Source organism: Pistacia vera, unplaced genomic scaffold (assembly GCF_008641045.1).
Source record: "Pistacia vera cultivar Batoury unplaced genomic scaffold, PisVer_v2 Contig820, whole genome shotgun sequence".
In the NCBI taxonomy this organism is placed as follows: Eukaryota; Viridiplantae; Streptophyta; class Magnoliopsida; order Sapindales; family Anacardiaceae; genus Pistacia; species Pistacia vera.
The window spans coordinates 82,667-153,453 of NW_022196691.1; the positions used below are offsets into that span (position 1 = coordinate 82,667).

A 70,787-nucleotide genomic window follows, 5' to 3' on the forward strand; every position below is an offset into this window, starting at 1 on the left:
CATACAAAACATTTGATCGGAATCTGAAACCTAAAATTATTTTTTCAAGAAAAAATGGATTCATCACAAACCAAGAAATCGCAGAACAACCAGCAAGGAGACTCCCGTCAATTTCTCCAGGGCAATGAGCACTGGAGTCTCAATGTCTTCATGCAGATCATCGAAACTTACTGGAGGAAGAAAAATTAGGTCTATTTTCTGAGGAAGGGCTTGGAAAGCAGCTTTCATGCCGTTAGGTGGAGACCCTATAGTAGGAATAATGCCTGTGACATGAAAGTTGTGAAGATGAACTAGATGTTTAGCAAATTGGATGCATGGAATGAGGTGACCCATCCCTGGACTTGGTAGAATAACAACATTAGGTGTTTGTGCCATGGTTGGCTGTTGTGAAAAAGTTTCAACACAGGCGAGAGAGAAAGAGAGATGACTGAAAAAAAAGAAACTGTGCGAGGAAGAAGAAAAACAGAGTATTAAGCTCCTCTCATATTTTTTTCGTACGTGAACAGTAAATATTACAACATTTATACATACAGATCATTCTTCTCCACCGTTTGATCATTAACAACTAACTAAATTCAGTTCGTTTGATCTGCAACTTGCGTCTCCACTTGCAGATCTGTTTTGCAACGTCCACTTGTACACCTGCTCATATTACAAAAATAACCTTTATCTTATTTCTCCTCATTTGTTGACTTGTATATTACATGGTATGAACAATACTATATCAACAATTCTCTCTCACAATCCTGATATGACAGTTTGTAATTGATCAATTCACAATGGGTTTCATATGGATCTTATTAATTAATTACGAGCTGCCATGTCAAAATTATGAAAGAAAGTTTATGAGAAAGGGTTGTCAGTGTAATATTTAGAAAGGGTTGTCAGTGTAATATTATTTTATATAGAATAGAAGATAAATTTTATTTAACTAGGGTGCGAAAAGACTTTTTATGGGGGCTTCAAGCAAGATCTAAAAGGTTGTATGAGTTCCATATATCACTGTTGTCATTTAATAATTTGCATATAAATCAAATATATGCAAATTGACTTGACAATGAATAGTAATAAAAGACTTTGAATAAATGTAAATGACTTGAAAATTAATGAATGAAGACTTACAAGAAAATTTGAAGAAGAAACTTTTATTTCTTTAATTGGTTAGGAAATAGAAAACATTATCAAAATTTAATTGAAAAGAAAACTATTTTTATAACTACTAATGCAACAAAAAATTGGTAAACATCAACAAATAAAAAAATTAAATCTGTACATCCACCTTTAGAAGAAATTAAAATAGAACATCAACAAGCAGAAATAATAACATCACCATTTAAAACAATTAATAGAATAGATGATGACAAAAACAACCAACTTTAAGAGATATTAAAAATATTCAACATCAAAATAATTACTCTAATCAAATTCTCCGTACTATTAGTCAGCAAATGAATAGGATAGAAGATAATACTAGTCACATAATCGCAAAAATTTCAAAGCCCCCAAGAAGGAGATAGTAGAAAATTCACTTTTAGAAAATTCAACAAATTCACTTTTAGGAAATTCAACAACAACTTTAACATCTAATTCAACAATCCTTTATTCACAAAAATATGTTAAACCATTTTTTGAACCCTTTGACATTCCAAAAGAACAAATTGTTAAATTTAATAATCACAATACTATTTTAGAAAATATTAGTAAAAAACTTAGTGAATTATCATCCTCTAAATCAAACATTAATGGCTTCGTTTGGTTCAAAATTTGGGGGTTTTGGGAAAAGTTTTTTGAAAAAAGTTAAAAAAAAGTTGAATTGGGCGGTATTACGATGTAGAATTTATCAAATTTTTTTTTAAAATTTATAAAATAAATACCCTTTATGTTTTTTTTTACAAAATACCCCCTATAATAAAACATTAAAGTTAACAAAAATACCCCTAACCCCCCCTCAAACACCCCCAGCCGACGACCACCACCAGAGGTGGCCGGAGTCGCCATATGGCGTAGACCGGTTGGATCTTGCCGTCATGCGTCGATATGGCCTTTTCCGGCCAGATCCACGGTGGATCTGGCCGGAAAAGGCCAGATCACGGTCAGATCTGGCCGTATTTGCTCTCAACGACGGCCAACAAACGGTCGTCGTTGATGTCAACGACAACCGTTTATTGGCCGTCGTGACCGAGTGTTACGGCCAAAGATCTGGCCGTCAACAGCCAAATCTTTGGCCTTAGATCTGGCCTTTTCTGGCCAGTCCACCGTGGATCTGGCCAGAATAAGCTAGATCGGCGCACTCCGACCAGATTCAGCCGGTAGTGCCCCATCCTACCAGATTCCGGCCATTTTCCGGTAGTGGTGGCCGGAATCTGGTAAATGTGGATTGTTGGTTGTTTTTGTAATTTTAAAAAAAATATTAGGGGTATTTAATTAAATTAACAAATTCAGGGTTTTTAAAAAAAATTGAATAATATTGAAAATAGTATTCCCAAAAATGAGAGATTTGGGTATTTTACTGTTTAACTTTTTTGGGAATACCAAGAGTAGTATTCCCATCTTGAACCACGAAGCCAATGTTCTTACAGAATCTAACCCAATAGAAGAATTAAACAAAAATCAAAATTTATCTATTAATAAAATGAGAAATAATATGAAATATCCTAAAACTCGAAACTATTACCCAAGACCTTCTTATCGAAACTATTACCCAAGACCTTCTTTACCAGATATGCAATTTGAAGATGTAACACAATGGCAAGATCTTCGTATAATGGAACAGGAATAGTGAATGGAATATAAACGATTAGCTGAACACCAAATATTAAATATTTTACAAGAAATGAGTATGTCAGCTTAGCTAATCACATGCAACACTGATCATCAATACAAAGAATTAGTCTTAGATTTACGGAATGTTAAAAAATTGATGGGATAATGATTTACCAGAATCACATAAATATCACATATTACACGCAGCAAAAAAGACTAGGAAAGAAAATAAGAAGTACTAGTCAAGTAGAATATGATCAAGAAGAAGGAACGCTGTAGCTACTTAATTTATGCAATAACCAAAAACTTGTAGGAGACCCAACAAGTTTTCAATAAAAATCACAAGAAATATTATACAACTTAAGATGTCCACCATGGCAGATTTTAGATGGTATAAGATATGTTTTTACAAAAAGTATCACACAGAACAGACTGTAGGAAACCCTATTGGAAAGAAAGGTTCCTAGACGGTCTACCTAGATTATTTAGTCAAACTGTCAAGAATGCATTATACAAAAATATGATGGAAATATCCTTATGAAGAATTAAGATATGGAGATTTAATTAGTTTTATTAACAACGAACCTTAATAATTTGCACTGATTTAAAATTAAAAGCTAAATTAAAAAATGAATTAACATAAGAACAGAATTAAGTGGATTTGTAGTCAATACGTTATGAAAAAATATTACCTCCTCTATTTAGTACAAAAAAGATAAAAACAAAAACAATATAGAACCTTATACAAAAAAGATTAAAATATGACAAATCTTATGATAAACCTTATAAAAGAAAAAAAATCCTCTACAATAAAATATCCAAAAAACCGATCACATGTTGGAAATGTAAACAACAAGGTCATTATGCAACTAAGTGTCATATGAAAAATCAAATTAAAAAATTAGAAATAGATTTATAATTAAAACAACAATTATTAAAAATCATTCAAACAGACTTTGAAGAAGAATCTAGTTACAATACAGATAATGAAGATATGATTTATCAAATTCAAGAAAATGCTTCTGAATCAATGAGTGAGTCTTCACAAGACTCTGATGATTGTGATTGCATGGGGCCTTGCTACTGTGCAATGAAATTGATAAATATGATATCAACATTTAGACCTATGTCAATAAATGTTATCACAAAATCAAAAGAATTTTTATTAGATATTATTGACAAAATTTAGGATGAAGATATTAAAAGAGAATATTTATTAAAACTTAAAGAATTAATTTTTGCTGAAGGAAAATCAAAAGATGTAGGGCTCCGTTTGGTTGATTTTTGGGAAACTATTATTAGTATTCCCAAAAAAGTTAAATAGTAAAATACCCAAAAACTCACAATATTATCCAATATTATTCAACTTTTTTTAAACCCCCTAAATTTGTTAATTTAATTAAATACCCCTAAATATTTTTTTCAAAATTATAAAAACACCCCTAAACCCACATTATACCAGATTCCGGCCACCACTATCGAAAGTTGGCTGGAATCTGATATAATGGCTCACTACCGGCTGAATCTGGCCGATAGTGCGTCGATCTAGCCTTTTCCGGCCAGATCCACAGTGGATCTAGTCGGAAAATGTCAGATCTAAGGCCAAAACGGCCAGATCTTTGGCTGTAACCAGACGTCAACGACAGCCAACATATGGTCGTCGTTGACGAGCAAATGCGGATTTGGCCGGCAAAGGCCGTATCGGCGCACGAACGGCAAGATCCAGCCGGTCATGCGACGATACGGCGACTCCGACCACCCTTCGGCGGTGGTGGCCGGCTGTGATTATTCAATGGGTGGGTTATGGGTGTTTTTGTTAACTTTCAAAGTTTTATTATAGGGATGTTTAGTAAATAAACAAACATATGTGGTATTTTTATTAATTTCCAAATCCTACAACGTAATACCCGCTCAATTCAACTTTTTTTAACTTTTCGAAAAAATACAAAAAAGTGAACCAAACGGAGCCTAGATTCTTACAATTTAAAAGACATATTAAAAAGATTTGACAAACCCACACAAGTTACTATAAGTGACTTGCAAGAAGAAATCAATATTTTGAAAAATCAAGTTAAAGAATTACAAAACGATAATATTGAAATCAAGACAGATTTATTATGCTTAAAAGCCTCCAAAGAAACTATAGGACAATCATCAACCTCAAAATCATAATTACGAATTAAAGAAACCGAAGAATCGTTCATTAATGAAATCTCTAGAATTCAATTTCAAAAATGGTATGTTTACATTAGGATCAATATTAACCATGAATTATATATTATTACACAAGCTTTAGTGGACACTGGAGCAGATCAAAATTGTATAAGAGAATGATTAATTCCAACAAAATATTATGAAAAAACAAAAGAAATATTATATGGAGCCAATGGTCAACAATTAAACATTAATTATAAACTTTCTAATGCACACATATGTATACAAATTTTTTGTATTAAAAGTACTTTTATTATAGCAAAAGATTTAGATCAAGATGTTATATTAGGTGCTCCTTTTATCACACAAATTTACCCTTTTAACGTAACCAATAAAGAAATTATAACCAATATTTTAGGACAGGATGTAATGTTTGAATTCGTTAATCCACCATTAATAAAAGATATTAATAATTTAAAAAATGTTTCAATATCTAAGATAAATACTATTACTAAATTAGAGAGTTTAGAAATTGTCCCTACAAAAGAATGGCTCGATTACCACAAAATTTTGGATGCTTGCATTACAAAAAGGCACTTGGCTACTTATGAAATCGAACTCACTTTGTTAATCCCGAGGGGACAGCTGCTTTGCTCCATGGGATGTATAAACAAGGGATTCCGGTTAAGGAGATATGATAGATGAGAACAAGTCTCATGTCTTCACCTTTGTTGGCTGGCATGATAGATGCTAGCAGAAGCGGTGGAATCTTACTAGCAAGGGTCTTGAGGGAGAGACTCTTCCAATCCAAGCTGGAGGCAGCGAAGATCGATCCTGTCAATCGGAATAAGGGATAAGGCCCTAAAGATGGAAGAAGAGCAGGTAGAGGCGCGAAATAGAAGGATGAGGCACTTGCTTCAAGACCGTTCACTCGTTATTTTTAATGGGGATCCATAAGGGTGTGCCATCAGGAACGGCGGGATACACCACATTTGATGGATCTGATCCACACAGTAAATAGGCCAGGGAAATGGTTCTAAATACTGCAAAAATAGTAGCATCCATCGTCTGCTGACAAGGAGCTAGCTAGGAGATCTTGACCAGTGAAGGGCCCTTTTATCCAACTTTTTGCATTAAGATTTCAAAAGTTTCAAAATTACGTTGTCAAAAAGTTTTTCCTCTAATAATCTCTCTCATCACAACAACTTTCAGGACACAGAGTTTTTGAGAGAAAGTGAGGAAAAGATGGACACTCCCATCAAACCCAAAAACAATCCAAAATCAAAAGCATCTTATGCGATGCTATCACCTTAACAACCTATTACCCCACAAACAAAACCTTCACAATCAAAATCTTCAGAACCCAAAAAACAGAAAACTATTATCACCCAACCAAACCGGTTCACTCTTCTAGATGAATAATATGTTTCTTCATCACCACCAAAAGATTACCAACCACTAAGAAATTACCAACAAGCCCTTACAATACCACCATCTTATTCACCTTCTCCATCAAAACCTACCAACATTAATCCCACTTTTCAATACATTGAGAAAGATATAACTCAATCAATTTGCATTGTTGAACTCGAATATTGGGGACAAACTATGCAAGAAACTTTATCAAAAAATTTCCCTCTAGATTTTTATTTTATTCATGATGATTTATTAAAAACAAGAACATTTTGTGAATTTATTTTAGTTGATACTGATTCAGTAGAAATTACGCATAATCTAGATAGAAATAATTCAAATAGAATTGCTTTTTCAAAATGCAAAATCAAAAAAGTCTTGAGACCTCAAGATTGGCGCATTGAAATTTATCAAGAACGTCCATTTTCTCAAAACTTTATTCCCCAAGAATTTTCTTATAAAGATTATCAAAAAGCCTGGTTTTATGCTTTCTGTCTAACACATACAACACACTCTTGGTTTTTTATATTTGACAAAACTTGTCTAAAAAACTTTTCCAAAATGGTTCCAATAATAGTTTAATTTTTTCGGTTTAAATGAAAAAATCCTCCCCTCTTCGGTTTGGGAAGGATATCACTTATTTGCCCAAAATTTCAACACCAGTGAAGATCTTTTACTTGCATTTTCTAGTAATTTCTTACTTGCTTGGATAATGAGTTGACAATTTCATATCACTACACCTCCTCCTCCAAAATTCAGGGAATTACAAAAAAAATTCCTCATTAAATGGTGGCCTAGTTTTTCCATCCAAAATGCTAGTCTACCAACTGTGTAGATATAGATTTCTTAACACTCTCCAATATGTTAGCCCCAACAACAATCAATATTTTTAACATAAAAATAAAACTTCTGATTGAGATGGCGCAATGTTAAATCCCTTAAGATATGAGCAAAATTATTATGATAATTGGATCTTTCTCTTCTCAAAAGACATATTCAGACAATATCAAATCACCGACCGATTGAGATGAGGATGATTATTTTTTAACGTTGCAAAACCAAATTAATTATGAGTTACAGTTATTCAAGACATCTTTACCTGATTTTCAAAATGTGCAATCAATGATCTAAGACTTTTTCAAAGTTTTGTCTTTTTCACTGTCAAGATTCCCTGCAACTTTGAAAACCTTCGGGTTATTACTTTTCAAATTGGAAAATTTTCAAACTAGCCTGACATCTTGACAGTGAAAAAGACAAAACTTTTAAAAAGTCTTGATCATTGATTGCACATTTTGAAAATCAGGTAAAGATGGTATTGATTAATTGTCCTTTATTAAACTTATAATTGATTTGGTTCTGAAATATTAAAAAATAACGATCCTCATCTGATCATTGAGTGATTTGGTGTTATCTGAATCTGCCTTTTTGAGAAGAGATTTTATTAATGAATGATTCTTCAATTTCTTTAATTTGTAATTATGATTTTAAGGTTGGTGGTTATCTTATAATTTCTTTGAAGACTTTTAAGCATAATAAATCTGTCTTGATTTCAATATTATCGTTTTGTAATTCTTTAACTTGATTTTTTAGAATATTGATTTCCTTTTGCAAGTCACTTATAGTAACTTATGTGGATTTGTCAAATCTTTTTAATATGTCTTTTAAATTGTAAGAATCTACATCTTTTTGTTTTATTTTGGCTAAAAATAATTCTTTAAGTTTTAATAAATATTCTCTTTTAATATATTCATCCTTAATTTTGTCAATAATATCTAATAAAAATTCTTTTGATTTTGTGATAATATTTATTGGCTTAAGTCTAGATGTTGATATCATATTTATCGATCTCATTGCACAGTAGCAAGGCCCCATGCAATCACAATCATCAGAGTCTTGTGAAGACTCACTCATTGATTCAGAAGTATTTTCTTGAATTTGATAAATCATATCTTCATTATTTGTATTGTAACTAGATTCTTCTTCAGAGTCTGTTTGAATAATTTTTAATAATTGTTGTTTTAATTTTGAATCTATTTCTAATTTTTTAATTTCATTTTTCTTATGACACTTGGTTGCATGATGACCTTGTTGTTTACATTTCCAACATGTGATCGGTTTTTTGGATATTTTCTTATTAGAGGATTTTTTTTTCTTTTTATAAGGTTTATCATATTTATAATCTCTTTTGTAATAAGGTTTTCTATATTGTTTTTGTTTTTTATCTTTTTTGTACTTAATAGAGAGAGATAATATTTTTTTCATAACCGTATTGACTACAAAATCCACTTAATTCTGTTTTCTTATGTTTTAAGTCATATTTTAATTTAGCTTTTAATTTTAAATCGGTGCAAATTATTAAGGCTTCGTTGTTAATAAAACTAATTAAATCTCCATATCTTAATTCTTCATAAGGAATACTTCCATCATATTTTTTGTATAATGCATTCTTGATAGTTTGACTAAATAATTTACAATGGGTTCCATATAGATCTTATTAATTAATTACGAGCTATCAAATCGAAATTATAAAAGAAAGTTTATAAGAAAGGGTTACCAGTGTAATATCATTTTATATAGGATAGAAGATAAATTTCATTTAACTAGGGTGCGAAAAGATTTTTGTGGGGGCTTCAAGCGAGATCTAAAAGGTTGTTTGAGTGAGCCTGTCTAATCTGATAAAACAGAGGCCGAGATAAGCCCAAAAGCATGGCCTGGGTTCACCCACTACACCTGTTTTACAGCGCATACTTGCTTTTCACACAAGCACCAACTTTTAACCGACTTTTTCTTCCCAAGAGCCGAAAGTGCATGTGCCAATTGCCATAACCAAAAATAACAAATCCCCTAACTTAATGTCCTCTTCTGTTTATCTCCAACACTGTTGCAACAACATAACCACCCACCTTAGGGTTATATTTTTGTCTGAATCTTACTACATACATAACATTTGATTGGAATCTGAAACCTAACATTATTTTTTCAAGAACAAATGGATTCATCACAAACCAAGAAATCGCAGAACAACCAGCAAGGAGACTCCCATCAATTTCTCCAAAACGTCGTCGTAATGAGACACGGAGACCGCGTCGACAACTTTGAACCGTTGTGGACAATGACAGCAGCTAGACCGTGGGACCCGCACCTAGTAGAGGAGGGTCGGGTTAGGGCATTCTGTACGGGTCGGAAGATCCGAAACGGCCTTGGGTTCCCAATCCACCGTGTCTTCGTTTCACCTTTTCTTCGTTGCATCCAGACGGCGCACGAGGTTGTATATGCTCTCTGCGCCGTTGATGATGATCCCAATAGTTTGTCCTCTAAAGACGTAGCCTCCATCGATCCCTCCAAGCTCAAGGTCACAAATCACATCACTTATTTACAATTTTACTCTTGAGTTATAGCCATATATTATTGATTATAGAGATCGAGTGATATGTATTTTTTTTTTTTTTTTTGGTTGTTTCTATTTGTATATGTATATTTCTTTTGGTTTAATGACTGTTTCATCTAGTAGGCACTCTATACTGTATGTTTAATGTTGCTATGCTTATTTGTATATTTTGCTGGGCAGATAAAGATGTAATTTATGTCTGGTTATTGGTTGACCACTAAGAGATGCTATAATTGAGATTTATAGTTAAGTGTATGAAGTTACATTCTTTTAGTTTGAACTTTGAATGGATGAATCACTTTTCGTTAGGTTATGCATACTTAAAATTTGAACAATTTCCTTATATTTGCAGGTCTCTATTGAGTATGGATTGTCCGAGATGTTGAACAGGCAAGCCATCAGAGCTAATTTAGCTCCTAAAGATGGGAACTTTGGTTTCAATGCCTCCGAGCTTCAAGCTATGCTCCCAGCCGGAACAGTTGATACTTCTGCTACACGAGTGTATGAAGAGGTAAACACATTACACTCATTCAGTTTGCTTCAAAATTAGGTATCTCTTAGCATTTTGTGTGTGGATGTTTGCAAGCACACAGTTATTTCACCTTACATGGGTTCTTTGCTTGAGAAAATTCTAGTTGCCAAAATGGGAAGAGACGGTGGGTGGTGCAAGGGATAGGTATGCTCAAATTATCAAGGCGCTAGCTGATAAGTATCCTTCTGAAAACTTGCTGCTAGTCACACATGGTAAGTTTCATTCTTGGCATGGTAAACAAAAACCAAATGATTTAATGTGTACTTGTGTTCATTATTATTCTTGTGCTATTGTTGGCCGTACCGTCCCTGATAACAAATAACCAGGATAAGTCTCCCTAGCACTTGAAATGACCAATTTGAACAGAAAGCAACAGGCCCTCTCTCTGCATTATTGCCTTCATGTAGTCTTGGAAAAACTACTCAATCTGTCATAATATGGTTGTTTCGGCTCATGTGATTATCAAACATTCTTCTAAAGTATGAACTGCAATTCTTGCAAATGCAGGGGAAGCAGTTGGGGTTGCAGTCTCTGCATTTGCAAAGGACAAAACTGTCTATGAAGTTGACTATTGTGCATATGTGGAACTAAAAAGACCAGTTGAGAGCAAAAATGATTCATGTTCTGCTGGAGATTTTGAGGTTTATACGGATCATGGTAAAACTGGTGTAAGTTATGTTGTGGGGGATGGTTCCTTGCTTGATCATGTATAACTTTTTGCATGTCAAACAGCTTTGGAAGCATGACTTGAGCCCTAATTTTAGTATGTTGGGCATTGACATAATCTCTCCTGTCAGCTTGATCGACATTACAAATCTATTAGACTACTGGTTTTACTTGATGAAGGAAAATTTTATTTCTTACATGGATTATTAGTTGATGGAATATTGAAATAATTGCATAAGCCTCTCAATGCCAACTTATCAAGTTATGGCTTTTTCTTTTAATATTTGAAATCTTAAGAGAATGATGGTAGGTTACTCCTAAACTTAACGCATGAGATGAGGACTGTATACGCACAAATGAAATTAACAAGCCTCATAGGCATCTCCAACTCTTTCAAAACTTAAAACGTGGTTCGATCAGTCATTTAAATTTAAGCGAAAATGGGTTATAATGGCACGCAGCAGGCACTTGGCATACCCAACACATTATCATTTACTGTAACACCTAAGTGACAAGCTATCATTTAATGTAGATCACAGAGTCTTAATACAAAGAATAAAAGTTACAAGAATTACCAGTTCACAAGGATTTGCATCAAATTTTGAAGCGCAAGAAACTAATCAAATGTTCATCATCAGCCCGGACATGACACCAGCCTTGTAGTCAATAAATCACCAGTCCGATGGGCTGGGAAGTGGCTCAATATGATCAAACATGTCGGTTGGGAAATCATCAAAGAAGGCATCTGGGTTCACTGGGTTGTCATATTCTTCCTTGACAATGACATCATTCCTAAAACTTCTCACTGGCTTTAAAAATGATTCTTCAACAGGAAGTTGTGCTCCATTAGTAAGTTGAGGAGCATCTACTGGTCCAAACACATCGAAAAAGTGAGGGTCCTCTAGCCCAGCCAACAGCTCTTGGCTATCTGGTGAAAATGTAAGGTCTTGTTGAGGTTGTAGAATGTTGGGAAATGGAATCTGTAATTGAGAATCAGTGCAAGGATAATTCTCATATGGGGCAAGCTCAAAATGGCCGTCGAAATGAAGCAACTTAGGATTAACCAAATCTGGCAGCGGAACCATCTTAATAGTTCCGGCCTTCTCCATGTTGGATGACGAGCATGACGGAGCCTTTGAGGATAACTCTTCCTCCATTGAGGAAGTGAATTTTGGAGCCTAAGAGTGAAAAACAAAACGCATGTATTATAAACACATAACAAAGATCACATAAATCAACCAGCATGATGCATATTTTTAATTTGTCCTTCATTACCGAAATTCTGTAACTAAACATGTCAGCGAATCATTGAGTCAAACTACTTACAGACCTTAGACAGGAAGTAATAAATTCATACATTAAGCACATATGTCTAACTAAAAGTTTGTCTAGACACTATAAAGACCCAATTTTGCAGATTCTGAACCTCTCGTCATATAAACGAGTGGAGATATCTTAAAAACTTAGGCATGTACTGGCTACCAGTATTTCAATAAAATTAAACCGATGAAATTGCTTACAAATATGCAAATGAAAATCCATAAAATTACTTGAAAAGAACAAAAAAATAAATGGATGCAAATAATTTACCTGTAAAGTGGGAACATCATGAAAAGTAGAAACTTCCCTACTAGTTTTGTGGGATTTGGAGTGGGAAGAGGAGGGTGTTGCTGAATTCTGCAAAATTCGGGCCAGCCTCTTTTGCCTACTACTCCAAAAATTCTTGACATCATTGTCAGTTCTCCCAGGCAAATACGTGGCTATTCTTGCCCATTTGTTCCCAAATTGTGCCTGTAATTCTATCACCACTCTCTCTTCCTCCAGTGAAAATTTACACCCACTAAACAGAACCGAATCAATAAACAAGTAAATTAATCACTTTCTCATGTAACATAATGCATGGGCAAAAACTAAAAGTAAAAAAGTAACATAACTTACTTCTTCAAGTTGGGTCTAAGTTTGTTGACCCAACGAAGACGACAAGACTTGCCAGTTCTGTGTAAAAGACCTTTGGATCGAATGGAGCTCCAGTCTCTTGGCCCGTACTTTTTCACATGGTTTATTAACACTTCATCTTCCTCTGCTTTCCATGGCCCTTTCCTTATTTCTTCTCTTTTTCCTTCCATTGTTGATTGAAAAACCAACATTCAGTACAATTTTTTGTGTTCTATTTTCCAACTTTTTTTTTTCTTTCTTTGTTTTTGAAGTGACGGTTAAGACGGTTACTGCCACTACCCTTCGCCATTACACCCCACATTCCCTAATTTTTCTCACATTCAAACTAGCTATTCAAGTTACATATATGCCCCTTATTCTTTTCACTGATAAATCAAGTTTCAACAATGTTAGTAAGACCCGGACCGGGCCTTGACCAGGTCAAGAGGCCGGTCCGGGTAGGCCGGTCTAAAACCGGTGGACGATGATGTCAGCATGACATATTAGTAATTGGATTTGGATTTTAAATTTATTTTATTTATCATTTCTTCTTTAAATTTGGATTTTCGATTTATTTTATTTATGTTTTATTGTTATTTGGATTTGGATGAAATTATTTTAGAAATTTATTAGAATTTCAAAATTTTATTATGTCATGCTAACGTCATCAGTTTGGTTCTCTCATCCAACAGTTGAACCGACGATTCAACATTGTTCCGCCGATTCAACCTCGGGTCAATCCGGTCCAATTGTTATAATCGGATTTATGATATATCTAGATTGGATAAGGGTCCTTCTCGGTCAAACGGTCGAACTGGGTAGTCCAGTCTCGATTTTAAAACAATGCTATCTACTCCTAATTTCTTAGTGGTAATAATCTAATTTAACACTCCAAACTGTTACTTATTTAATTACATTGACTGATTTGGAAGAGTCTTTCTCTAATATATCATTCTATTTGCATTTGTTAAACTATTCCTTTATGCTGAAGACATGCTTAATTTCTTTATTGATGCTACTCTCAGCAGATTATTAGATTAGATGATGTTCAAAAGGTTTCGGATTATATTAAAGTAATTAATGAAACACATTAATTAATTACATTGAATAATTATGACTTCACTTACATTATCCAACTATAAGTCTTTCTTTAATCTCTCCATTACCATTAATATTTCTTGAGATAAGACATCTTAGGATGCGTTTGGTTTATTATTTTGGATAGGATTTTGGGAATAGTATTGGATAGTTGGATAGAGTTATTATTACGAGATAAAATTTAAAAATCTATAAAAAAACCTTATAAGTTTACTAATTTAACTAAATACCCCAATATATAATTTTTTTTGTAAAATGACAAAAACACCCCCACCCACCCACAGTGCCAAATTCCGGCCACCACCGTCGGAATCTGGTCAAAATCTGGCGTTATGACTCAGATCGGTCGGATCTGGCCGTATGTGCGTCGATATGGCCGACCGTTGCTATAGGCCAGATCTTGCCTTTTTCGGTCGTTGATGGCCAGATCTGGCCGTCAATGATGATAAAAGAAATGGCCGCCATTGATGGTCAACGACGGCCAACTCAATGACTTACCGACCAGTTCCGATGGTTATATCGAATCATTCACCAAACAAAGGTAGTTGACATCTTAAATCTTAATTAAAGCCGGCCTCACCAATCAGAAATGTCAAGGCTAATTATTTTTATTAGTCCCACTGTCTGTCACACAGCTTTCCATAACTTCTAACCAATTAATTAATATAAATAGTCTTTTTCATTCCTTATATCCGAATTTATACAGCTATAAATAGTTGGCTAATTATCATGCATAGATATCAAAACCCAAAATATTTGTTGTGTGGACTTCCTTGTTCAAGAAATCTGCAATGGCAAATGGTAAGTAACTTAAGACTTCTCATCTTTAAAAGCCCTTATAATTGGCATGAGTTTTATGAGAATTTGAGCACTGTAGGTTTATATTTTGATTTCATCAGTTAAATTATTTATTACTACTGTAATTTGTTTCAGAAATTTCTCGAGTGGAAAGAGATCTTCCACCGGCGCACTACACACTAAAAACAGAGTCATTTTCTCTTCTGGTGAAATCAGAGAAAGAAAAATATGAATCTGATACTTTTGAAGCCGGGAGCTACAAATGGTATGTTCCTATCAGCTCTATATATCCATTTATTCAGATGGATCCAGTTTACTAATTAGTTATTGTTCTGGTGGCATGGAATTATTGATTCAGGAGACTGGTTCTCTATCCAGATGGAAACAAGAAAAGGAATGGAAACTGCCATATTTCTCTCTACTTGGAAATAGATGGCGTCGAATCTTTTTCTGATAATTGGGAGGTTTTCGTAAACTTTAAATTGTTTGTATTCGATCAGATACATAACAAATACTTGACCATTCAAGGTAATTTTTACATTTTCGTGCCATTTTTCTTTTGACTTTTTAATTTTATATATAAAATATGTACATGTATTGTGGTGTAGATGTTGATGGAAAAGTAAGACGCTTCCACAAGATGAAGACTAAATGGGGTTTCGACCAACTGGTTTCTTTTGAAGATTTCTATAATTCATCAAAGGGATACCTTGTTAATGGTTGCTGTGCTTTTGGAGCTGAAGTTTTTGTTATAAAACCAACTCACAAAGGAGAAACTCTTTCCATGGTCAAGCTCAAGCCACCTACTGATAAAGCAATTCTGACTTCGAAGATTGAAAATTTCTCAAAATCAGATAAAAAGGTCCACTATTCTAATAAGTATGCTGTTGGCGATAGAAAATGGTGTGCTACTACAATTACAAACCTAGCTAGCTTCATGCTTAAATAAGTGTCGTTTCTTCTTCTTAATAGTTTATTCTGATTTCAGGAAAATAAAGATTTACCGCAAGGGATACGATTCTGCAGAAGGCGATTATTTATCTGTTACTTAGTGTTAGATGCTTTGGAAAAAAATTCCACCTAAGGGGGCAGTTTATGCAGAATACAAGCCACGAGTACTGGATCAACGCCACGATACACTTTGTAAAAGAGGTTTCGGGCATAAGAGGCAAATCGCAAGACTTCAGTTTTCGAAGTTCAACATGACCTCCAAACACTGGGGCCAGATCTTATGTGTGATTTGCCGGAAGCTCGAAAGTCCCATAAGCTTGCAGAATTATAGTTCGACCCAGAATCAGCACGACCCAACATAAATTCGACCCAGCATAAGCTCGTCGCGACTAATATCTACCGTTGTTCGACAAGTCATGATTTGAAGCAGTACAAAGAAGAATTGACACAGAGAGTACAAGGAAAGAACACACCCAAAAATCAGACCCTAGATTTCTCTATGAGAGCTGCTCCTTTCCTTCACCAGCCCACCCCATTATAAACACAAACACTTCTCTCAAGATCGACCGCCACCTGTCTTGAATTTCTCCACAAAGATGAACAAAGCGCTAGAATCTCTTTATATACATGCTTCCAATGAGGTGAGAATGAGAATAAAGTTGTTGCAAGAGAAACGGATCAAATGACACAAACTGAAAATTGATCCAAGGACAAAAACGACGTCGCACAGGCCATTTTTTATTTCTTTATAGAAAGGCTGACTCCACCTGGCAAATATAAGCCACATCACCACACTAGCTATCTAGCAATTTCAATAACACAAGACACGCACATCTTAATTAGTATGTTCTCTTATCCAAACGATCTGCTTGTTCATTAACACAATACACGCACATCTTAATTGGTATTGTCTCTTATCCAATCAACGCGGCAATTGTTACCTTAGATTTCCACATTAATAAAAAAACGAAACAACCTCTGAACTTTCATTCGAATTGTATTCCACATCTCATCCCTATATATAATCCTAGGAAGTAATAATCCGAGCACCATTTCTCATTGCCTCTCGTTTCCATCAACAATTTCGATCCTTTTTTATTCTTGCTAAAACACAATGTCTACCACTCTCCAAGCAAACGTGGGTTGCATTGAGTTTTTACTTAGTGCTCCTTCCGACCTTAGTCAACCCAACAGGAATTGGCACTCAGCTTTTGCCAAAATTTACTGTTCCAGAGCTTTTTTATCTCTGTCCAAAACAAAAAATACTAGTAATGAAGTTTCCTGCTCCCCGTCTTTTACTGTTGTCAATGTTCCACTCGATAATAATGATCAATACTTCAAGATTGATCCCACAAGCCTTAAAGAGCCTGTGAAGAACAAAAATCTTGACAAATTTTATGAGTTTGATGGGATTTATGGCATAGCTTCTGCTCTTAAAACAGATATTGATGGAAGAATATGTAGGAGCGAAGAAGATATTGCTCGCCGACATGAGGCATTTGATTCAAACACCTATAACAAGCCATCAAAAAGCTTCATTCATTTTGTTGTGGAAGCATTCAAAGATCTAACAATGTTGAGTCTTTTAGGCTATGCAGTCCTTTCACTTGCTTTTGGCATAAAAAAGCATGGTTCAAAAGAAGGTTGGGATGACGGTGGAAACATTTTTGTTGCTGTCTTTCTTGTCAACGCTGTTTCAGCTATAAGTAATTACAGACAAAACAGAAAATTCGACAAGCTATCAAAAGTGAGCAACGGTATCCAAATTGAAGTCGTTAGAAACGGTCTGCACCAACGAATTTCAATATTTGAAATTGTTGTTGGGGACATTATATGCTTAGAAATTCGAGACCAAGTTCCTGCTGATGGATTGATCTTGGATGGGCATTCCTTACTATTAGACGAATCAAGCATCACAGGGGAGAGTCATCATGTTGAAGTAAACAGCAGCCATAATCCATTCTTGTTTTCTGGCACCACGGTATCTGACGGGTGTGCTCGTATGTTAGTCACATCAATTGGCATGAACACACTATGGGGCCAAATGATGAGTCAACTCAGTCTTGACGCCAGTGAACGGACACCTCTTCAAGCTCGACTTGACAAGCTAACTTCGTCAATCTGCAAAGTTGGATGGACGGTTTCTTTCATGGTTCTTTTAGTCTTGATGGTTCACTACTTTACAGGAAATCCAACAGACGAGAATGGAAACCAAAAATTCATTGGAAGCAAAACAAAGGTTGACAACACTGTGACTGTTGTCGTGGGGATTGTAGCTGCTGCAATTAGAGTTGTCGATGTTTCAATTCTAGGTCTTTCATCAGCTGTTACACTTACTCTTGCGTATTTGGTGAAGAGAATGATGGCTGATCAAGCTATGGTGAGAAAGCTCTCTGCCTTTGAAACAATGGGCTCTGCAACCGTCATTTGTATTGATAAAACAGGGACTCTCTTGCTTAACCAGATGAAGGTGCCAAAGTTTTGGCTTGGCCAGGAACCTATCAACGAGGGTTCTGCTTCTTCAATTTCTCCCTGGGTTGTTGAATTGATTTAACAAGGAGTTGCTCTGAATACAACTGGTTCTGTCTACAAGGCTACTTCAGGATCTGATTTTGAAATCTCAGGTAGTCCCACTGAAAAAGCAATTCTTTCTTGGGCTACCCAAGATCTCAACATAGATATGGAGAAAATAAAACAGAGCTGTACAATTCTCCAAGTTGAGGCCTTCGATTCAGAAAAGAAAAGGAGTGGCGTTATGATGAGGGAGAAGATAGACAGCACAATCAACCTGCACTGGAAAGGAGCAGCTAAGATGATTCTAGCCCAGTGTTCGAGTTACTATGAACATGAAGAATCTGGATAATAGTGCAAGGGAAACGTTAGAGCACATTATTGAAGGTATGGCAGGCAGCGGCCTTCGATCCATTGCTTTTGCGCATAAACATGTTTCCGAAGATGAGCAAGAGCTAAAAAGTTAAAAATAATACTATACTTACAAAGAAATTTTACAAAGATCTCCATACAAAATAATATGGCAAAAAATGAATAGAAAAGTGAATTTAATGAGTTTGAATTTTTGTTTCACCCTTCTATTCATTTTTTGCTACCTCACATTGTATGCAAATCTTTATAAGATTTCTTTGTAAATATAGTATTATTAAAAAGTTAAATGAAGACAGCTTGAGCCTAATAGGATTGGTGGGTATTAAGGACGCATGTCGTCCAAGGGTAAAGAAAGCTGTGGAAGACTGCCAACGTGCTGGAGTTAACATCAAGATGATCACTGGTAACAATGTTTTCACTGAAAAATCCATAGCCACTGAATGTGGAATACTTACGCCCATTGGATTAGTTGTGGAAGGAGAAGAGTTCAGAAACTACACACAGGAGCAGAGATTGGAGAAAGTTGACAAAATATGTGTGATGGCAAGATCCTCTCCTTTTGATAAACTGCTCATGGTATAGTGCTTGAAACAGAAAGGTCACGTGGTTGCAGTCGCCGGGGATGGCACATGTGATGCACCAACTCTGAAGAAAACAAATATATGACTATCTATGGGGATTCAAGGGACTGAAGTAGCCAAGGAGAGTTCAAATATTGTCATCATGGATGATAATTTTGGTTCAGTAGCCAGAGTTTTGAAATGGGGAAGATGTGTCTATACCAATATCCAGAAATTCATTCAGTTCCATCTTACAATGAATGTTGCTGCTCTTGTGATAAACTTTGTAGCAGCAGTTTCTGCAGATGAAGTACCTCTAATGGCTATCCAATTGTTGTGGGTGAATTTGATCATGAACACATTAGGCGCCCTGGCTTTGGCTACAGAGCGACCAACGAGCGAGCTCATGGACAAACCACCTGTGGGCCGTACCAATCCACTTATCACCAATATTATGTGGAGAAATCTTCTAGCTCAAGCTTTATATCAGACAACCATCCTCTTGACCTTACATTTCAAAGGCCAATCAATATTTTGTGTTGATAAGAAGGTAAAGGACACCTTGTTCTTCAACATATTTGTCCTTTGCCAAGTCTTCAATCTGTTCACCGCAAGGAAGCTTGAAAAGAAGAGTGTCTTTAAAGGGATACACAATGTTATAACCACTCACATAAAGAATCAACCAAATAACAACAGATCAAGAACAAGAATCACAATAAACACACACAAGAACAACCAGATTTACCATGGTTCACTTGCTCTATATTTGAGCAAACTATATCCACGTTGAACTCGGGAATCACACGAGCTTGCTGCACTAAATCACTGTCAAGATTACAGATTACACACAGTAAAACAAATCCCTCAAATCCCCTTCTTCAACCCGTAACTCACCCTAGAGATTACACCTTCGAATCCCTATATACAGCGTATACAATACGCCCAGAATGACCTGACTCAGTCACTCAATCAACAAGTTACAAGATTCACTCAACCCAAATTGAAAACACTAAAGAATCAAAATGGTGTTTAACAAAGAAGAGAGAGATTTACAAAAATGGTTGAATGCGTAAACTGCCAAATAACTCTGCTTTTATATTGTTGACATTAGGGTTAAATTTCAGTCTTTAGATCTTCTTTTCATCAACGCTCAGGATTGTTTCTTCAATTTGAATCAAAATGACATCATTCCATTTAAGTGCAAATATGACAGCGTTTCAAGCCATCATCCAACACACAAGAAAAGTTATTTTTGGAAATTATCGCAATAACCATCATTCTTCAAGTATTGATGGTGGAGTTTCTGAAGAAGTTTGCAGATACAGAGAGACTGAATTGGGGTCAATGGGGTCAATGGGGTGCATGTATCAGTATCACAGCTGCATCTTGGCCGACTGGTAGGCTTGTCAAATGCAAACCTGTTCCAGAGAAACCATTTTTTAGGCTTTTAGCTATCTCAGTGGAGAAGTAGATATTGAAAATCCAGATGTAGCAACAATTATTTGATTTGTAAAAAGAACCTATATCGATTGGGTTCTTTAAGTTTTACCATGTTGTGTTTCGTTTTAAAGAAAAGGCTGATTATACACTGCTTAGTCCTTCATTAAATAGATTCAGCTATTCTACCATATTGACAGTGTGAAACTGTTCTGTTTTTCAACCTATAGAACCACAAAACCCCTCTTGGGCACCAAGATTTAATGTAATATCTAATTATTGTCAAAGTACTAAGCCAAGAGAAATACAGTAGAGTTACCTTCATCTTTTTCAGGTTAGAAACATTTCTACGAAACTGAAATTTTCAAATTCAAATGCTTCTGGATTTGTGCTCAGAAAATTTCAGGTCCTCAAACCATGTGTCCTATCAATTAACTGAACCTAGCAACAAGAAGAAAAATATAAAGGAACAGATTAGCGTCATAGGTGTAGCCAATCAATAAACATGGCTACAAAACATCAGTTTGTAATGTGGCCTCTCTGCAAATACAGTTCTGAATTCAGTCGAATAAGAACAAAATAACAAATAATTCATTATTTTTAGGCACTTTAATTTTGAATTATGGAAAAAAAAAAAAAAAGACTGAATTAAATGACAAATAAGTCCCTTTTGTTTTTGGACTGCTCTTGCACAAAGTGCGTATGAGAACATCAAAACCCAATCAAAACGGGCCCAGTAAGATTGGGTTTATTGATTGAGCCCATCCAGTAATCCTGCCGTACGTGTGTTTCTAATGGCACGTGTCTGCATAAACCCCAAACCGCTACTTCGAGTTTTCTCTCTATACCGTTTACCCAACGCAGTCCTTTCTCCCTCTCTATTAACTCCTATTATTCGTGGGTTTTGAAATTTGTCATATTCAATCATCAGGTCTTATTGTGTTATTTCGACTTTATGATAAACACCTGAGGAAAATTTTGGTTATAGTGCCATCGAAGAAGCCATTTGAGTTCAGTAAAGATGTACAATTTTAGAAGATCGGCAATATCATCACTTCGGAAAACATGGCCTTTGGCTCGTTTTTCATCATCATCCAATGAGAAATCCACAGTGGAATATTTGACAAAAAGGGTAACGATAATTTTTCTTTTATTTTACTCCGTGCTATATATTTTTGTTATTAAGGTTTCTCCTAATTTTTTGTTTAAAATTATTTTGTAATTTGCTAGATATTTGGCGTCTTTGGTTCAGTGTATACAGCTTAGAGCATTTCTTTTTTGTTTCTATACTTTATATTTTCATAGAAGATGAGATTATTGGAGACCATATAATCAATCTAATGAACTATTATTTGTTTTAGCCTTTTGGTTTTTAGTGTATCACTTTTATGTTACTTTCTTGTTGATCGTGCAGTTTTACATGTTGGCCTATTCTGATTATCTTCATCAATGTATTTTGTTTTCCATTACTTATATTTTTCTTCAGTATGTGGCTGATGAGTAATTTCTTTGTTTTATTCTGCAGGATGTATTTGGAGCTAACGGTTAGTGACGACTACTCTGATATTCTTTTATTTATCTATTTTGGTTTACATTATTGTGATGATTATGCAGGTTTTGTACAAGAAAATGTTGTGATAGATTTGTGAGTTCGCTTAGATTTATGTCAGAGCACCTTCGCCGGGGTGCTGGCATTGTTATGTTTCCTTTTGTATATGTTTGTTCTAAAATATTTGGGCTGCATTCTGGTCTCCTTTTTAATGGGCGTATGACTCCATTGGGAGCCGAGAGTTCCTTTTCTGGTCTATAATTGATGACTTGTTTGGCAGGAATCTCTATTCTGGTTAGAGGGCAATGTACTGGAGGATACATGGTGAATTTTCGCTCTCCATATAAACTAATCGAGAACCATGTAGCAAATACCAGAACTCATTGTTCTGCTAGGTCCTTTGCGTCAAAAGCTTCAAAGCAATCGTCAGAAACATCATCTGAGGTATTTTTTTTAATTGAAGTTGTTTCCCTTATTTGTTTGTGTTCAGCCTATTTATTTTCATCGTTCACTTGTTAAGCAATTTTGCATAGCTTTTTTTTTTTTTTTTTTTTTTTTTTTCTCAAAATATTGTCACCAGTTGATAACTGTTCTTGGTTCGGAACTTTATCTGTTAATGAATGAATGAGAAACTACTGGATTTTTAACTCTTTCCTGGTGATTTGTTATTGAACAAAACTTTTGTTGACAAGAGTCATAAATTTCTCTTTTTTGTGAAAAATCAACACTCAAACTTTGGAGATAAAGTGTTCCACCCATATTTTTTCCTTTCGATTATATGTTGACATCAGGTTCCTCTAATTCTGTTGACTTGTCCTCTAATGCCCTTACAGCCCAAAAAAGACATCTCTACTGTTGAGGATCCTTTTGATGCTCCTACATACAATATCCCAGAGAAGCCGGTAACATTTACCGAGGGGGCCTCCTACAGTATTATAATTCTTGCAGGGCTTGGGGTTGCTGCTGCTGCTGCATATGGTGTGTTCAAGGAACTCATATTTGAACCAAAAGAGTAAGAGATCTCTTGTTGAATTGTGTTTTTTGGTAAAGAATTGTGTATTCTTGTCACCTCCATGCTGATTTGGCACCATTTTTTGTTTTAGGTATAAAATTTTTAACAAGGCTCTGAAAAGAATTCAAGACGACGGTCAGGTTTGCCAAATTCATCGTGTTTTTATCTTGTTACCTTTAATTTTTTAGAAGTGGTAAGTACTAATTGCTGCATTGGGCTGGTCTGAGGAGGAGAGATAATTTAGTTGCTAGACATTTTATAAATAGGTGAATACATTGTTGAGTTGGCAGAATTTGCAGGTATAAAGTACGATACTAGACCATGAACCGTAGCCTCTGTTCTATTATAAATTTTAGATATATATTTATAAATAATGATGAATACACTTATATGTTCTCTTTCTCTTCTAGCAATTTACCAGTAATATGAAAAATCAAATGCTCTTTAGTTTATGCAAATAGTTGGTGATGGTTCATATGATGTTGTACTGTTTAAACATTATACAAACTATTATCGCATTCTGACAGAAGTTTCAAGTTATTAATTTAACTCATATGATTGTGCTTTGGATTCACCTGGATTGAAATTGCTTTATATCAGGTACGAGTGAGGATTGGATCGCCTATTACTGGCTATGGTCAGGAAAGTAGAAATCGTGCAGCCCGTCAACGTATTCCCAACAGGGTATATACTGATGAATTTGGCATAGAGCATGTTGAGGTAAATGGTCAAATATTTTAAGTTAGTTATATTTGCACCTGTTTTCCTTTGTCAGGCGTGATTACCATGTTATTATGTGCAGCTTTGGCTGAAGTCCAAAGTGATGCAAATAATGCTGGATGTTAATGAACTGATGTATTATCACATATAATTTATCAATACTCCTGTCATACGGCCACTCAACTATTTACAAAATATATACATGACGTGTGGATTCCCACATGAATTATCTGAGCTTAATATGTTTCCCGATCCTTTAATGAGGTTGAAACAAAAAACATATTTTCTTCATGAGTTGTGGACAGCATATTACTCTGGAATTTTGACTTAAATCTAAAGGTGCTTATTTCTGTTTTATGCATGGATTGATTGGGTGTAGGTTAATTTCTACATCCGTGGACCTCACGGAGCCGGTAAGGTTTTTGCTGAGATGTTCAAAGATCAAGAGGACAAGCAGTGGAAATTTACATACTTGATTGTTGAGATCATTTCACCTTCTAAAGCACAATTGATGCTGGAGTCTTACATGCCAGCACCAGCATCAGCGCCTGCCTAAAAGATGTATATGAAGGGCTTCGTTGGCATTAAGGTTATTGTGTACCAACTTGACGTGGTCGTGGGTGTAGCCCAGAGTGTCTGCGTAGAACTGTTGTAAGGGAGTTCCAAGGGACGCTGGCAAAGTCTATTTTTTTCTTTTCCATATGATTTGCTAGAAAAATGTCTGTAATTCTTTACTTTTAATTAAGCATATTGCTTATAAAACAAGCAGTTGGTTTTACATTTTACTCCATGAATGTTTTCTGATCCAAAATTTTTACCTTAATGGAAAATAAAATCAGAAACAAGTTGCTTTTTGTTATGATTTATGAAGTCTCACATCGTTAAGTGGANAGGTGCTTATTTCTGTTTTATGCATGGATTGATTGGGTGTAGGTTAATTTCTACATCCGTGGACCTCACGGAGCCGGTAAGGTTTTTGCTGAGATGTTCAAAGATCAAGAGGACAAGCAGTGGAAATTTACATACTTGATTGTTGAGATCATTTCACCTTCTAAAGCACAATTGATGCTGGAGTCTTACATGCCAGCACCAGCATCAGCGCCTGCCTAAAAGATGTATATGAAGGGCTTCGTTGGCATTAAGGTTATTGTGTACCAACTTGACATGGTCGTGAGTGTAGCCCAGAATGTCTGCGTAGAACTGTTGTAAGGGAGTTCCAAGGGACGCTGGAAAAGTCTATTTTTTCTTTTCCATATGATTTGCTAGAAAAACGTCTGTAATTCTTTACTTTTAATTAAGCATATTGCTTATAAAACAAGCAGTTGGTTTTACATTTTCCTTCATGAATGTTTTCTGATCCAAAATTTTTACCTTAATGGAAAATAAAATCAGAAACAAGTTGCTTTTTGTTATGAAGTCTCACATCGTTAAGTGGAGTGTTTAAACAGGGTTAATAGGTTTATACTGAATAGAAGTCTATAACAATATCACAAGAGCAATGTTACGGTTATCAAAAAAGTATATTAAATTTATACATCGGACAGACTTGGTATCATCTGTTTTTTTAAAAACAAAATTTATAATTAATTATCGGTCATAATGGTGTCATAACTATTAGTGCATGCTTTCGGATTAGTGCATAATTTCAGTATCCCTTTTTCGGTGAGTGTATCATTTTCCATAACACAATCGCCTGTACTCAATAGATGCATTACTATTAACTATATGTTAAAGAAGAATACATAGTACTTTTTAATCACCAAAATTACTAAGATTTATTATAACAAACCACTGAATTAACAACAGATTGTGTTCATTAAAAGAGCATCAACTATCAAAATTATGCCAAAGCTGCTACAAACTCCAGTCTCTTCGCTTCTCACAGATCATCTGTCTTCCTAACCAAGAGTAAATAGTTATCAATTTCTAATAGGAAACATATATTATAATTTCAACTGAAAAATAAATGATTCAACTTACTGGGCACTTGTTCTAGGACGGACACCAAGTCCTGTTCTTATATTTGCACCCACTTCCATTAGGTCTTCCACCTGGGATTTATTTTTGTTAAAAAATAAAAAAATATTTAATACTCCAGTAATTTGTAACACCAACAAAATCATGTACAGAGAATTGTTTGACACCTTGTGAATGCCAGAGGCCCGAAGAAAAGCGATGGAGGCGGAGGCGGCGGAACCGACAAACAAGGCGGCGACACCGAACGCTTTAGCGGGCATGAGACGAGAATCGCCGGCGTAGCCTTTTCTGAAAGATGATATACCCCATCCTAATTGGGCTGTGCTTGCCAGGGCCCACCACCAGTGAGTGCGGATTCCCTTAACTGCATTCCCACCACCACTCTCCTCCACCTCCGTTTCCATTGCCTACTCGCAATGTCGACTGATTGCCCCTCTTAATTTTCGCCTTGCTCTTGAGCTCCGAGTATATGGGCCTGCTTCCTGATTTTGGGCTTTGATATTTTGTTTATGGCCCGCCCGAAGCTTTATTCACTGGGTAGTTAACTCTGAGTCTAACTAAACCTTATTTGTGTTCTTGTTCTTGTTTTTGTTCTTTTGCTCCTGTAACACAGGTCCCAGGATACCATAGCCCAATTTTTTTTTTTTTCTTTTTTTAATCAAATTGAGGTGTAATTTGATGTGTTACTGAACTGATGAATACAAATAAACTTATTGGTAAGCGATGTCTAAGGTCACTCAGAATACACATTCTTAAACGTATATGAAAGCATGATTTATTAAGTAAGCTAATGATATTGCAAATGGTTGAACAATACATATAGCATGGAAGATAATAAATTATTATAAATGAAAGCTACAAATCCGAAGTTATTACAAGCTTAGTAGTAGGAAGAGACATTCTAATAATACAAGTACTTGAAACACACAAAACTTCAATTATTTTGGACGCGTAAACAGTTCCGGATAGAATCTTTGGATGGTTTGTAACAGAGTGAGCAGCACGAGTATGGTTGCAGCAACAGTTCCGGTGCCTCTCCAAAGATTTTCAAAGTACACACTTATCAACGTTGCCTTGGTGCGATTCCACCATTTGCCGTGGTGCTTTTTCAGCCCGTCGCAAATGTGGTCGTAACAGGAAGTACTTGGCGTAACCTCAAGGCAAAGTCTGTTAAACATGGCTTTAATTGAATCATGGTCGCCCACACAATTGGAGATGATTCCATTGTCAACAAGCAAATCCACATCTTTGCTCGTGTTGATCAGAGCATCCATTAGATCAATATAGTTGCAAATATGAGTTTCAAATGGATAATGGCACTGCTCCAAGGCCATCAAGTTTCGAAACAAACATTCCGTATCATCTTCAATTTTAAGGTGTGGAATCTTTAGCACATCTGCCCTAAGCCTTGGAATACATGAGTCCTCTCTCTTTCCAAATTCTATCTTAAGTAAACTTTTTTCTTTGTCTAGCTTACACTTCCTCCTCGACTCACCAGGCTTCACTGCATCTTTGTTTTTGACCGACTTAAACTTCACCCCGGACTCATGCAGCTTCACTGCACTTGGTAAATCTTCAATTTTTCCGCCTGGAGATTTTGGTAACTCTGGATCAATTTCGACTCCGACCAACATAGTATGTCTTCTCAAGTCGACAAAATGTTTAATTTTCTTCGCTTCTTCACCTGGCTCCTTATACCCGAAAAACTTGCAAGAAAGAGTAAGGAAGGATTCTCCAGTGGAGCTGCCATAGGCTAACATGTATAACCTCTCCAGGACATAGAATGGAAGCTGATTTTCAAGTAATTGCAAGTCCAGTTTTATAGCATTTGATAGCCACGGTTTACTTAGTACAAAATCTCTTGTATCATCTTTATCATGGTGATACCTCAAGAAGAGTTCAATGATGAAGACAGCATCAACCAGAACCATCTCTATGAACTCATCTGAACCGAAATCAAATTTTGCTTCATAACAATCGCGGATACGTTGCTCCTCTTCTTTGACAAAGTCCTTGATTTTATCTTTCTCGCTATTATTCTTAAGAAACTCTTCCTGATATATCTTCTTTCGCTTTTGCATGTCATCCCATTTCCATTCTTTTTTGCTTTGCTTGTCATCCCATTTTTCTTGGTCATGGTGATAAGGACCAATTGAAACAATTTGAGGAGTGTAAGCATCGTTATTTATGTTCCTAAGTTTCATAGGAACCTTATAAATACAACAATCGTCTTTGATATCAATAGCTACCTGGTATCCGTTTTGATGCTTATCTTCAGAGGAACTTCCTGACCCATTCATCTTAGCCTGAAATATTGTCTGACAGGATTTCCTTATTCCTCAGTGATTCACTCTTCGACAACTTCACACTCCTGGATGTAAACAGACAACTAATGATCACAATAAATATATAATCAACTTTCATAACTAAATTAAATCTTTCATCTTCGCAATCGGATCAGATTTCTCAGCGTGGTTAATTTGAAACCAAGCTGGCAAATAATCACAAATTATAAACAACATCTCATAAGTTTGATATGAAAGGATGAATGATTCGATGTGTGTGTGTGTATTATTTTCTAAGACTCTGTACATGTATCTAAATATTCAGAATGGTTCATTCAACCTAGAGGAAAGAAATGAGAAATAGAAAATATTAAGTTCAAAACTACTTTTTTTCCAGTCGTATTATATAACTATACTTAAGAGTGTTAAATCTTCCAAATTCTGAAGAGTCTGCCCGGCTTTCTGCTATGTAACTTAGCTACGTAAAGGAAACAAATTACAGGAATTGAATGGGAAACTAAAGACGAATAATGAGATAACACCGAGTAAAATATATAGAACAAACACCAGAGAAAAGACCTGAAAATTTTCTCCGAAAATTAATCACCGAACTTCTTCGTCTTGAAACTTTCACATGTATCTGTTTCTCCAGGTATCTCTCTCCCTCTCTCTCTCTCTCTCTCTCTAATGGATGTCTCTGATAATAGTTTCTGCTTGCTTACGGGCCGGCCATATAAATAACTGATCTTCCTCACCCAGTCTCATTCTACTGATCTAGTGTTATTTAATTTTGACAGATGTCAATCTATAAAGTTTTTTTTCTTTTTTTCTAATAATGACTGTCGGTATGTATAGTTATCAACTCTTTACAATTGTACCGCATTAATTTACTTTATATTTGGTCCAATATGGGTTTTGAAACAATGTTTTCTACTCTTAATTTCTTAGTGGTAATAATCTAATTTAATACTCCTAGTTGTTACTTATTGACTAATTAATTTGAAAGAGTCTTTCTCTAATATATGATTCTATTCACATTTGTTAAACTATTCATTTATGCCGAATACATGTTTAATTTCTTTATTAATGCCACACTCAGCAGATCATTAGATTAGATGATGTTCACATGGTTCCGGATTGAATTAAAGTAATTAATGAAACATGTTGATTCATTATATTGAATAATTATGACTGCATTTACATTGACCAACTACTAGTCTTTCTTTAATCTCTCCATTACCATTGTTTGTTGAGATAAGTAAGACATCTTAAATCTTAACCAAAGCCAGCCTCACCAGCCAGAAATGTCAAGGCTAATTATTTTTATTGTTCACATTGTCTCTCACACAGCCTTCGATAAATTCTAACCAATTAATTACTATATAGATAGTCTTTCTTTAATCCTTCAATCCAAATAATAAATATTGGTTTATAAATAAATCTTACAAACTTTTTCTCATAATTTTAACGTGATAGTTGACAATTGGGCAGGTGAAACCCATTTGTGAGCTGACCAATTGTAAATTATCACATTGGGGTTTTAAGGAAAAAAATTATGAGATTGGGTTGTAGGTATAGTATTGCCCAAATTCGAATTTATATAACTATAAATAGTTGGCTCATTATCATGCATAGATATCAAAAGTCAAAACCCAAAGTCATAGTCTAATATTTGTTCTGTGGACTTTCCCTGTTCAAGAAATCTGCAATGGCAAATGGTAAGTAACTTGATACTTCTCATCCCTAAAAGCCCTTATAATTGGCATGAATTTTATGAGGATTTGAGCCCTGTAGGTTTATGTTTTGTTTTCATTAGTTAAACTATTTATTACTACTATAATTTGTTTCGGAAATTTTTCAAGTGGAAAGAGATCTTCCCCCTGCGCACTACACACTCAAAATAAAGTTTTGTATCCGCCAAAAATTATATTGGACCTTATCAAACCCAATAACAAAATAAACGTTATGTACAGCTAGTGTTTTAGCCCAATTTTGGTTGAACCCACGTTTAAATCCATCTTGTGAAAAGACTATCAAGTAGGATGACCCATTTTCTAATAATATCCATTCTATTGGGCCAGCCCACTCTACGAGCTTGTCCATACCATCAGTTAGGTTATTGTACGAGTTAGGTCACTCTACAATCAGAGCCACCCTGCAAGCTGGGCCGACGTAGACTTTAGGCCTCTCCACGAGTTGGGGCTTTTCTACAAGATTAAACTAAATCGGGCTCTAACCCATTAGCCCATATTCAAATTGAACTCATAGTTTTTGTTTTTATTTCCTAATTCATCCAAGATTCATAATCTTACATGAATTAGTACTTCTACTTCTACATGAATTAGCATTACGAGTTCCTTATTTACTCAAAATCTTATTATGAGAACGTTTAGTTCTACAAGGACTCAAGCTTCATTGGCACACTATATGACCAGAGGTCAACCCCTTTCACTATCAATTCACATTCAGCTCATCTCACTCGTTTACTAAGTTCTTGCTCTTAAGAATCACCACCTTTTTCCAACCGCAAAGCTCAGTTCCAACTAACTTTACTTCTATATAGTTGTCTTCTAGTAGTTGTCATAGAGTGGTGACGGTAGTCACTCCCGGTAAACCTTTCTCACTCTCAGCCTTACTAAATATTCCCTTCAACTATATTAACTTGAGCGTTGAGTTAAAGGTGTGCAAAACTGGGTACCCAAACTGACTTTGCCTTGAGCGTCCGAGTTAGAATGTGCAAAACTGGGTACCTAAACTGACTTTGCCTTGAGCGTCAGAGTTAGAGTGTGCAAAACTGGGTACCTAAACTAACTTTGTCTTTAACCAACCCAACTCGAAAATTCAGACCCAACTCGAAAATTCGGTTCATATTATAAGGGTACCCAATACCTGAACCGGTTTTCAGGTACCCGAATCATAACCCGAATTTTAAAACCCATATATTAAACTGCATAATTTCTCTGTCATTTTGATGAGTTGCTTCTGCATTTGCTTTCTCATCAAATGTCTCTACTGGAATGGAAGAGTCTTTGTTCTCTGTAGTTTCTTCCTTTTCACCAGAGATTTTCTCCTTCATCTTTTCCTTCAATCCCTGCTTCTTCTTCTTTTTCTTCTCCCCATTTTCGTCCTCCTGTTCACTTGACTGCAAGTTTCAATAAACCTGCTTTGTTAGTAAAAGGTTGATAGCAAAACACCATTGTTGCTTATAACAAAACAATATCTGTTTAGTATGTGAAGGTTAATGAGAGCTTACAAAGCTGGAGTTGATATGAGATCGTTGAAGCGTTTCCGTTGGAGCAGGCTTTTCATCTTTTTCCTTGAATTAGCATCTACCATGTCACATCGTCTTGAGATTCCTCCTCATCTTTCTTCTTAAAGAAATTAAACATTCCGCAACCCTTTGCGTCATTTCCTTGAGGGTGATCGTGATCAGATATAACGCCAAGCAAAATACAACTAGAACCCAGTAGTAAAGTGGACAAAAATACAAAGAAGTTAGTATTGTATTTAGAATAGTATTTTTAAAAAAGTTAAGTTAGAGTATTTAGAATAATATTTTTGAAAAAGTTGAGTTAGGTTGTTATTATGAAAATAAGATTTCAATGACAATTTAAAAATGTGTTTGGTAAATTTTTGGAAAACATTTTTAGAAAATATTTAGATTACTTTTTGATCTCCTATATTTATTAATTTAGCTAAACACCCCTTATAATAAAAGTTTTAAAATTAATAAAAACACATCTATCATTCCATCAAATGCCGACAATCGGCCACCACTGTCGGATGGTGGCCAGAAATCACGAGAATGGCACACGATCGGTTGGATCTAATCGATAATGCGCTGATCTATGCTTTTTTGGCCAGATCTACAGCCAACGATCTGGCCGTTGATGACGGTCATATCTTGGCAGTCTTCTGGTCGTCAACGACAGTAAAGATATGGTCGTCGTTGACGAACAGATATGGCCGTCAACGACTCAATCTTTGGCCGTAGATCTGACATTTTTCGGCTAGATCCACCACATCAGCACAAGATCGGCCACATCCAGCCTGTTGCACAGATTCCAGCCACCTTCCAGCGGTGGTGACCAACTGTCGGGAATATGTAGGTGGATGGGGGTGTTTTTATTAATTTATAAACTTTTATTATTGGAGGTGTTTAGTTCAATTAACAAACTTAGGGTTTAAAAAAATTTAAATATTTTGAGTTGAATAGATTAAAATTGGATAGTTTGAATAGGGAAATAAACACAGCCAAAAGCTTTTAAACAATTGCTAGTAATAACTAATAACTCTGTTGCGAGTTTCGCCATGAAAAGAGCATAAACTATCAAAATCATGCCAAAGCTACAAACTCCAGTCTCTTCGCTTCTCACAGATCATCTATCTTCCTAACCAAAAGTAAATAGTTATCGATTACTAATAGGAAACATATATTATAATTTCAACTGAAAATAAATGATTTAACTTACTGGGCACTTCTTCTACAACGGATTCCAAGTCCTGTTCTTATATTTGCACCCACGTCCATTAGGTCTTCCACCTGTAATTTTTTTCTTTTTTTTCCAAAATAAAGAAATATTTAATACTCCAGTAATTTATAACACCAACAAAATCATGTACATAGAATTATTTGACACCTTGTGAATGCCAGAGGCTCGAAGAAAAGCGATGGAGGCGGAGGCGGCGATACCAAACGGTTAAACGGGCATGAGACGGAAATCGCCGGCGTAGCCTTTTCTGAAAAATGATATACGCCATCCCAATTGGGCTGTGCTTGCCAGGACCCACCACTAGTGAGTGTGTATCCCATTAACTCCATTCCCACCACCACCAATCTCCTCCACCTCCATTGCCATTGTCAGATCGCCTCGCTCTTGGGCTCCAAGTATACGGGCCTGCTTCTTGTTTTTGGGCTTTGATATTTTGTTTATGGCCCGCCCGAGCTTTGTTCGCTCTGACTCTACCTAAACTTTTTTTTTTTTTTTCTTTTGTTTTGTTTTGTTTTAAAGTTGATGCACTTCGATTAATCTTGCAGTGGAAGCCATGCACATACCGGACTAGCCATGCGTGGGTTCTTGTTCTTGTTTTTGTTCTTTTGCTCTTGTAACATAGGATACCCCAACCCATATTTTTTTATTAAATTGAGGTATAATTTCATTAACTCTTTAATATAAATAAACTTATTGATAAGGGATATCTAAGGTCATTCAGAATACACATTCTTAAATATATATGAAAGCACAATATATTATTGCAAATGGGTGAACAATACATATGGCGTCAAAGAGAATACATTATTATATATGAAAGCTACAGATCCGAAGTTATTACAAGCTTAGTAGTAGGAAGTAGACATTCTAATTATACAAGTACTAGATTCACAAAAAACTTTAATTATTTTTTACGCATAAACAGTTCCGGATAGAATCTTTGGATGGTTTGTAACAGAGTGAGCAGCAACAGTATGGTGGCAGCAACAGTTCCAGTGCCTCTCCAAAGATTTTCAAAGTACACACTTATCAACGTTGCCTTGGTGCGATTCCACCATCTGTCGTGGTGTTTTTTCAGCCCGTCGCAAATTTGTTTGTAACAGGAAGTACTTTGCGTAATCTCAAGGCAAAGTCTGTTAAACATCTCTTTAATTGAATCATGGTCGCCCACACAATTAGAGATGATTCTATGGTCAACAAGCAAATCCACATCTTTTCTCGTGTTGATCAGAGCATCCATTAGATCAATATAGTTGCAAATATGAGTTTCAAATGGATAATGGCACTGCTCCAAGGCCATCAAGTTTCGAAATAAACATTCCGTACCATCTTCAATTTTAAGGCGTGGAATCTTTAGCACATCTCCTCTAAGCCTCGGAATACATGAGTCTTTTCTTTCTCTCTTTCCAAATTCTATCTTAAGTAAAATTATTTCTTCTTGGTTTTCTTTGTCTGACTCAGACTTCTTCCCCGACTCATCCGTCTTCACTGCATCTTTGTTTTCGACGGCCTTAGACTTCACCCCTGACTCATCCGTCTTCACTGCATCTTTGTTTTCGACCGACTTAAACTTCACCCCTGACTCATTTAGCTTCACTGCACTTGGTAAATCTTCAATTTTTCCGCGTAGAGACTTTGGGAAATTTTGATCGATTTTGCCGTTGACCAACATAGTATGTCTTCTCAAGTCGACAAAATGTTTAATTTTGTCATCCCAATTAGCTTTTCCAGCTGGCTCCTTATAACCGAAAAACTTGCAAGAAAGAGTAACGAAGGAAGGAGATACTCCTCCATAGGCTAACTTGTATAACTTTTTCAGGACAAAGTATGGAAGCTGATTTTCAAGTAATTGCAAGTCCAGTTTTACAGCATTTGTTAGCCATGGTTTACTTAGGAAAAAATCTCTTGTACCAACTTTGTAATTCCTCGAGAAGAGTTCAATGATGAAGACAGCATCATCCAGAATCATCTTATTGAACTCCACTGAATCGAAATCCTCAAATTTTGCTTCATAACAAGCGCGGATACGTTGTTCCTCTTTTTTGACAACCTCAAATGTTTCTTTATAACAAGCGCGGATACGTTGTTCATCTTCTTCGACAAAATTCTTGGTTTGCTCTTTCTCCAGGATCTTCTTAAAAAACTTTCCCTGATATCTCTTCTTTAGCTTTTGCATGTCATCCCATTTCCCTTCTTTTTTGCTTTCCACTTCATCCCATTTCCATTCTTTTTTGCTTTGCCCGTCATCCCATTTTTCTTTGCCATGGTGATAAGGACCGATCGACACAATGTGAGGAGTGTAAGCATCATTATTTATGTTCCTAAGTTTCTTAGGAACCTTATAAATACAACAATCTGGACGTTCCACGTTGTCGTCGATATCAATAGCTACCTCGTCTCCGTTTTGATGCTTATCTTCAGAGGAACTTTCTGACCCATTCATCTTAGCCTGAAATCTTGTCTGACAGGATTTCCTTATTCGTCAGTGATTCACTTTTAACTTCGACAATTTCACACTCCTGGATGTAAACAGACAACTAATTATCACAATAAAAATACAATCAACTTTCAAAACTAAATTAAATCTTTCATCTTCGCATTCGAATCTGATTTCTCAAGTGGTTAATTCTAAACATACGCAAGCTAGATAGCAGATAATTAAAACCAAGTTGGCAAATAATCACAAATTATAAACATCTCATAAGTTTGAAATAAAAAGATGAATGATTCGATGCATATTATTCCTGCATTATTTTCTAAGACAACTGTACATGTACATAAATGTTCAGAATGGTTTACTCAAGCTAGAGGAAAGACATGAAAAATAGAAAATATTAAGATAAAATCTACTTTTTTTTTTCTAGTTATATTATCAGTAATACTATATTTACCGACCCAAATACCGATTTTTATATACCGACTCACTACCCAACAACTGTTATATTATATAACTAGAGTAAGATTAAACTTACAACTTTTTCATACAACGTTTTTATACTGAGGTGAAAACTCGCGATCAGTTTACATTTGGATAGAAAAAACCAGTACAAGCTGACTGATCACAAACTAACAAACTACCATATTTTTTGAGTTGTATGAAAAAGGTATAAACGTAGTGCTGCTCGTATAACTGTCAATTTGAGTTTTAAATCTTCCAGGAGAGTCGTCCTGGGTTTCTGCTATGTAGCTTGCTACGTAAAGGAAACAAATTACAGGAATTATCATGCCATTAAATAATAACAAAAAAAGAAATTGTTTCCTAAAAATCTCCAAAATTGAATGGGAAACTAGAAACAATTAATGAGAGAACACCAAGTAAAATATATATTACAAAGACCAAAAGAAAAACCTGAAAATTTTCTTCGAAAATTAATCACCGAACTTCTTCGTCTTGAAACTTTCACATGTATATGTTTTTCCAGGTATCTCTCTCTCTCTCTCTAATGGATGTCTCTGATGATCGTTTCCACTCGCTTACGGCCATATAAATACTTGATCTACCTCAGTCCTTACTCAGCGTCACAGTCTACTGACCCAGTGTTGTTTAACTTTGACTCACGTGTCATTTTCAATAAATAATTAAATATAAAGTGTTTTCTCTTTCTAATAATGACTATCTGTATTATCAACTCTTTTCTTTACAGTTGTACCGCAATAATTCACTTTATATCCGGTTTGGTCCACCCAACTCAAATAATTGTAGGCTTTATAGGCAAATTTTTTTACCATCAGCGTCGTGCAATACGAACTGACGTTTACTCCAAGAGAAAAAAACAAACTCGTTACAAGTATCAATAGGAATTACGTGGGTCACCAAACTGATTTAAACAAGTCTGTATTTGTCTTTGTCTAGTCTAGGCTCATCATGACGATCGACGGGTGACGTTTCATGGATTTTAATTGACATTCGAAGAAGCAGACCCCGCACTAATTACAGTTTTATGAGTTTAACAACTTCTTTCCGCCCCAAGAATGGGTTAAAGACACTTTTCGACATCAATTTTTAAAATACTATTTCATTATTTAAACAGCAAATTTAATTTAGATTATTAAGACTTTTTGAGGAGATAAAACCAATAAATCTTTTAAAAGTAAAAAATTAAATTTTGGTGATCAATTTAATTTAGATTATTAAGATTTTTTTGGGAGATAAAACCCATAAATCTTTTAATAGTAAAAAATTGAATTTTAGTAATTAAAATTGATCGAAATTTAATTTAACAGAGGTGATTATATAAATCCTAATAAACTCTAATCACTTTATTGTCGATGATTGATAGGATCTGTAGGAATAAGATTTTGAGAGACTTTGGCAATTGATGATTGAAGAAGAGAGTAGTAGTGGTATTAGGTGGCAATGATATCGAAATCAGAAATAGAATATAAATTAAATAGTAAAATAATACATTAATAATTAATGGATAAAATAATGTCATTAAACCATTATTTAGGTAGAAAAAAAGTAGTTTACTCCAATTTCATTAATAAATAAATTTGAAAGCTATACAATTGTAAATAGTAAAAATATGGTTTACATTTTGCTCAAAATTTGGGGGTTTTGGGAAAAGTTTTTTGAAAAAAGTTAAAAAAAAGTTGAATTTGACGAGTATTAAGATGTAGGATTTATAAATTAATAAAATACCCCCTATGTTTATTTTTTTACAAAATACCTCCTATAATAAAACATTAAAAGTTAACCAAAACACCCCCAACCTACCCTCAAATACCCCCAGCCGGCCACCACCATCGGAGGTGGCCGGAGTCGCCTTATCGGCGCATGACCGGCTGGATCTTGCCGGTCATGCGCCGATATGGACTTTTCTAGCCAAATCCACGGTGGATCTGGCCGGCAAAGTCCAGATCTACAGTCAGATCTGGTCATATTTGCTCTCAGCGATGACCGTTTGTTGGTCGTCATGACCGATTGTTACGGCCAAAGATCTAACCTTTTCCGGCCAGATCCACAGTGGATCTGGCTGAAAAAGACTAGATCGGCGCACTACCGTCCATATTCAGCTGGTAGTGCTCCATCCTACTAGATTCCGACCATTTTCCGGCGGTTGATTGTTGGAGTATTTTTGTAATTTAAAAAAAAATGTTTAAGGGTATTTAATTAAATTAACAAATTTAGAGGGTTTAAATAAAATTGAATAATATTGAAAGTAGTATTCCCAAAAATCAGAGTTTTTGGGTATTTTACTGTTTAACTTTTTTAGGAATATTAAAAGTAGTATTCCCAATTTTGAACCAAAGGAAGCCAAGTATTTTGTTTTTACATACTATATTTTCTGAGTCCTGGAGTGCTTTCTTGACAGAATAATTTTCCAGGCAATGTTTCTAAAACAGAACCATCGTGTTTGCATGCAGCACCAAAAGGACAGATTAAATTTATTATAGGACTAGTAGTATTTTTGAAACCTCCTTGTGATACAGTGATAGTGATTTCATGTTTATTTCAAAAAGCAAACAAGATAGGTTTAGCTGTTGTGTGAGAGCACAACAAAAATCAAAAATCAAAATCAAAAATAAAAAATAAAAAATCAGAAGAAATTACTTTTGATCTAATCGGTAAATTATTTATGGCAAGAAACATGAGGGTTTTAAAAAGTAGAAAACGACAACTCTGAGTCTGGTGGCTTCGATGCTCTCCCAAAGTTGAATGTCTGGCCTTCTCAGTTCTCTCCGTAAGGTTCACAGAACCCGTCAAATATATTTGACACTAACATACGCATGTTCTACCAGATTAAAGATTTGTTGCAGAGCCATTATGGAGGGGAGGGACCTCCCCATTTATATAATATAAGAATGGTGGATATAAGTCAGACTGAGAATGAATGGACTAGATTCACCTAAACTGACAAGAGTTATAAGTCATTACTTACCGGCTGAACGACTTATGCATACGATAAGTTAATACCCAAAAGGTTTTAAAATACCCAAAAGGTTTTAAAATAATAAATAAATATTTTACGTAGTATACTCTTAGTGATTTTTATTTAAAAAGATTAAAATATCCTTGAAAGTTTGATATTTTAGTTTTTTATAAATTTAAAAATTTATAAAAAAACCCCCTAGATTTACTAATTTAACTAAATACCTGAATATATAATTTTTTTATAAAATAACAAAAACACCACCGTCACCCGTAGTGTCAGATTTCGGCCACTATTGTCGGAATCTAGCCAAAAAATTGCGTTACGACACATATAGATCTGGCGTTTTCTGGCCAGATCTGTGACTGATCGGACCGAAAAAGACTAGATCTACGGCCAAATTTGGCCGTCGAGGTCGGAATCTGGTCGAAAAATTACATTACGACACATACCCGTCGAATTTGTGTTGTGACCTCCAGATTTGGCCGTCGAGGCCGAAAAAGGCCAGATATAGATCTGACCCTTTTTGGCAAGATCCGTGACGGATCTGGCCGGAAAAGGCCAGATCGAAGTGTTACGACACATATCTGACGGTTCTGTGTCGTAACGTAATTTTTTGACCAGATTCCGACAGTGGTGACCAGAATCTGGCACTGCGCGTAGCGGAGGTGTTTTTGTTATTTTATAAAATTTTTATATATTGGGGTATTTAGTCAAATTAGCAAGTCTAGGGGGGTTTTTAGAAATTTTTAAATTTATAAAAAACTAAAATATCAAATTTTCAAGGGCATTTTAGTTTTTTCACTATTATCAAACGAAAATCACTAACAAAACATGATGGAAGATATTTATTTGTCGTTTTAAAATCTTTTAAATACCAACTTATTGTTTTGTCAAACTTTAGATATGTGTAAGTCGTTATGTCTTACCTACAGTAATAAATATAGATAAACTATCTTTCCAGATGTCCAATGCCCTTAAAAGTTTATAATATATTATAAAATACCAGAAAAACAAGTAAATTTGTTGATGTGTGATTTTACAACTCACAACTCCTACGTGTAAAATATTAAATTATTCTTGTATATGAATGATTATGATTAGTTATAAATATTGAATAATAAATGAGACATGCGATTTTTAAAGTAGTTTAGATGTTTAAAGCAAATCCTATATCTACTGTCTCTTTTGTATATGAGAGATTATAAGAGGTCGTGTATAACGAACAATGAGTAGAGGTACAACAATTGATTATTCAAAAAGAATATTAAGTCAGTCTCTTTCTCATAAGTTATCTTTGCTCTAAAAATAAAGATTACAATTAGAGAGCGGGTTTAGTATCAGAATCTCGAAAATGAGAGCAGGAGTCATTTATTTATAATAGAGAAATTCAAGGTAATGATCACAAATTTATACCATGTAAGTTTTTTCTTGTCTCCCATTGACTCATAACTTAAGAAATATCCTCAAATTACCTAAGGTTTGGACATGTGTGTGGCCTCAATCACTCATAGATAAAACCTGAATCTGTCAAGGTGATGACAACCATATTCTTTTTGTCATGAAGCGACGTAGCAATTCTTAGGTGGTGTAAAGTCTTTCTGAACTCTAATTGATATTTGCTGATATAGGCTAATGTCAACTCTAATTTTTTAGGCATAACAAAATTTGATATATATAACGAACCACTAAATTAGAAACAAATTGTATTCATTCATCAACTCTTTGCATTAGAAGGGTGAATTAAAGGATGACTCAAAATTTCGCTCACAAACTGGAGCCTGGTCGCTTCTTACAGTAAGAGACACAAATAATTCGTAATTTGATGTGAACTAGTTTATGTTTATCTTCATTCTTCAATGGGAGAAGTCCGATTAACAGAAGCCCTTTTTGATGCTTATCCAGTAAATATCATCTTGCAAACAAAATTGATCCCTTACGAGTATATAAACAATCTACAAATTAAAAGAAACTTTTTTAGATGAGTAGTTATTATCTTTCTTCTCTAATTATTTGAGTGGGCTTATATATTAATTGATTTTGCCCATGTCACTTTCTAACCCTTATCCGGTTAGTATTTTCTGTTATTATTTAATTAAAAAGATAAAAATATTTTTAAATAGTTTATTTTTTAATTAGTTTATTATAAATTAAAATTGAGTTAAGTCAAAGTCTTCACTACATTATTTATTAGTTTAAGTGTAAAGATAATTATTTATTTATTTATTTAATTAATTAGGAATATTAATTTTCTATGTTAATTAGTAAAAATAAAAAAATATTATATTATGAAAAACATTATAAATTTAGTAACTTATTAAATAATAATGGTGAGATATTGATGATATTATAAATAAATAAATATTAAGGTTAATTAATTTTAAACAATTCCAAACTATTATTCCAAATTTTTTAGTTGGGACTAATTATTTTTTTTTTTACTTTTAATATTTGACTTTTTAGCTAATAAAAAATAATAAAATCAAATATTTAAGGGTATTTTTCATCTTTTCAATTAAATATTAATAGAAAATATAACATAACCTAATAAAGGGTGAGACAATGTCATTTTGAAACTTGAGGGGTGGGAAAGGTCGTTTTGCTAAACCTTGGATGGAAAAATATTATTCTCCCTTAAGTTTATTATGAGATCTAGTATTTTTTAAGAGTAATATTACACATATATTATTTTTATACAATATTATATAATTGATTAATTTAAAATTAAAATTAAATTTTTACTCATGTTAAATATTATATAAAAATAATATATCGCGCAGCATTATTCATTTTTTAAACCCCCTTGTGAGTTGTGATAGTGATTTTATGCCTATTTTAAAAAACGAACAAAAATAAAAATAAAAAAACAGAAGAAATTACTTTTGATCTAATCGATAAACTATTAACGGCAAGAAAAATGAGTGTTTTTAAGAGTGGAAAACGACAACTCTGAGTCTGGTCACTGGCGGCTTTCGATGCCCTCCCAAAGTTGAATGTGCGGCACACACCCCACCAAATATCTTGATATATGCATGTTCCTCGGAAAAAAGATATTGTTGCAGAGCCATTATCATACAGGGGAGGGGAGGGACCTCCACATTTATAGAATATAAGAATGGTAGATATATGTCAGGCTGAGAATGAACGGACTGGATTCACCTAAGCTGACAGGAGTTATTAGTCATTACTCATTACCCACAGTAATAAATATAGATAAAACATCTTTCCATATGTCCAATGTCCTATTGTCCTTGAAAGTTTATAATATATTATAAAATACCAGAAAAACAATCAACATAAAGAAATTTGATATATATAACAAACCACTAAATTAGAAACAAATTTTATACATTCATCAACTCTCTGCATTCAAAGGGTGAATTAAAGGATGACTCAATATTTCGCTCGCAGACTGGAGCCTGATCGTTTCTTACAGTAGGAGACATAGATCCTTCATAAGTTGATGTGAACTAGTTTAGTTTATATTTATTTTCATTCTTCAATGAAAAAAGTCCAGTAGACTGATGGAGTATGTAAACAATTTACAATTAAAAGAAACATTTTTTGATGAGTAGTTATCATCTTTCTTTTCTAATTATTTGAGTGGACTTATATATTAATTGATTTTGCCCGTGTGCCCCTTTCTATTTTTATAGATTTTCTGGTTCTATTCCATGTTTTTGGGCTGTTAGTATATGGGCTTTGATAAGTTGTTCTAAGTTTAGTCCGAGTAAAGAAAAACCCATGTAAATATATCAACATGTTCCTCGATTTTAAACCAGATTTGGTAAATTCAATTGTTTTGTTGTATCCAAGTTATTTATAACAGCTGTTCAAACGAAATCAACTCTAGTTTTTAAAGAAGACTTAAAGCTATCTCAAATGGTTGAATACAGAAGGCTATAATAATTTAGTAATTCCAATGATAAAAATTGCTAACATTTCAGTATTACAAAACAGACATAAAGATACAAGTACACAAAGTATTATATTAGTGTAGTCACACTATGATCTCATCATTCGCTGGTGCTTTCAGTCTGCTGATGATGTAGTTGTTGAACATCGATTTCTTTTTAGTATGTTGATGTATGGTGGTCAACATAATTAATATATAACCCAACAAGCCATTTGCTGATAGAAAATTATAAGATCATAAATTCATTTCAAGGCGGCTAATAAGCAGTATTAATAATATCTAGAGTTATCCAGATCTAAGAAACAACTGGCACGAATTTCGCACAATTATAATTCTAGTCAAAATGAACTTAGTGAAATCCATTGAACTAAACTTATTGGTAAGTGATATCTAAGGTCACTAAGAAAACACATTCTTAAACATATATGAAATTTTGCTTAATTTATATACTTACAGGTGATAAAGTATTAACATTTTCTGTTCTTTTTGCCTTAGCCTAATAGCAGTTTCATTAATTCGAAGTTTCATAGGTTGGATTAAAGCATCATTTATTAGGTAAGCTAAAGATATTGCAAATGGTTGAACAATCATATGACATGGGAGAGAATACATTATTATAAATGAAAGCTACAGATCCGAAGTTATTAGCTGCGTAATAGTAGGAACTAGGAAGTAGACGTTCTAATTATACAAGTACTAAAAACACACACAAACTTAAATTATTTTGAATCCGTAAACAGGGCCGGATAGAATCGTTTGATGGTCTGTAACAGAGTGAGCAGTAAGAGTACGGTTGCAGCAATAGTTCCAGTCCCTCTCCACAAGTTTTCAAAATACACACTTATCAACGTTGCCTTGGTGCGATTCCACCATTTGTCGTGGTGTTTTTTCAGCCCGTCGCAAATGTGTTGGTAACAAGAAATACTTGGGGTAATCTCGAGGCAAAGTCTGTTAAACATCTCTTTAATTGAATCATGGTCGCCCACACAATTGGAGATGATTCTATGGTCAACAAGCAAATCCACATCTTTTCTCGTGTTGATCAGAGCATCCATTAGATCAATATAGTTGCAAATATGAGTTTCAAATGGGTAATGGCACTGCTCCAAGGCCATCAAGTTTCGAAACAAACATTCTGTACCATCTTCAATTTTAAGGCGTGGAATCTTTAGCACCTGTCCTCTAAGCCACCAAATACACGAGTCTTCTCTTTCTCTCTTTTCAAATTCTATGTTAAGTAAACCTTTTTCTGGCTTACACTTCCTCCTCGACTCACCCGGCTTCACTGCATCTTTGCTTTTGACCGACTTAAACTTCACCCCGGACTCATGCAGCTTCACTGCACTTGGTAAATCTTCAATTTTTCCGCCTAGAGACTTTGGTATGTTTTGATCGACTCCGACCAACATAGTATGTCTTCTCAAGTCGACAAAATGTTTAATTTCCATATCCTGTTTGGCCCCTCCATCTGGCTCCTTATAACCGAAAAACTTGCAAGAAAGAGTAAGGAAGGAAGGTCTAGCGGAGCAGCCATAGGCTAACACGTATAACTCCTCCAGGACGAAGTATGGAAGCTGATTTTCAAGTAATTGCAAGTCCAGTTTTATAGCATTTGTTAGCCACGGTTTACTTAACAAAAAATCTCCTCTATCATCACGGTACTTCCTCAAGAAGAGTTCAATGATGAAGACAGCATCACGCACAATCATCTCTATGAAATCGAAACCCTGAAAATTTTCTCCATAACAAGCGCGGATACGTTGTTCCTCTTCTTTGACGAAGTTCTCGATTTTCTCCTTCTTTCTGAACTTTTCCAGATATCTCTCCTTGTGCTTTTGCATGTCATCCCATTTCCATTCCTTTTTGCTTTCTAGGTCATCCCATTTTTCTTTGCCATGGTGATATGGACCAATTGAAACTATGTGAGGAGTGTAAGCATCATTATTTATGTTCCTAAGTTTCTTAGGAACCCTATAAATACAACGCTCAATATTGTCTTTGATATCAATGATTACCTCGTCTTCGTTTTGATGCTTATCTTCAGAGGAACCTCCTGACCCATTCATCTTAGCCTGAAATGTTGTTTGACAGGGCTTCCTTATTCCTCAGTGATTCACGCTCAACTTCGACAACTTCTTACTCCTGGATGTAAACAGACACCTACTGATTACAATAAATATACATAATCAACTTTCAAAACTAAATTAAATCTTTCATCTTCGTAATCTGATTTCTCAGAGTGGTTAATTTGAAACATACGCCAGCTAGATAGCAGATAATTAAAACCAAGTTGGCAATTAATCAAAAATTATAAACATCTCATAAGTTCGAAATAAAAAGATGAATGATTCGATGCATATTATTCCTGCATTATTTTCTAAGACAACTGTACATGTACATAAATGTTCAGAATGGTTCACTCAAGCTAGAGGAAAGACATGAAAAATAGAAAATATTAAGTTCAAAACTACTTTTTCTCTAGGTATATTGTATAACTATACTTTGAGTGTTAAATCTTACAGAAGAGTCTGCCTGGGTTTCTGCTATGGAACTTGCTTCGTAAAGGAAACAAATTACGGGAATTATCATGCCATTAAATAATAATAAAATAAAAAAAATTCTTTCCTAAAAATCTCTAAAATTGAATGGGAAACTAAAAACAATTAATGAGATAACACCAAGTAAAATATATATTACAAAGACCAGAAGAAAAACCTGAAAATTTCTCCGAAAACTTATCACCGAACTTCTTTGTCTTGAAACTTTCACATGTACATGTTTCTCTCTCTCTCTCTCTCTCTCTCTCTCTAATGGACGTCTCTGGTAATCGTTTCCGCTTGCTTACAGCCATATAAATAAGTATTCTTCCTCAGTCAGAGTCTCAGTCTACTGACCTAGTGTTGTTTAACTTTGACACACGTGTCATTTTCAATAAATAATTAAATATAAAGTGTTTTCTCTTTCTAATAATGACTATCTGTATTATTAACTCTTTTATTTACAGTTGTACCGCACAAATTCACTTTATATCCGGTCCGGTCCACCCAACTCAAATAATTGTAGACTTTATAGACAAATGTTTTGACCATCAGCGCCGTGTAATAGGAACTGACATTTACTCCAAGAGAAAAAAACAGGCTCGTTACAAGTACCAATAGTTGTTACGTGGGTCACCATACTGATTTAAACAACTTTGTATTTGTCTTTGTCTAGTTTAGGATCATCATGACGATCGACGGGTGACGTTTCATGGATTTTAATTGCCCTTCGAAGAAGCAGCACCCACACTATGACACACTTTTTTGAGTTAACTTTTTCCCACCAAAGGATGGGTTAGTGACACGTTTTTCACGACAGATTTTAAAAATAACATTTTATTATTTATATTTATATTCTCATGATAAATAAATGGTAAATTTGATCCAAATTATTAGAGTTTTGGAAGATAGACGACTAATGAGCATTTTGATAATAAAAAGTTGAATTTTAGTAATTAGGATTAATCAAAATTTGATTTAAAAAAAATGATTGTATAAAACCTAATCGCTCGATTGTCAATGATTGGTGGGATCAATAAGAGTAGGGTTTTGAGTGGCTTTAGTGGGTGATGATTGAGAAAGAGAATGATTATGATTTTGGGTTACAACGATACCAGAATTAGAAACGCAATATAAATTTGGATAATAAAATGATATTTTAAAAGTCCATATGTAAAAAACATCATTAAACAATTATTTGGATGGTAAAAAGTAGTTTACTCGATTTTCATAAATAAATTAATTTGAAGGCTATACAGATTGTAAATAGTACGAATACATCTTATTCGTAATAGTAAGTAATTTGTTTTTGGGATACTATATTTTCCAAGTCCTGCAGTGCTTTCTTGACAGAATAATTTTCTGGGCAGTGTTTCTAAAACAGAACCATCATATTTGCATGCACTGCAGCACCAAAAGGACAGATTAAATTTAGGGAGAACAACATTTTCCCATCCAAGTTTGGTAAAATGACACTTTCTCACCTGTCAAGTTTTAAAATGTCACTTTCTCACATTTCATTATGTTCTCTTAGTATTTTCTGTTAATATTTAACTAAAAAAATAAAAATACCCTTAAATAATTTATTTTTAATTAGTTTATTATAAATTAAAATTTAGTTAAGTTAAAGTCTTTATTCGATTATTTATTAGTTCAAGTATAAAAATAATTTTTTTCTTTTATTTATTTAATTAAGTAGGAATATTAAATTTTTTATATTAATTAGTAAAAATGAAAAATGTTATATTATAAAAAACATTATAAATTTAGTAGTTTATCGAATAATAGTGACGAGATATTGATGACACTATAAATAGATAAATATTAAGGTCAATTAACTTTAAACAATTCCAAAACATTACTCCTAACTTTTTAGTTGGGGCTATCTTTTTTTTTTTTTTTTTTTTAACTTTTAATATTTGACTCTTTGGCTAATTAAAAAATAATAAAATCAAATATTTAAGGATATTTTCATATTTTTAATCAAATATTAATAGAAAACATAATAGAACCTAATAAATGGTGGGACACTATCATTTTGAAACTTGAAGGATGGGAAAGGTTGTTTTCCCAAACCTTAGGTGGGAAAATGTTATTCTCCCATAAATTTATTATGAGACTATTAGTAATTTTGAAACCTCCTTGTGATAGTGATTTTATGTTTACTTCAAAAACACGAATAAGATAGGTAGGGTTGAGCGGTCCTAGGTACCCTACATTTTTCAGGGGAACCAGAACCCGAACCGCACTGTGCAAGTTCACAACAAAAGAAACCGGAACTGGAACCGCACAGTACAGGTTCTTCAATTTAAGGAACCGAAACCTAAAATGCAGGTTCCGGTTCCTTTCCCGGGTATCCTGTAAAAAATAATTACCTCCTATTAGTTTAAAAAATGACAAAAATATCTTAAAAGTTTACAAATACACCCCTAACAAATTGTGATTACTCATTCATTTGTGCCCAATGTAACTCATAACCTGTAAATTTAATATTATAAATTAATAATGTTTATAATTCAATGTAGTGATGTTGTAATTAATTAAGTAATTATTAAATTATAATGTAATGTTATAGAAACTTATAATTATTTAAGTAGTCATTTAACAATAATGTAATGTTATAATTAATTAAATTTATAATAATTTGATTAATTACTTATGTTTAATGTTTATAATATAATGTCATAATTAATTAAGTAATCATTTAATTATATAATGTTATAATTAATTAAGTGATCATATTACAATGTAAATTATAATGTTATAATAATTAATTAAGTAATATACTGTTTAATTATTATGTAATATTATAATTAATTATATTATTAATAATTTAATTAAGTATGTAATATTGTTTATAATAGAATTCTATAATTAATTAAGTAATCATACTATAAATTTATAATATAATATTATAATTAATAAAATTCTAATCATTTAATTAAGTATTGTGTAAATTAGTATATTACTAATGTTTATAATATAATGTCATAATTAATTAAGTAATCATTTAATTATGTAATGTTATAATTAATTATGTGATCATACTATAATGTAATGTTATAATGAATTAAGTAATCATACTATAAATCTATAATTTAATATTATAATTAATTAAATTTCTAATCATTTAATTAATATACTAATGTTTATAATATAATTTTATAATTGATTAAGTAATTATACTATAAATATATAAGGTAATGTTATAATTAATTAAATTTTTCATCGTTTAATTAAGTAATGTAATAATATAGTACATTACTAATGTTTATAATGTAATGTTATAAATTCATAACTAATTATGTAATCATTTAACTAAGTAATGTTATAATTAATTAAGTGATCATAATATAATATAACATAATAATGTTATAATTTAATCGAGTAATTATTTAACTATAATGTAACGCGTCATAACTCAAAATCAATTAAGTAATTATTTAATTATGTAATGTTATAATTAATTATGTGATCATAGTTTAATGTTATAGTGAATTAAGTAATCAGACTATAGATATTTAATGTAATATTATAATTAATTAAATTTGTAATCATTTAATTAAATAATGTAATAACGTAATAAATTACTAATGTTTATAATGTAATGTTATAAATTTATAGCTAATTAAGTAATCATTTAACTATATAATACTATAATTAATTAAGTGATCATAATATAATCTAATATAATAATGTTATAATTTAATAAAGTAATTATTTAACTATAATATAATATTTAATTAATTAAATTTATAATCATTTGTTTATAATATAATGTTATAATTAATGTTTATAATATAATGTTATAATCAATTAAACAATCATATAATTATGTAATATTATAATTAATTTATTTATAATTGAATGCTATAATTAATTAAATAATCATTGAATTATAATGTAATGTTATAATTAATTACGTAATCGTATTATAAATTTATAATGTTATATTGTAACTAATTAAATTTCTAATCATTTAATTAAGTATTGTGCTAATGTTTATATAATAATAATTACTAATATTTATGATATAACGTCATAATCAATTAAGTAAACATTTAATTATGTAATATTATAATTAATTATGTAATCATACTATAATGTAATGTTAATAATAAATTAAGTAATTATACTATAAATCTTTAATGTAATATTATAATTAATTAAATTTTCAATCATTTAATTAAGTTTGTACTAATGTTTATAATGAAATGTTATAATTGATTAAGTAATTATACTATAAATCTATAATGTAATGCTATAATTAATTATACTATAAACAAATTAAGTAATGTTATCAAATTATAATTAATTATATAATGTAATGTTATAATTGATTAAGTATGATATTTAACTAGTAATAAAATTATTAATGTTTATCAATTTATCATTTATAATTAATTAATTGCTAATTTGCTAGAGATATATTTAGCACTTGATAATTGAAGTAAATAACTAAATATATTATTATTCAATCAAATATACTTTTTTATTCAAAAATAATTCTTTTAATAACATTAAAAATTTAAAAAATTTTTAATTGGATCATAATTCCAATTATTCACTTAATTAATTAAAAATTTAATATCAATATATTATAATATATTAAAGTTTTTAATATAGTATAATTTATATGTAATAAATATAATTGTATATTTATTTAATTAGGTTATTCTAAGAATTTAGCTTTTTCTATTTTAAATTTTTTTATATGTTAAATAATAGAACCCCCTGTTATTCACATTTCACAAATATTTAACTATAGTCCAGGTTCCAAAATAGATTCCAAATAGGTTTCAAAACAGGTTCCAAAACAGGTTCTAAAATATGTTCAAAACAGGTTCCAAAAATCGGTTCTCAAACAAGTTTCAAAAATCGGTTCCAAACAGGTTTTAAATTGGGTATCTGCTATATGTTCCAAACAAGATACCCGTTTTAGGTTCTATTTTCAGGTTTCGGTTTTAGTTCTGATTCCGATTTCTTCATATACAGAAACTAGAACTGAAACCACACAGTATCGGTTTTAATAAATAGAATCCTATCAATATAGTATTAATTTTGGATAGATTCTAATTTCAATTTTGATTCTATCCATAGATTCTGATTTTACCTTACCCGTGTTCACCTACGGAAGATTGGTATAACTGTTGTGTGAGCATAACAAAAATCAAAATAAAAAACAGTAGAAAGTACTTCTGATCTAATCGATAAACTATTAACGGCAAGAAATATGAGTGTTTTTAAGAGTATAAAACGACAACTCTGAGTCTGGTCACTGGCGGCTTTCGATGCCCTCCTAAAGTTGAATGTGCGGTCTTCTTTCCGTAACTCCGGCTTCACAGACCCCACCAAGTATCTTGACACATGCATGTTCCTCGGATAAAAGATTTTGTTGCAGAGCCATTATCATACAGGGGAGGGGAGGGACCGCCACAATTTATGGAATATAAGAATGGTGGATGTATGTCAGGCTGAGAATGAATGGACTGGATTCACCTAAGCTGACAGGAGTTATTAGTCATTACTCATTACCCACAGTAACAAATATAGATAAAATATCTTTCCAGATGTCCAATGTCCTATTGTCCTTAAAAGTTTATAATATATTATAAAATACCAGAAAAACAATCAACATAAAGAAATTTGATATGTATAACATACCACTAAATTAGAAACAAATTTTATACGTTCACCAGCTCTCTGCATTAAAAGGGTGAATTAAAGGATGACTCAAAATTTCGCTCCCAGACTGGAGCCTGATCGCTCCTTACAATAACAGACACAGATCATTGGAAATTTGATGTTTATGTTTATGTTTATGTTTACGTTCATTCTTCAATGGAAAAAGTCTGTAAAAATCATATAAAAAAAAAAAAAAAAAAAGCAACTTAACGTTAGCTTTATCCAAATTATTTATAACAGTTGTTCGAACGAAATTCACTCTCGTTTTGAGAAACCTATCTCAAATAGTTGAATATATAAAGCTAGAATAATTTAGTAATTCAAATGATAAAAATCGCTAATATTTCAGTATTATAAAACAAACTTTCAGATACAAGTACTAAAATCAATATGTATGCATGCTTGTAACAAAGTGATCAGTAGTAAGAAAATAGTATACAGTTTGCAGATTTATAACATTAGTTATCTTATTCCAGTGCCTCTCTAGAGATTCTGTTTATAAACACAAAGTACTTTATCAATGTAGTCATGTTACGATCTCATCATTCGTGGGTACTTTCAGCTTGTTGATGATTTAGTTATTGAACATTGATCTCTTTTTAGCATATTGATGTATGGTGGTCAACACAATTACTATATATCCTAAGAAGCAATTCGTCGATACATATAACATGCCAATACAAGGCTAATAAGTAGTATTAATAATACCTAGAGTTATCTAGACCTGAGAAACAACTGGCACCAATTTCGGATAATTATAATTATAGTCAAAATCGAACTTAGTGAAATCCATTGAACTAAACTTATTGGCACGTAAGTGATATCTAAGGTTACTCAGAAAACACATTCTTAAACATATATGAAATTTTGGTTAATTTATGTACTTACAGGTGAAAAAGTGTTAACATTTTCTTTTCTTTTTGCCTTACCCTAATAGCAGTTTCATTAATTCGAAGTTGCATAAGTTTGATTAAAGCATAATTTATTAGGTAAGCTAAAGATATTGCAAATGGTTGAACAATACATACGGCATGGGAGAGAATACATTATTATAAATGAAAGCTACAGATCCGAAGTTATTAGCAGCGTAATACTAGGAACTAGGAAGTAGAGGTTCTAATTATACAAGTACTAAAAACACACACAAACTTAAATTATTATGGATCCGTAAACAGGGCCGGATAGAATCGTTTGATGGTTTGTAACAGAGTGAGCAGTAAGAGTATGGCTGCAGCAATAGTTCCAGTCCCTCTCCACAGATTTTCAAAATACACACTAATCAACGTTGCCTTGGTGCGATTCCACCATCTCTCGTGGTGTTCTTTCAGCCTCTTGCAAATGTCTAGGTAACAGGAAGTACTTGGCGTAATCTCAAGGCAGAGTCTGTTAAACATCACTTTAATTGAATCATGGTCGCCCACACAATTGGAGATGATTCTATGGTCAACAAGCAAATCCACATCTTTTCTCGTGTTGATCAGAGCATCCATTAGATCAATATAGTTGCAAATATGAGTTTCAAATGGATAATGGCACTGCTCCAAGGCCATCAAGTTTCGAAACAAACATTCCGTACCATCTTCAATTTTAAGGCGTGGAATCTTTAGCACCTGTCCTCTAAGCCACCAAATACACGAGTCTTCTCTTTCTCTCTTTTCAAATTCTATGTTAAGTAAACCTTTTTCTGGCTTACACTTCCTCTTCGAGTCACCCGGCTTCACTGCATCTTTGTTTTTGACCGACTTAAACTTCACCCCGGACTCATGCAGCTTCACTGCACTTGGTAAATCTTCAATTTTTCCGCCCGAAGACTTTGGTAATTTTTCATCGATTTCGACTCCGACCAACATAGTATGTCTTCTCAAGTCGACAAAATGTTTAATTTCCATATCCTGTATGGCCTCTTCATCGGGCTCCTTATAACCGAAAAACTTGCGAGAAAGAGTAAGGAAGGAAGGTCTAGCGGAGCAGCCATAGGCTAACAGGTATAACTCCTCCAGGACAAAGTATGGAAGCTGGTTTTCAAGTAATTGCAAGTCCAGTTTTATAGCATTTGTTAGCCACGGTTTACTAACCAAAAAATCTCCTCTATCATCATGGTAATTCCTCAAGAAGAGTTCAATGATGAAGACAGCATCACCCAGGATCATCTCTATGAATTCATCTGAACTGAAATTCTCAAATGTTGCTTCGTAACAATAGCGGATGCGTTGTTCCTCTTCTTTGACAAAGTTCTCGAGTTTGTCTTTCTTTCTGATATTCTTAAAAAACTTTACCTGATAGCCCTTCTTTAGATTTTGCATTTCACCCCATTTCCATTCCTTTTTGCTTTCTAGGTCATCCCGTTTTTCTTTGTCATGGTGATATGGACCAATTGAAACTATGTGAGGAGTGTAAGCATCGTTATTTATGTTCCTAAGTTTCTTAGGAACCTTATAAATACAACAATATTGACGCTCAACATTTTCTTTGATATCAATAATTACCTCGTCTTCTTTTTGATGCTTATATTCAGAGGAACTTCCTGACCCATTCAACATTTTCTTATTCCTCAGTGATTCACTCTCTGCTTCGACAACTTCTTTCTCCTGGATGTAAACAGGCAACTAATGATCACAATAAATAGACAATCAACTTTCAAAACTAAAGTAAAGCTTTCAAATCGGATCTGATTTCTCAGAATCGTTGATTTAAAACATACGCCGGCTAGACAGCAGATAATTAAAACGAAGCTGGCAAATAATCACAACTTATAAACATCTCATAAGTTTGATATGAAAAGATGAATGATTCGATGCATATTTATCCATAGATTATGATAAACATATATATATATAATATTATTCCTGCGTTATTTTCTAAGACATCTGTACATGTAAACAAATGTTCAGAATGATTCACTCAAGCTAGAGGAAAGAAATGAAAATAGAAAATATTAAGTTCAAAACTACTCTTTTTTTCTAGTTATATTATATAACTATACTTTAAGTGTTAAATCTTCCAAATTCTGGAGAGTTTGCCCGGCNATATATATATATATTATTCCTACATTATTTTCTAAGATATCTGTACATGTAAATAAATGTCCAGAATGATTCACTCAAGGGAGAGTAAAGAAATGAAAATAGAAAATACACTACACTTTTGAGTGTTAAATCTTCCAGATTCTACAGAGTTTGCCCGGCTTTCTGCTATGTAACTTGCTACGTAAAGGAAACAAAAATTACAGGAATTATCATGCCATTAAATAATAATAATAAAAAAAAATCTTTCCTAAAAATCTCTAAAATTGAATGGGAAACTAAAAACAATTCATGACAAAACACCAAATAAAATATAAATAACAAAGACCTGAAAATTTTCTCCGAAAATTAGTTAATCACCGAACTTCTTCGTCTTGAAACTTTCACATGTATATGTTTCTCATCAAGGTATATATATATCTCTCTCTAATGGATGTCTCTGGTAATCGTTTCCTCTTGCTTACGCCCATATAAATAAGTGATCTTCCTCACTCAGCCTACTGACCCAGTGTTGTTTCATTTTGACATTCAATAAATATAAAGCATTTTCTCTTTCTAATAGTGAAAATCAATATTTATCAACTGTTCACAGTTATATATCTGGTCCACCCAACCCAATATTTGTAGACTTTTATGACGATTTTTTTGTCTATTAATGAGCTCACATTTACTCCAAGAAGGTTAAAAAAAGATCGTTACACCTACCGATAGTTATTATGTGGGTCACCAAACTAATTTTGACAACCCTGTCCAGTCTAGGATTATGCATGACGATCGACGGGTGACGTTTCATGCATTTTAATTTACATTTGAAAAAGGGCAATTAATAAATAAATAATAGTAAATATTTTGTGTTTATTTCAAAAACAAACAAGGTAAGTGTAGATGTAGCTGAAGCTGTTGTGTGACCCCAAAAAAAAAAAAAAAAAAAAAAAACTTATGATCTAATCTTAAACTTTGATGGCAAGAAATTTGAGTGTTTTTAACAGTAGAAAACGACAACTGTGAGTCTGATGGCTTCGATATGCTTTCCCAAAGTTGAATATGCGGTCTTCTTTCCGACCCCATCAAATGACATATGCATGTTCTACCAGATAAATGATTTGATGCAGAACCATTATTATATAGGGGACGAGAGGGGACCTCCACGTTTATAGAATATAAGAATGGTAGATATAAGTCAGGTTGAGAATGAATGGACTGGAGTCACCTAAGCTGACAAGAGTTATTAGCCATTACTCATTACCTACAGTAATAAATATAAGATAAAATGGTTTCACTGTACATGGGCTCATACTCCACCTATCCAATGTCCTATTGTCCTTGAAAGTTCAAAATATATTATAAATACCAGAAGCAAACAATCATCATAAAGAAATTTAGTATATATAACAAACCACTGAATTAGAAATAAATTGTGTACATTCATCAACTCTCTGCGTTAAAAGGGTGGATTGAAGGATGACTCAAAATTTCGCTAGCAGACTGGAGCTTGTAATTTGATGTGAACTAGTCTATGCTTATCTTCATTCTTCAATGGAAGAAGTCCCTAAAAATCATATCAACAGAAGCCCCTTTCTGATGCTTATCCAATAAATATCATCTTGCAAACATAATTGATCTCTTACGACTTATAAGAGTATGCAAACAACCTACAAATCATAAGAAACTTTTTTCCATGAGTAGTTTTCATCTTTCTTTTCTAATTATTTGAGTGGTTATGTTGTACCGAAAGAAAATTGATTGATTTTGCCCGGGTGGCCCCTTTCTATTTTTGTAGTTTTTTTGGTTCTATTCCATGTTTTTGGACTGTCAGTATATGGGTTTGATAAGTTGTTCTAAGTTTAGCCCGAGCAAACAAAAGCCCATTTAAGTGTATCAATGTGTTCCTCTATTTTGCAACAACGCATCCTTTTTAGTATACTGATGAATGGTCATTCATACAATTGTTATATATCTAAAAAAGCAATTTACAAATTCATTTTTAAACAGCTAATAAGTGAATAATAAACAGAGTTATTCAGATGTGAGAAACAACTGGCACCAGTTTACGAAAGTATAAGTAGATTCTAGTCAAAACCCAACTTAAACACTGAAATCCATTGAATTAAAGTTGAGGGCATTATTGACAATTAAATTCAAATCCATTTAAAAGAAAGTAAACATTAACTTCCCTTCAATAGAGCGTCACTTGTATAAATATCACAAGATCATGATCAAATTTTTCTTTACAAGAAACTCAGTAATGGCTTCAACTGTTTCTCTCTTATCACAACCTTTACTTAACTTCTTTATGACTGTGTCATCGGTAAGGTGGTTGACACTTCCGAGAAGAAATCAGCGGCTTTCAATGAAAGACCTAAACTTGAGACAAAATTCCGTGTGAAGAGCAACAATGGTACAGCTTCGAATGCAGTGGATCAAATCGTAGCCAACGCAAAAAGTGATGGAGAAGCTCTAAAAGTTGAGACCTCGGGGAAAGATTCAAACGGCATCAGAAGGTGGACCAAAAATAAAGACCGATCAGGAACAGATTTTAGCCGTCACAAGAACTAATAAAGACTGTGAAAAGCTTGAGATTCGGAGAAGAAATCAAGGGTGAGCAACCTGGTAAGCAGAGCAAAAAGAAGAGAATTGCGGACGTAGAGAATCAAACCCTGGCTGCACCTGGAGGAAATTCAGGAGGGAAAGAAAAGCATAAAGTCTGTATTTCGCTAACTGAAGAAGAAATTGAAGCGGGTATAATGGCAATGGGTGGATCAAAGCGGCCACGAAGGATCAAGAAGGAACCAAGGAGTGTGCAGAAAGTTCTGGACAATCTGTTTCCGGGTTTGCGTTTGAAATATATAACCGCTGATGATTATAAAGTTCCTGATACGCCTTAATCGTTGGAGCTAGCGACATTATATATAATTTCATAATTACATATTTTATATGTAAACTCCTGTACAGTTTTAACTACTGGGAACGCAAGTAAGGTTTACATGTAACAATCAATAGAGAAATTCTATCTTTCTATTATTATTCTTATGAGCTTTCAAGTATTCTTTGTAGGATTTGTTGATTTTTTAAGCGTGATGAGCTTTCAAGTATTCTTTGTAGGATTTGTTGATTTTTTTATTCTGATGGAGAAATCATGTCAAGGCAATGTATATGTATATGTATTTGTATATATCTGACGCAGACTGAAAAATGATACTTCTTTATTTGCATTAGTCAGTTGAATTTAATACCCACATCATCAAGAATCTGCGTGTATGTGTTTTGTTTTTCTTCATTATTCCAAGAAATATTTAAGTTTGTCTATGACCATCATGAGAAACTCAAATTTGCCAACACAAGAAATAATGTGGGTTGATTAATGTTGAAATGGGAATTATTTCCAAATTTCCCAAGATAAGCATTTTCATAGTGTGGTATTGAGACCTCGACAAGAAATCCACATCATTAGATCATATAGATTGTAACATTGCAATCTAACGCCATCAATTTTCAGAACAACAACGTAGATACATTAACTTTGGTGCTTTTAGGGACTCATTCTTTTATTATTTATATATTACGTTTTACCCGAAAAAAAAAAAAAAAAAAAAAAAGAACATAACTTTGTGTTGATACTTGATTTTGACATCAATGATTCGCATGTGCAAAGTGCTTAGTTGACTTAGAGATTACACGTGAATGGAAAATGCAATGAAGAAAAATGAAAGATGGTTTTTAAAGTGGTTCGGATGCTTAAAATGAATCTCACGTCCACTGCTATTTTATTTATTTATGAGGTTACAGGAGATCGCGTATAGCGAGTAGGAGCAGGTACAAGTGACTAATTATTCAGAGAGAAAATCAAGTCAGTCTCTTTCTCGCAAGTTATCTGAGTTTTGAGAGTAAAAGGTTACAATCAGAATGTGATTTTCTAATCAGAATCCCCAAAATGAGAGAATGAGCCCTTTATTTATAATAGAAGGTTTCAGGGTAATGACTACAAGTCTGCCACTGGGCAGGTGTAGTACAATTCCTACCGTGCTTCTCATTGGTTGATTACACGGCAGATATCCTCAAATCGCATAGGGTTTGGACAGGTGGGTGACTCACATCCACTCGCAAATAAAGCCTGAGCCTGCCAAGTTGATGACAACTACACTCTTTTTGTCTTCTGACGACGTGATAGCTCCTGGATGACACAAAGTCTTCCTGAACTCTGATTGGCGCTGACTGACATAAACTCGCGTTAACCTTGATTTTTTAGGTATAACACTTTGTATCTCTTCCTCATTGTATAGAGCAGAGAGATGTGAGATTGTTTCTCTTCCTAAGAAATAAAGAAGAGATTGTGAATGTTCATTAAAAAATGTTTCCTCTTCTTTTACACAGGTTCTTCTCAGTACAATTTTATTAGAGTAATGTTGTAGTTACCGAAGGATGCGCACCGAATTCGTGTATCGAATGATGTGGCACAATCCTGACCGTTTATTCATTATCAGTTAATATTAATCAACGGTCGGAATTTCACCACGTCATTCGGTGCACAGATTCGGTGTGTATTTTCGGTGACTCTATCATTTTCCATTTTATTATGTAATTTGTTTTGTTTCAACGCTCCTCCGATTTCTAATAGTTATTTTCTTCTTGCTTCTCCTAAATCGTTTTGATCCACCTGTTGCTAAAATTCTTTCCGTACTTGTGTTTCTAATGGCACTTGTCTACATAAATTTTTTAACAAGGCTCTGAAAAGAATTCAAGACCACGGCCAGGTTTGCAAATTCATCATTTTTTTTTTAATCTTGTTACCTTGAATTTTTAGAAGTGGTAAATACTAATTGAGTATTGGGCTGGTCTGAGGAGGAGAGATAATTTAGTTGCTAGACATTTTATGAATAAGTGAATACAGCGTCGGGTTGGCAGAATTTGCAGGTATAAAGTACGATACTAGACCATGAACCATAACCTCTATTCTATTATAAATTTTAGATAGATATTTATAAATAATGATGAATACACTTATATGTTCATTTTCTCTTCTAGCAATTTACCAGTAATATGAAAAATCAAATGCTCTTTAGTTCATGCAAAATGTTGGTGATGGTTCATATGATGTTTTACTGTTTAAACATTATACAAACCATTATTGCATTCTGACAGAAGTTTCAAGTAATGAATTTAACTCGTATGATTATGCTTTGGATTCAGCAGGATTGAAGTTGCTTTATATCAGGTTAGAGTGAGGATTGGATCCCCTATTACTGGCTATGGTCAGGAAAATAGATATCTTGCGGCCCATCAACGTATTCCCAATAGGGTATATACTGATGAATTTGGCATAGAGCATGTTGTGGTAAATGGTCAAATATTTTTAGTTATATTTGCACCCGTTTTCCTTTGTTAGACAATACCATGTTATTTTGTGCAACTCTGACTGAAGTCCAAATCGAAATGCAAATAATGCTGGATGTTAATGAACTGATGTATGATCACATATAATTTATCAATAATCCTGTCATGCAGCCTCTCACTCCTCACAAAATATATACATGACATGTGGATTCCCAGACGAATTATTTGAGCTTAATATGTTTCCCGATCCTTTAATGAGGTTGAAACAAAAAACATATTTTCTTCATGAATTGTGGACAGCATATTACTCTGGAATGTTGACCTCAATCTAAAGATGCTTATTTCTGTTTTATGCGTGAATTGATTGGTGTAGGTTAATTTCTACATCCGTGACCTCATGGAGCCGGTAAGGTTTTTGCTGAGATGTTCAAAAATTATGCCAAAGCTACAAAACTCCAGTCTCTTCGCTTCTTACAGATCATCTGTCTTCCTAACCAAAGGTAAATAGATGATTAATCGATTACTAATAAGCAAGATATATTATAATTTCAACTGAAAAATAAAGGATTTAACTTACTTCGCTTGGTAGTTAACTCTGAGTCTAACTAAACCTTATATATGTTCTTGTTATTCCTCTTGTTCTTTTGCCGGGATCGGAACCGATGTGTGCGTGATTAGTGAAAATCAGCGATGAACATGAATGCAATGAATTAAAAACAAAGAGATTTTTAAAGTGGTTCGGCCAGGTTAACAGCCTACATCTATTGTGTTTTTGCATTCATTGTGAGAGCTTACAATGCGATTTTTATCTGAAATTCGTAACCCCCTCCTCATTGTCTGAGAGAGGTTTATATACAAGATTGGTACAAAGGAAAAAAAATGAAATTTGGCGGATTACAACTTATTCGAATCATAATTCTGATATCCTCGCGATTGGGCGCTAGGATTGCGCAATGATCACCATTGATCCAGTCTTTCCCATAATATCTGGGATTTGAAGTAATCTAGGGATTGATTGAATGATTCCTTGAATTGTTCACGACTAACTTATGCTGGGTTGAGCTATAGTTCGACAAGCTTATGATGGGTCGATCAATCATAGTTGTCGAGCTCATTCTAGGTCAAGCTATATATATCCTCGAGTTGGCCCAAGCTTGGTGGAAAAACCACACACAACACAAATGGTTAAACAATACATATGGCATGGTATAGAATACATTATTATAAATGAAAGCTATAGATCCATAGTTATTACAAGTTTAGTAGTAGGAAGTAGACATTCTAATTATACAATTACTAAAAGCACACAAACTTTAATTATTTTGGATCCGTAAATAGGGCTGGATAGAATCTTTTGATTGTTTGTAACAAAGTGAGCAGTAAGAGTACGACTGCAGCAATAGTTCCAGTGCCTCTCCAAAGATTTTCAAAATTCACACTTATCAAGGTTGCCTTGGTGCAATTCCACCATTTTTTGTGGTATGTTTTCAGATCGTTGCAAGTGCATTGGTAACAGGAAGTACTTGGCGTAATCTCGAGGCAAAGTTTGTTAAACATCTCTGTAAGAAGATGAAGGACATAAAAGCTTTAAAAGAAAACTCAATACTTTTTTTATTAGCTCTGTTCTCGATTACATCATACAAGACTTTTAAATAAAAGCTAACTGTAGCTCTAACTGTAGCTTACTAACCGTAGTTACTTCACTACAATATTACAGCTCACTAACTTTTGGTTAATGTAACTAAACTAACTTCTCATAACTAACTATTTATCTCACTAGTTACAGTAGCTATGTTCAACTAATTACAACAACTAGCTGCAGCAACTAATTCTCCAATACCCCCCTCAAGTTGGTGGGTGGTAGATATCTAGAACTCCCAACTTGCTTAATAAATGATGATGAACCTTGCTACCAAGTGGTTTTGTCAACAGATCAGCTAGTCGTTCATTTGTAGAAACATATGCAGTCTTGATCAAGCCATCCTTGAGCTTGATACGAACAATATGACAATCAATATCAATGTGTTTGATTCTCTCATGAAACATGGGGTTAGAAGCAATGTGATTAGTAGACTAATTATCATAGTGCAAGGTAACAGGAGCCAATTTATCAAATCCAAGATTAGAAAAAAGTTGAACAAGCCAAACTATTTCACAAACAGTAGCAGCCATAGCCCTATATTCTGCTTCAGAAGAGGATTTGGATATAGTAGCTTTTATTTTGGATTTCCAGGACAAAAGAGCCTTTCAAAGAAAAATACAATAACCAATGACAGATTTTCTGCTCATAAGGCAGGATGCCCAATCTGAATCACTGTAGGCCAATAATTGCATAGAATTTTCAACAGGAAAAAATAATCCCATACCAAGTGCAGACTTCACATATTTGACTATCTTCAAGGCTACAATAAAAATTGATATTGATTGGAGAATGCAATAAAAATGAGGGCATTATGGTAATTGATTAAGGGACATAGATGAAATTTTAAGGAAAGTGCAAGGGCAAAATGGGAAACTAATATATAATTTAATGTTATATCAAGGATTGAAGAGTGAAACCCTAGCCACTCTTCAACCCATTTTCACGTCACTTCTCTTCCAAATCCTCTCAATTTCTTCACTTCTTTTTCAAAAGAAATTTGTAGATTTTGAGTGGATTTCTAATCCCAAGCATCTTTAGGTAAGATCCTTGCACTAGGAAGTGATTTTCAATTTTTAAAGTGTTGAATTTGATGGTTTATGCTTATAGGATTTAAGAGGAAGAGAGTTTGATCAAAGAAGATTCATAAATGGTTGAATTTTCTCATATCAAAGGTAAATAAATCCTACCTTAAGTATGATTTAAGTTATGCTGTGTAGAGAATTTTCTTTATGCATATATATGTGTTATATGTAGAATTGTTGATGGATTTGGTATTGAATAATGATTAGAACCTATCCATGAGAAGTTGGGTTGGTGTATGTGATACTTGATGAATGTTTGGTTGAGATTTGGAAGAGTTGAAGTGAAAATTTTGAAGTGTGTATTTCGGGCAGATTTGGAGTTAATTATGGAGGAGTTTATTCCAAATTTTTGGTGGCCTAAAAGAGAGATTAAAGTGTAGCCAAATTAGTGTTAATTTGTGCACATGAGTAGTTTGATGAAATGTCAAAGAGAAGTGCATGTATGAGTATGATTATCGTTACTTTGGGATGAGTTTGTAGATGGTAGAGAATGACATGTTTGCATTCCATAATGCATAATTCAAATCTGAATTTTTACTTAAAGAAGTGTAAAAAGATAAAAAGAAGAGAAGGTTGTTGCGATGGGGAGCCCGTGAGTGACATAGTCTCACATGCACGCCGCCTTTAGTGAGTAGCCTTAGAATTTAGAAAGAAGAATTGTACAATCCGTTAGAAGTGCGTGTGGACGAGGACTGCACCCAGAATTAGAGAATTCACTCACACGGCCAAGGCTCCAAATCCATACCTCAACCGAGTCTGATCGGCAAGAAAAGAAAGAATAGATACAAAGACTAGAAAAGAAAGAAATAAAGAAAAAGAAAAAGAAACTAAAAACATAATAATAAAAATAGAAAAGAAAATTCATAATTTATGCATTTGTGCATTTACATCATGAATATGCATAATATCATGCTCCTTATCATGAGTAGAGAGAAATTAGAAAATTGAGAGAAAAACAGGGAGCAAAACAGAGAAAGAATGTAACAACTGCTGAAAACTAGTACAATGCATGCATAATTACAATAGAAAATTGGGCCCAAAACTTTCTTTTCATTACAAGTCATATGTCTTTTATACACAAAGAGTATTATTTACAAAAATTCATTTTAAAAGACAAAACAGGGGAAACACGTAGCTATTGCTCCTCGCTTGCCGACGCCCCTCTGACTGCATCAACACCTAAATCCTGCATCCACAAAGGAAAATAATGGGGTGAGCACAAAATAATGCTCAGTAAGTAAAACCCTCTATCTGTCTGTCCCCGTATGTATAACTCTTAATTCTTTCCTTGTACTATTTCTGTTTCTACTAAATATCATGGCCTCATCTTACCGGAGGTATAGCCGGATGGCGTTCACACAGCACCATCTTACTCTCCATGACTATCGGGTGGAATTCACACAGTACCAACCCGTTCTTAGTGGCTATCGAGTGGGGATCACAAAGCACCTACTCGGTTTTCCTAACTATCGGGTGGAGACCACCTAGCACTTACCTGTTTCTCATGACTTTTGGGTAACGATCACCAAGCGTTAACCCGTCTCTAGTCACTATCGGGTGATGGACACAAAGCATCAACCCATCTCTAATAAATGTCGGATGATGATCACAAAGCATCAACCCTTTTTCTAATGACTAACCGGGTGGTGGTCACAAAGCATCCACCTGTTTCTACTACTCATCGGGTGACGATCACAAAGCATCGACCCATCTCTAAGGGCTATTCGGGTGGTGATCACAAAGCATCAACCCGATTCTCATAACTGTCGGGTGATGATCACAAAGCATCAACCCATCTATACTACTCTTCTACTTCACTCTATTCTAGCATTTTTTTTCATTCTCTCTACCCTTAGAGTAGTTGCATCCACCAAGCTCTCTACTCATAGGGTAATTGCATACACAAGTTTCCTACACTTTCTTAGGTCACTTTTCAATGCACAATTAGTGCCTATGGATGGTTCATCTCCACCAATGTACTTATGAAATGCCAACATGCAATGTTGCAAGAATTAAGGTTCACTACTCACACTCAAACCTCTATTAGGCATTTCATCAAACAACTCAAGTGCACTATAAAACTCTACTATAGCAATGATTCTAAAACTTTTTCTAACCATCCAAAATGGGGAGAAACCCCTTCACATAACCACAAAACCTGCCAAATAAAAACACTTCCAAAAAGGGATCCACAATACCCCTTCAATTCCATCTCAAACTACCTTTCCAACCCACAACTCATTTCTTATATTTGCAAGGTATAAACAATCACAAGGCATAGAAATCTCTATTTAAGCCTCCATACATGGCATATCACATGTATATCACATACATACATCATTTCTATCAAAACCCTAATCAAGAAAATTCTTAAATCTCAACTTGGGTTGGGATTTACTTACCTTGTTATGGAGAGACTTCACCAACTCTTCCTTTCACTTGTTTTGCTTGACTTTTTCTCTACTCTTAACCAAAAGAACAAAAACCCTCAAACTTCAATATAAACTAAAACTCACAAATCACACAACTTAAGTAAGAATCCTTACCTTAGGAAGCCTTAGGTTGATTTTCTACCCCAAATCACTTCAAAAACCCCTTGGAACTCCTTGATCAAAAGAAAGAGAAGTTGAGAGGAACAAGAATGGAGAGTTGCGTTTTTGAGAAGAAGAATGAGGGGTTTGCTAACTCTTAATTCCTTTTAATGAAATTTATACCCAAGCATTCCCATTTTGCCCTTACTCTTCTTTGGGAATTCCATCTATATCCTTTGATTCATTACAAACACACCCCCATAACAACATATTCTCCATGAAAAATCCTTACAATTAACTCCCCACTTTTCCTGCTAATTAGGGGTAGAATGGTCAAATTGCCCTTAGGGAAGAAAATATCTAAAACTTAACAAACATTTCAATCGGCCTGTCGTCGCGGCGAAGAAGCTTCTGTCACCGCGGCGAAACTGCCCAGAGAGTTTCCCCTTGGTTTCAACACATCTTCGCCGCAGCGAAGATTCTTCTTCGCCCCGGCGAAGCTTGGCACACTGAACTTCTTCTATTTTCAACCAATTTCAGGGCAAGCATTCAACACAACACTCAGTCAAACAATATTACCAAAAACCAACTCAAATAAGAGCGAAAGAGGAAACAATAACTACATACCTCATGTGGGGCGTTACAAAGAATAGAGAAAGAACAGAGAGAAAACAGTGAAAGAATAGAGAATAATTGGGAAATGTGATGTAAGGAAAGAAAATTCGAAATTTAAGCAATGGAGAGAGAAGGGTAGCATAGTGGGTTTACTTACTGAGCAATTAGTGCTCACTTTGTTGTTTTTAATGTTTTTGTAGGTAATAGCTGAGTTGTGGTGGCACGGAACATCGCGCAGTGGAAGGGTTGGGCTACACTGTCACATAGCTATTTTGAGTATATTTTGTAAATATTTGTATATAAAGAAAAATTAAATATAGGCCCTACTTTATTACTCGTTTATATGCGTATTTTCTTATATATATTTTTAATGAGTTTTATTAATTATTTTACGAGTGTACTAGTTAGAATGAAAGTATTACATGCATGAACTGACTTAGGAGATCAATTGCATAACTAAGATTAGGTCTAGTCATGCAAAGATATAAAAGCTTCCCTATAAGTCTTTGGTAAGGAGTTGGATCAGATAAAGGCAGCTCATCTTCAATGTTGAACAACTTGTCATAGGCTTCAGATGTAAACTTCATGTACTGATCCAAGGGAATTATAGCTGGTTTGGAAGCAGAGAGGCTAGAAGCTGAAATAAGTTTAAGAACATAATTCCTTTAACAAATGCTAATACCCTTAGCAGATCAAGGTACTTAAAATCCCCTCCACCACCCCCCCCCCCCAAAAAAAAAAAAATCGCAAGAGCCCTAAGTCTTTTATCTTGAAATGAGAATGAAGCAACTTTTTAGTGCTAGAGATTAAAGCCAAGTCATTCCTGGTTATTACTATGTCATCGACATACACAAGCAAAATGACAATTTGGGAATTATTCATCTTAATAAAGAGCGAGTGATTTGATTGAGATCGTTGGAAACCTCTAGAAATAAGAGCTGAAGTTAGCTTATGATTCTAAGCTCTAGAAGCTTGTTTCAAACCATAAAGAGACTTATGAAGTTTGTAAACCAAATTTTGTCCTCCTTGTTTAGAAAAACCTTGTGGAAGAGTCATGTAAATATCCTTATTCAAATCACCTTGTAAAAAAGCATTATCTACGTCCATTTGATACAAAGGCCAATCATACATAGAGGCTAATGTTAAGATGGTTCTAACGGTAACCATCTTTACCACAGGAGAGAAAGTCTCATCATAATCTATTCCTGCCTGTTGTGTGTAACCTTTTGCAACTAAGCATGCCTTATATCTTTCCAAAGAACCATTAGCTTTATACTTCAACTTATAAACCCATTTACATCCAATAGGAACCTTGCCAAGAGGCAGAAGAACCAAAGACCAAATGGCATTGAGTTCTAAAGCTTGAACCTCCTTTTTCATAGCATCAACCTAATTGGGATCTTTAGAGGCTTAGGCAAAAGTGGTAGGCTCAGTGAAAGAAGAAAATTTGGACAAAGAGGCTTTATAGGAAAAGGAAAGATGATTGTAAGATAAAGAATTAGAGATGGGATATTTAACTAATGTGGCTAAAGTTTTATGTGTAATTGTGGGACAAATAAAGCCAGAGGTCCAGATAGGAGTTAGATGACCCGGTGGATTTTCTTAGGTGAGGAGAAGAAGGATAATTAGGTGTAGAAACCTATTCCGAGGTTAAATCTATGATAGGTAAAACAATACCTGGTTCTATAATTGGAACAGATGATATTTCTCTAGTTAAATCAGTAGGAGATGTTAATGGTGAGTGTGATGAAAAAGAGTCTATGTCCATAAATGCTTCAGGTAAAAAAAGTGGTTTAGTTGGCTGAGACCAAGTAAAAGGAAAAATATGTTCATAGAAAATAACATCTCTAGTGGCATGAATGGATACAAAGAGTAGCCTTTTTGAGTGAGAGAATATCCTATGAAAACATATGGAGAGGACCTTGGAGACAGTTTGTCTTTAGGAGATAAAATAGTAGAATAAGCCAAGGAACCAAATACTCTTAAATGATATATCGTAGGTTTCTTCCCAAAAACTCTTTCATATGGTGACAAACCTTTAAGAATTATAGTTGGAAACCTATTAATTAAGTAGATTGCAGTTTGAATACAATAGCCCCAAAAAGTGTTTGGAACATTAGACTAAAACTTTAATGCCCTAGCTACTTCTAAAATGTGTCTATGCTTTCTCTCAACAATCTCATTCTATTGAGGTGAATATGCACATGTACTTTCATGAAGAATGCCCTTGTCATGCAGCAAATCATAACAATTTTTATTAAAAAATTCTAGACTATTATCTGTTCTTATGCATTTAGGAGTTGTTTGAAATTGATTGTGAACCATTAACAGAAAATGTTTAATGGTTTGAAATGCATCTGATTTGAACTGCATAAAGAACAACCAAGTGATTCTAGAATAGTCATCCACAATAGTAAAAAAGAACCTAGCATTCCTATGAGCTGGTATCTTATATAGACCCTAAACATCTGTATGTAAAAGATCAAAATTATGTGTAGTGGTTGTGGTACTCAAAGGGAATGGTGTTCTAGTCTATTGGCTAAAGGACAAACTTGACAGTGAGGTGGATGTGATATATGCAGCTTGCTATGCATCAACTTTAACACAGAATATGGAACGTGCCCTAATCTTTGATGCCAAATTTCAGAATTAAGAGACAAACAAGATGCAAAAGAAGAAAAGGAAACATAGTCTTTATTCATTTCTGAACCACAGGTTACAATATGATTGAAACAAGATGTCTTGGTAACAGTTTTATTTATTGTATGTAAACCTGAAACATTTGATTTCATTTTTGACATAGGTACAAAGTAATACAGTCCTTGACTATGTCTACTAATCCCCTTCAACTTGCCACTCCAAAGGTCCTGGATTAAGCAAAAATTAGGGTAAAATGTGATGGAAAAATTTTGCAAAACATTCAATGTTGACATTGAAAGAAGGTTATATTTAAATTTAGGTAAATGTAGGACATCCTCTAGACAAACATCACTATCCAAATGGACAGAACCAGTATGCTTGATATTAGTCTTTGTGCCATTAAGGAGTCCTACAAGTGAAAATTTAGGGATGATCTAACAGCAACAGGAGATCTTAAGCTAAAGAAATCATGTGTCATGTGATTAGTGGCACCAAAATCTATGATCTAATTATCAATATTATGACATGAGTATAAGGAAGCGAAATTACCTGCAAGATTAGCTGTTGGAGCAACATTCTCCTTTCCTAGCAATTGCATAGTTGACTACATTGTTCTGCAGACAAAACTGATCCAAGATTTGTGCCAAAATTCGAATTTTTAGAGGTTGAATTTGAAGCTTGTGTTGGCACTTGTGGAGATTACACTTGATTAGCCTTAGCCTTTGTACCAGTCTTTCCTTTTGTGAACTGAAAATCAACAGGATAACCATGCAGCTTGTAGCAGGTGTCTCTTTTGTGTCTAGGCAAGTGATAGTAGTCACATTCAATATACGACTTCTTCCCCTTATACTTAGGATTTTGGTTTTGAACCTTTTGATTATTCTGTGCATAAAGAGTAGTCGTAACCTCAAAGCTGATGTTGATTCCAGTTAGAACCTTTTGACTTTCATCTTGATTCACCACTGAATAGGCTTGCTTAACAGATGGTAACGGTGACATAAGAAGAATTTGACTATGCACCATAGAGTATGAATCGTTAAGTCCCATCAGAAATTGCAGCAATTTCTGTTGATTGAGATGATCAGGATATGCTTTTGCAGAAACACTATCTGAAGGAGGCAAACTAACCGAAGAATTCAATTCATCCCAAAGCGACTTGAGTTTGTTATAGTAAATTGCCACTTTATTTGTACCTTGAGTGAGATTTGGAATTTCTTAATGGATGCCATAAATTCTCGTTCCATTCACTTTATGATACTGCACTTGTAAATCTTGCCACAATTGATAGGCGTTGGTTGAATAGACGATTCCAGTAAAAATCTCCTTCAATATTATATTAAAAATCCAGGCTAATACCAGTGAATTGCATCACTCCCATTGTACATGCAAGGAAGAATTGAATGTTGATTTATTGTAAGTCCCATCGACGAACCCTAATTTGTTCTTGGCTCGCAAAGAAAGAAATTTTTTGGTAAAGTTGGTTCATATTATACCGTGAAGCTCAAAGTATTGATAGATCTAGAAGAAAAATCACGAAGCGGAGGCACTTGTCTCTGATACCATGTAAGAAGATAAAGGACAGAGAAGCTCTGAAAGAAAACTCAATAATTTTTTTATTAGCTCTGTTCTGGATTACATCATACAAGATTTTTAACTAAAAGCTAACTGTAGCTTACTAGCCGTAGTTACTTAACTACAATATTACAGCTCACTAACTTTTGGTTAATGTAACTAAAGTAACTTCTAATAACTAACTATTTATCTCACTAGTACAGCAGCTATGTTCAACTAATTACAACAAATAGCAGCAGCAACTAATTCTCCAATAATCTCTTTAAGTAAATCATGTTCTTGTTATTGTTTTTGTTCTTTTGCTCCAGCGACAAGGGATACCATAACCCAATTTTTTTTAATCAAATTGAGGTATAATTTGACGTGTTACTGAACTGATGAATATAAATAAATTTATTAGTAAGCGATATCTAAGTTTCACTCGGAATACACGTTCTTAAACTTATACGAAAGCATAATTTATTAGATACGCTAATGATATTGCAAATGGTTGAACAATACATATAGCATGGAAGAGAATACATTATTATAAATGAAAGCTACAAAAGTTATTACAAGCTTAGTAGTAGGAAGTAGACATTCTAATTATACAAGGACTAGAAAGACATAAAAAATTAATTATTTTGGACGAGTAAACAGTTCCGGATAGAATTTTTGGGTGGCTTGTAACAGAGTGAGCAGCAAGAGTATGGTTGCAGCAACAGGTCCAGTGCCTCTCCAAAGATTTTCAAAGTACACACTTATCAACGCTGCCTTGGTGCGATTCCACCATTTGTCGTTGTGCTTTTTCAGGTCGTCGCAAGTGCGTTGGTAACAAGAAGTACTTGGCGTAATCTTGAGGCAAAGTCTGTTAAACATCTCTTTAATTGAATCATGGTCGCCCACACAATTGGAGATGATTTTCTTGTCAACAAGCAAATCCTCATCTTTTCTCGTGTTGATCAGAGCATCCATTAGATTAATATAGTTGCAAATACGAGTTTCAAATGGATAATGGCACTGCTACAAGGCCATCAAGTTTCGAAACAAACATTCCGTACCATCTTCAATTTTAAGGCGTGGAATCTTTAGCACCTTTCCTCTAAGCCACCAAATACACGAGTCTTCTCTTTCTCTCTTTTCAAATTCTATGTTAAGTAAACCTTTTTCTGGCTTACACTTCCTCCTCGACTCACCCGGCTTCACTGCATCTTTGTTTTTGACCGACTTAAACTTCACCCCGGCCTCATGCAGCTTCACTGCACTTGGTAAATCTTCTATTTTCCGCCTGGAGACTTTGGTAATTCTGGATCGATTTCGACTCCGAACAACACAGTATGTCTTCTCAAGTCGACAAAATCTTTAATTTCCATATTCCGTTTGGCTTCTTCATCTGGCTCCTTATAACTGAAAAACTTGCAAGAAAGAGTAAGGAAGGAAGGTCTAGCGGAGCAGCCATAGGCTAACATGTATAACTCCTCCAGGACGAAGTATGGAAGCTGATTTTCAAGTAATTGCAAGTCCAGTTTTATAGCATTTGTTAGCCACGGTTTACTTAACAAAAAATCTCCTCTATCATCATGGTACTTCCTCAAGAAGAGTTCAATGATGAAGAAAGCATCACGCAGAATCATCTCTATGAAATCGAAACCCTTAAATTTTTCTTCATAACAAGCGCGGATATGTTGTTCCTCTTCTTTGACGAAGTTCTCGATTTTCTCTTTCTTTCTGAACTTTTCCAAATATC

General features: G+C 34.0%; 9 protein-coding genes and 1 pseudogene across 13 annotated transcripts in view; 4 read left to right on the forward strand and 6 right to left on the reverse strand.

The window, feature by feature from the left end:
- The first annotated feature begins 9,127 nt into the window (after nucleotides 1-9,127).
- LOC116117736 lies at nucleotides 9,128-11,115 on the forward strand. Its single transcript, XM_031403750.1, has 4 exons — nucleotides 9,128-9,682; nucleotides 10,071-10,229; nucleotides 10,354-10,462; nucleotides 10,758-11,115. Exons 1-4 carry the CDS (start codon nucleotides 9,320-9,322, stop codon nucleotides 10,961-10,963), a joined length of 837 nt encoding a protein of 278 aa, XP_031259610.1. The 5' UTR covers nucleotides 9,128-9,319; the 3' UTR covers nucleotides 10,964-11,115.
- A 324-nt stretch (nucleotides 11,116-11,439) lies between these two features.
- On the reverse strand, nucleotides 11,440-13,042 carry LOC116117671 (transcription factor DUO1). Its single transcript, XM_031403688.1, has 3 exons — nucleotides 12,855-13,042; nucleotides 12,507-12,756; nucleotides 11,440-12,094 (listed from the first exon to the last, which is right to left on the reverse strand). Exons 1-3 carry the CDS (start codon nucleotides 13,040-13,042, stop codon nucleotides 11,588-11,590), a joined length of 945 nt encoding a protein of 314 aa, XP_031259548.1. The 3' UTR covers nucleotides 11,440-11,587.
- A 1,698-nt stretch (nucleotides 13,043-14,740) lies between these two features.
- LOC116117683 (ubiquitin carboxyl-terminal hydrolase 12-like) lies at nucleotides 14,741-15,799 on the forward strand. Its single transcript, XM_031403702.1, has 5 exons — nucleotides 14,741-14,750; nucleotides 14,883-15,012; nucleotides 15,106-15,275; nucleotides 15,356-15,650; nucleotides 15,736-15,799. The coding sequence occupies exons 1-5, from the start codon at nucleotides 14,741-14,743 to the stop codon at nucleotides 15,797-15,799; spliced, it is 669 nt and encodes a 222-aa protein (XP_031259562.1).
- Nucleotides 15,800-16,812: 1,013 nt separating this feature from the next.
- Nucleotides 16,813-20,612, forward strand: LOC116117684 (annotated as a pseudogene).
- A 780-nt stretch (nucleotides 20,613-21,392) lies between these two features.
- Nucleotides 21,393-24,646, forward strand: LOC116117763 (probable mitochondrial import inner membrane translocase subunit TIM21). The gene is made up of 7 exons (XM_031403780.1): nucleotides 21,393-21,710; nucleotides 22,104-22,122; nucleotides 22,408-22,571; nucleotides 22,961-23,139; nucleotides 23,231-23,279; nucleotides 23,740-23,859; nucleotides 24,239-24,646. Exons 1-7 carry the CDS (start codon nucleotides 21,600-21,602, stop codon nucleotides 24,413-24,415), a joined length of 819 nt encoding a protein of 272 aa, XP_031259640.1. The 5' UTR covers nucleotides 21,393-21,599; the 3' UTR covers nucleotides 24,416-24,646.
- Nucleotides 24,647-25,553: 907 nt separating this feature from the next.
- LOC116117764 lies at nucleotides 25,554-26,280 on the reverse strand. 2 transcript variants are annotated; one of them, XM_031403781.1, is made up of 3 exons: nucleotides 26,004-26,280; nucleotides 25,840-25,910; nucleotides 25,554-25,753 (listed from the first exon to the last, which is right to left on the reverse strand). In XM_031403781.1, the coding sequence occupies exons 1-3, from the start codon at nucleotides 26,238-26,240 to the stop codon at nucleotides 25,714-25,716; spliced, it is 348 nt and encodes a 115-aa protein (XP_031259641.1). In that variant the 5' UTR covers nucleotides 26,241-26,280; the 3' UTR covers nucleotides 25,554-25,713. The 2 variants fall into 2 exon arrangements, with proteins under 2 accessions (XP_031259641.1, XP_031259642.1); XM_031403782.1 differs by having other exon boundaries at nucleotides 25,554-25,757; nucleotides 26,004-26,278.
- A 376-nt stretch (nucleotides 26,281-26,656) lies between these two features.
- LOC116117767 (UPF0481 protein At3g47200-like) lies at nucleotides 26,657-28,816 on the reverse strand. Its single transcript, XM_031403787.1, has 2 exons — nucleotides 28,701-28,816; nucleotides 26,657-28,207 (listed from the first exon to the last, which is right to left on the reverse strand). Exon 2 carries the CDS (start codon nucleotides 28,134-28,136, stop codon nucleotides 26,775-26,777), a length of 1,362 nt encoding a protein of 453 aa, XP_031259647.1. The 5' UTR covers nucleotides 28,137-28,207; nucleotides 28,701-28,816; the 3' UTR covers nucleotides 26,657-26,774.
- A 4,535-nt stretch (nucleotides 28,817-33,351) lies between these two features.
- On the reverse strand, nucleotides 33,352-45,239 carry LOC116117765 (UPF0481 protein At3g47200-like). Of its 4 annotated transcripts, none has more exons than XM_031403784.1 (3): nucleotides 45,119-45,239; nucleotides 44,374-44,545; nucleotides 33,352-34,952 (listed from the first exon to the last, which is right to left on the reverse strand). In XM_031403784.1, the coding sequence occupies exons 2-3, from the start codon at nucleotides 44,467-44,469 to the stop codon at nucleotides 33,519-33,521; spliced, it is 1,530 nt and encodes a 509-aa protein (XP_031259644.1). In that variant the 5' UTR covers nucleotides 44,470-44,545; nucleotides 45,119-45,239; the 3' UTR covers nucleotides 33,352-33,518. The 4 variants fall into 4 exon arrangements, with proteins under 4 accessions (XP_031259644.1, XP_031259646.1, XP_031259645.1 ...); XM_031403786.1 differs by having other exon boundaries at nucleotides 44,374-44,566; nucleotides 45,119-45,236; XM_031403785.1 differs by having other exon boundaries at nucleotides 44,374-44,563; nucleotides 45,119-45,229.
- A 6,403-nt stretch (nucleotides 45,240-51,642) lies between these two features.
- On the reverse strand, nucleotides 51,643-54,160 carry LOC116117768 (UPF0481 protein At3g47200-like). The gene is made up of 3 exons (XM_031403788.1): nucleotides 53,977-54,160; nucleotides 53,112-53,213; nucleotides 51,643-52,975 (listed from the first exon to the last, which is right to left on the reverse strand). Exon 3 carries the CDS (start codon nucleotides 52,926-52,928, stop codon nucleotides 51,783-51,785), a length of 1,146 nt encoding a protein of 381 aa, XP_031259648.1. The 5' UTR covers nucleotides 52,929-52,975; nucleotides 53,112-53,213; nucleotides 53,977-54,160; the 3' UTR covers nucleotides 51,643-51,782.
- A 16,157-nt stretch (nucleotides 54,161-70,317) lies between these two features.
- LOC116117686 (UPF0481 protein At3g47200-like) overlaps nucleotides 70,318-70,787 on the reverse strand; it is a 489-nt gene continuing 19 nt past the window's right edge. Inside the window, exon 1 of the mRNA XM_031403704.1 lies at nucleotides 70,318-70,787. This exon is cut by the window's right edge and continues 19 nt beyond it. Within this exon, the coding sequence (XP_031259564.1) occupies nucleotides 70,318-70,787 (470 nt within the window).

Coding starts and splice junctions, on each gene's coding strand:
- LOC116117763 (XM_031403780.1), top strand. CDS start 21,600: ATGTACAATTTTAGAAGATCGGCAATATCATCACTTCGGAAAACATGG. Junction 23,140..23,230: donor CTCATATTTGAACCAAAAGA/GTAAGAGATCTC, acceptor TTTTTGTTTTAG/GTATAAAATTTTTAACAAGG. Junction 23,860..24,238: donor TTGGCATAGAGCATGTTGAG/GTAAATGGTCAA, acceptor GATTGGGTGTAG/GTTAATTTCTACATCCGTGG.
- LOC116117768 (XM_031403788.1), bottom strand. CDS start 52,928: ATGCAAAATCTAAAGAAGGGCTATCAGGTAAAGTTTTTTAAGAATATC.
- LOC116117736 (XM_031403750.1), top strand. CDS start 9,320: ATGGATTCATCACAAACCAAGAAATCGCAGAACAACCAGCAAGGAGAC. Junction 9,683..10,070: donor TCGATCCCTCCAAGCTCAAG/GTCACAAATCAC, acceptor TTATATTTGCAG/GTCTCTATTGAGTATGGATT. Junction 10,230..10,353: donor CTACACGAGTGTATGAAGAG/GTAAACACATTA, acceptor AGAAAATTCTAG/TTGCCAAAATGGGAAGAGAC.
- LOC116117764 (XM_031403781.1), bottom strand. CDS start 26,240: ATGGAAACGGAGGTGGAGGAGAGTGGTGGTGGGAATGCAGTTAAGGGA. Junction 25,911..26,003: donor GGGCCTCTGGCATTCACAAG/GTGTCAAACAAT, acceptor AATAAATCCCAG/GTGGAAGACCTAATGGAAGT. Junction 25,754..25,839: donor CGTCCTAGAACAAGTGCCCA/GTAAGTTGAATC, acceptor TTGGTTAGGAAG/ACAGATGATCTGTGAGAAGC.
- LOC116117767 (XM_031403787.1), bottom strand. CDS start 28,136: ATGAATGGGTCAGGAAGTTCCTCTGAAGATAAGCATCAAAACGGATAC.
- LOC116117671 (XM_031403688.1), bottom strand. CDS start 13,042: ATGGAAGGAAAAAGAGAAGAAATAAGGAAAGGGCCATGGAAAGCAGAG. Junction 12,757..12,854: donor CTTAGACCCAACTTGAAGAA/GTAAGTTATGTT, acceptor GGTTCTGTTTAG/TGGGTGTAAATTTTCACTGG. Junction 12,095..12,506: donor ATGATGTTCCCACTTTACAG/GTAAATTATTTG, acceptor TTTCACTCTTAG/GCTCCAAAATTCACTTCCTC.
- LOC116117683 (XM_031403702.1), top strand. Junction 15,276..15,355: donor CAAATACTTGACCATTCAAG/GTAATTTTTACA, acceptor ATTGTGGTGTAG/ATGTTGATGGAAAAGTAAGA. Junction 15,651..15,735: donor GCTGTTGGCGATAGAAAATG/GTGTGCTACTAC, acceptor TTCTGATTTCAG/GAAAATAAAGATTTACCGCA.
- LOC116117765 (XM_031403783.1), bottom strand. CDS start 35,057: ATGAATGGGTCAGAAAGTTCCTCTGAAGATAAGCATCAAAACGGAGAC.